The sequence below is a fragment of the Coptis chinensis genome, chromosome 2, assembly GCF_015680905.1.
Source record: "Coptis chinensis isolate HL-2020 chromosome 2, ASM1568090v1, whole genome shotgun sequence".
Lineage (NCBI taxonomy): Eukaryota > Viridiplantae > Streptophyta > Magnoliopsida > Ranunculales > Ranunculaceae > Coptis > Coptis chinensis.
The window spans coordinates 5,867,501-5,932,507 of record NC_141457.1 but is presented as its reverse complement, the minus strand read 5'-3'; the positions used below and the strand labels follow the sequence as shown (position 1 = coordinate 5,932,507).

At 38.8% G+C, this 65,007-nt stretch overlaps 4 protein-coding genes and 2 pseudogenes across 15 annotated transcripts; 5 read left to right on the top strand and 1 right to left on the bottom strand.

The window, feature by feature from the left end:
- Window positions 1–9,775: 9,775 nt before the first annotated feature.
- LOC147514548 (putative galacturonosyltransferase-like 1 pseudogene) lies at window positions 9,776–11,212 on the top strand (annotated as a pseudogene). The gene has a single exon (XR_015208559.1). The product of XR_015208559.1 is annotated as a putative galacturonosyltransferase-like 1 pseudogene (transcript).
- A 10,173-nt stretch (window positions 11,213–21,385) lies between these two features.
- Window positions 21,386–28,513, bottom strand: LOC147514547 (alpha-soluble NSF attachment protein 2-like). 7 transcript variants are annotated; one of them, XM_086583732.1, is made up of 15 exons: window positions 28,356–28,513; window positions 26,787–26,896; window positions 26,311–26,695; window positions 25,661–25,740; window positions 25,253–25,404; window positions 24,519–24,678; window positions 24,354–24,401; window positions 23,547–23,693; window positions 22,967–23,383; window positions 22,601–22,668; window positions 22,386–22,485; window positions 22,206–22,265; window positions 21,959–22,100; window positions 21,769–21,886; window positions 21,386–21,625 (listed from the first exon to the last, which is right to left on the bottom strand). In XM_086583732.1, exons 4-9 carry the CDS (start codon window positions 25,679–25,681, stop codon window positions 23,147–23,149), a joined length of 765 nt encoding a protein of 254 aa, XP_086439858.1. In that variant the 5' UTR covers window positions 25,682–25,740; window positions 26,311–26,695; window positions 26,787–26,896; window positions 28,356–28,513; the 3' UTR covers window positions 21,386–21,625; window positions 21,769–21,886; window positions 21,959–22,100; window positions 22,206–22,265; window positions 22,386–22,485; window positions 22,601–22,668; window positions 22,967–23,146. The 7 variants fall into 7 exon arrangements, with proteins under 7 accessions (XP_086439858.1, XP_086439879.1, XP_086439844.1 ...); XM_086583753.1 differs by having other exon boundaries at window positions 22,386–22,668; window positions 22,967–23,487; XM_086583718.1 differs by having other exon boundaries at window positions 22,386–22,668.
- Window positions 28,514–35,990: 7,477 nt separating this feature from the next.
- On the top strand, window positions 35,991–42,770 carry LOC147514546 (cytochrome c biogenesis protein family). Of its 3 annotated transcripts, XR_015208506.1 has the most exons (9): window positions 36,010–36,462; window positions 37,691–37,910; window positions 37,999–38,110; window positions 38,974–39,246; window positions 39,658–39,923; window positions 40,019–40,175; window positions 40,272–40,355; window positions 40,478–40,700; window positions 42,450–42,770. XR_015208506.1 is itself a non-coding variant. In XM_086583669.1 (8 exons), exons 1-8 carry the CDS (start codon window positions 36,087–36,089, stop codon window positions 40,631–40,633), a joined length of 1,644 nt encoding a protein of 547 aa, XP_086439795.1. In that variant the 5' UTR covers window positions 35,991–36,086; the 3' UTR covers window positions 40,634–41,043. The 3 variants fall into 3 exon arrangements, 2 of the variants coding, with proteins under 2 accessions (XP_086439795.1, XP_086439805.1); XM_086583669.1 differs by lacking the exon at window positions 42,450–42,770 and having other exon boundaries at window positions 35,991–36,462; window positions 40,478–41,043; XM_086583679.1 differs by lacking the exon at window positions 42,450–42,770 and having other exon boundaries at window positions 36,005–36,462; window positions 40,458–40,594.
- Window positions 42,771–43,019: 249 nt separating this feature from the next.
- LOC147514545 (protein DETOXIFICATION 33-like) lies at window positions 43,020–51,988 on the top strand. Its single transcript, XM_086583691.1, has 8 exons — window positions 43,020–43,438; window positions 49,617–50,158; window positions 50,259–50,345; window positions 50,477–50,533; window positions 50,654–50,892; window positions 51,035–51,153; window positions 51,232–51,318; window positions 51,552–51,988. The coding sequence occupies exons 1-8, from the start codon at window positions 43,115–43,117 to the stop codon at window positions 51,711–51,713; spliced, it is 1,617 nt and encodes a 538-aa protein (XP_086439817.1). The 5' UTR covers window positions 43,020–43,114; the 3' UTR covers window positions 51,714–51,988.
- Window positions 51,989–52,406: 418 nt separating this feature from the next.
- On the top strand, window positions 52,407–56,363 carry LOC147514544 (protein DETOXIFICATION 33-like). Of its 2 annotated transcripts, none has more exons than XM_086583699.1 (8): window positions 52,407–52,811; window positions 53,425–53,966; window positions 54,058–54,144; window positions 54,264–54,320; window positions 54,436–54,674; window positions 54,824–54,942; window positions 55,030–55,116; window positions 56,042–56,363. In XM_086583699.1, exons 1-8 carry the CDS (start codon window positions 52,611–52,613, stop codon window positions 56,120–56,122), a joined length of 1,413 nt encoding a protein of 470 aa, XP_086439825.1. In that variant the 5' UTR covers window positions 52,407–52,610; the 3' UTR covers window positions 56,123–56,363. The 2 variants fall into 2 exon arrangements, with proteins under 2 accessions (XP_086439825.1, XP_086439830.1); XM_086583704.1 differs by having other exon boundaries at window positions 52,684–52,811; window positions 53,422–53,966.
- Window positions 56,364–63,379: 7,016 nt separating this feature from the next.
- LOC147514543 (elongation factor 1-alpha-like) lies at window positions 63,380–64,851 on the top strand (annotated as a pseudogene). Its single transcript, XR_015213236.1, has 2 exons — window positions 63,380–64,592; window positions 64,706–64,851. The product of XR_015213236.1 is annotated as an elongation factor 1-alpha-like (transcript).
- Window positions 64,852–65,007: the final 156 nt, after the last annotated feature.

Sequence of the window (65,007 nt, the reverse complement as noted above, 5' to 3'; positions counted from 1 at the left end):
AGCCATGGGTTTTCGTTGGCAGGCATTGGGGTGATGGAGCTGCCTAATTCGTGGTTCTGGTAGCGTGTATTAGGCTAGGATCATGGGCATGGAGCAGGCTATGCACAATGTGTTGTAAATTGTTATTAAGTACTGGCCTATTAAACCAGCGACCTATCTCTTGGGAAAGGACTTAGAATAAATTTTATCAGAATGTGTTAAATGCTGTGCGGAGGCCCTTGGTTGAATTTTGCCTACTGCTTACTTATTTTACATCCTCAATATGTAACTGCTAACATCTGCAATGTTGTACAAATTGCTGCTTTAATCGACCTTGTGATAATCGGTTTGGTTTCAAAGCTTAAGTTGGGATGACTGGTGGTTGTGTAGTATCCATGCTGCATTCCCAGCAATGCAGAATTGGTTGTTGGAAGAACTTGAAGCCTTTGTTCAGAGGATCTTGAATGGTGGAGACGGCGGAAGAAGGAAAACCTGCAGCTGCAATTTATTTGTGCGAAAGCATAGAAGCTTTGCAAAAATCCTCGAGGATCAGACCATGGTGCACTGAAACATGTCTGAAGTTTGGGCTAAAATGAGGAATAGTCAATCTCTGTGTGGGTGGGTCACTTGCTTCGCCGAGTCACTTGGATAAGTCATGTTTCTTTTCATTTAACAAGGAAAGCTGTGAGAAATGAACCACGCCAACAGTATGTCTGTTCCTTCAGTAAGATGGACTGGTACTTTGTGCCATTTTTTAAGAGATTGTAGAATTCATCAGGTTTCAGAGAATTTTTTTGGGTGTGTAGGTATTCTTCGCTACAGATGAAAGTGTTGAAAATTACTATGAGCTGGCCGATAATTTTGCCTGTGTTGATGGCATGAAAATAGCCTAATATTTGTCTTAAAGTAGCACATCTCCTGTTTTCTACCTCCGTAGATCTTGATGTCTCGTTGATATTACGAATTTTTTGTTCTAGTAATGAACCGCCAGAGACCGTGCTAACCAGTACTGTAGTATACATTTGGTTGGATGGCCTAATGGGAGTAATGGCTAGTATATTGATGATCAGCATATATCTAATAGATATCCTGAAATTCCAGTACATCTTGCAGATGTGTGAGTAGAACTGTAGAAGAAAATGCATGGTAATCAATTGCAGGTGACTTGTCAACGCACCTCAAGAATCAGTACAAGAGGAAGATGTTATGTAAAGGACCACTGCTCTGGCATCGGAGGCATTAGATCAGTTGGTCAAATCTAGAAGTGGATGGCGTAACAATAATGACATTTGTCGATATGCCACTAGTCAATAGAGGGATGCTGGCTATTCGTATGGATTCGAGTTAGGAACTTAGGACCACTTACTTTTTTTGGGAGCAACTTGACCATCCAAAGTTTTCGTCTGATCAGGAGAAAGATATGATGAAATCTTAGAGAATAATAATTTGGATTCAACAAATTATTGTTACCCCTTTTGAGCTTTGATTCAACAAAATTTCAAATTCTAGTACCTTGTTAGATAACGAAATAGTTATACATGAAGACTTTGATTGACTTGTCGATTTATGCATGATGGTGTTTAGGGGGTTGGGGGTTCTAATTCCTTTTTCAAATGGGGGTGCAAGTCAGAAAAACCCTAGTGTTTATTGACACAAGTCAAAAACAATATGATGGCGATATCTAATATCCATTACTCTAGTACTCTTGTACTGCCAAGATTATTAACAATTTCAGTGAAAGGGAATGCTTTCATTTGAAGAAGAGTTCCAAAAACTAAATTGGAATTACGTCTTGTTTCTTGTTTGAAATTTTATCTCTATTTCCCCTGTGATGATGAGGGTGACCATACAATGATTTCCACAGCCTGTCATAGAGCCTTCTCTGACCAGCACTTTCAAGAGGGTAAAAAAAACACGTTTTCACACTTCGGAGTTCTAATTTGTCGAGCTACACGCTTCCGTACCAAATGATAATATTGATTTTGTACAACAAGTACATTACGCGTTGGCTGACTTTTGGCCATTCCTGAACTTTGATAGGTCCACTTTAGGTCATGGACGGTCTCATGGTCATGGTCATTCATTGGTGGCTGGAGCCTGGAAGAAACTTGGTTACTGAAAAACGAAAGAAATGTGTTTTGAAATACTGAATGCTAGCGAATTGAGTTTTGCTGTCCCAAAATTGTGTGTCCAACTTACGAAGTGTATCGTCTCTTACTTTCGTCAACTATCATTATTTTCGTGATATGTGACATTCATGATTTTAGAGTTTTATGTTAGCTAGGGTGTGTCGGGGTGTGGTACAAAACATGGCGATACATTACTGATTATGTTAGTTACAGAGTGCATCGTCGTTATATACTGAAAGAGTGAAACGTCCTTTGATCTCCACAGCAGGGACATGATTCAAGGGTGAAAAAAATGAAAAACGGGAAATGAAGCAGATAGTGCAAGGGTAAGTAATTTTAGCTAGGTGTCACTTGGGGTGGCTAGCTATCCTTCTTAAATATAAGAATAGTTCGAAAAATAGTAATATATACTTTCCTAGGAACCACTGATTTGAATCATTGATAATCCTGATGTTCCCTTGCCATACACAAGGGCACAAGGCCATTGTTCCCAAATATCCTAGCTAGTCTGAAGTATGAACATGTAAGCTTTTTGTTTTACTGTTTTAGATAACATATTTTGTGTTCCAAAGATGGGCCTATATTATTACTAGATTCACGATCTGATGATCATCTAGACATCTACCATGAATCTCTCTTTCAAGGTATACTATGGACAGTTCTGAACTTCTGATGACTCATGCTTTAACAATTTAATAACTATTATGGAAGTTAGATAGAGAGAAAAAAAATCTAAAACGGGTAAGTTCAAGTCATGGACTCTCTCGATCGAATACAACAATGAGCAAGATTTATGGACTGTCAAGTGATTCACATGGAAAATAATGATGATAGAACTAATTAATGTTCATACGTGCGTGCACTCTGAATATTTAAACCAGAAATGGCCACACATTACTAGTCTGGAAAAGGATGGAAGGGGTTGGAGTGACTGAGCTTTTCAAGTGATCATTGATGTGTGTAACAACAACTAACAATTAAAGCTGTTAGTTAGGTACTTAGGTCACAATGTCACATGGTGCTTAAATCTTAACGATATGGAAAGCCTTTTCCCTGCAGCCAACTAACTTCTACTACGTGGCAATTGTGCAAAGCCACGTTGCTAAAATTGTGATCTTTAATTTATTTTGGTTTGATTTGAGCATCGAGTTTTTAATTCTTTTATAGTGGGACACAAGATTTTTCTAATGAGGTTTATACCAATACCAATCGATTTCTCCACTACACAGATAATTTGTATTTAAACACAATTCAACTACAGACAAATTCTAAATGTCAACTACAACTTATGCTAACATGTCCAACTCACTAAATAACTATTAACAACAGATAATAATGTAAAGCAGAATTAAACACATACCACAACACAAATATATACTGTAGTTCGGCCAATAATGTCTACTTCTACAAGAGTTTGTCTTTTTATAAAGTGGAAAGGAAGATTACAATCATTCCTTGCAGTCTCTCACCTTACTAGATCACTTTTTTTTCTTTACAGGGTTGTATCTCTATAAAGGTAATCTCTCAATCTTGATAGCTTTCAAGATTGGGTTTTCTCTGACTTTTGTGTTGCCTCTCGTGTGTTTTGGTTTTGCCAAAAACCCAAACATATAAGCCAAAACTCGTGGTTCTGGAAAAATAGAATCCTGCCAAAATAGGCATGGGCGCGGTCGCTTCGGTGGGCCAAGTCAAGCTCGGGGTGGTGCTTCACTCTTCTCGGTGGTTCATCAAGGCACGAAGCGGGTCGGCTCGAAAGCAAGACAAAAAACGGCGCAGGGTGCGCTCAAGCTTTCCCACGCAGGCTGAAATCCTTTCCTCCTCATGTGAGAGATAACGCCAACAATCTCCCCCTTCCTAACAGTGAGGGGGGTTTTCTCCATGCAATTTCCAAATCAACAGGAGGAGTGTGCTGCCATTCCGACAATAACACAACAAACATCAAACTTATCTTTCGGTAAGACTTTGGTCATCATATCCGACCCGTTCTTGTCGGTATGGATCTTCTCGATACACAAATGCTTGTCTTCGAGTACTTCTCTAATCTAATGATAACGCACGTGTATGTGCTTGGATCTAGAATGAAAACTCGGATTCTTGCTCAAATGGATGGCGCTCTGACTGTTACATAGAACTACAAATTGTTTCTGTTTTAGCCCTAGTTCGTTGAAGAACCTATTCATCCATAGCATCTCTTTGCAACACTCAGTGGCTGCAATATACTCGACTTCTGTAGTAGAGAGGGCAATATTCGGTCTTGTACACACCATTCGTTACATCAAATCAAGCCAATTTGCAGTGCATAAGGAATCTTTTTTTATCGACTCGCTTTCGTGCTCACCCTTTGGACACATCTCTTTGGTCATGCAGAACTGGCCACCAAGCGGACAACTGACTGGCTTTGCTTAATCCATATTGAATCTCTTCAGCACCTTTTTAATGTAGCTTTCTTGAAAAAACCACAACTTCCCACTCTTTCTGTCTCGAGTGATCCGCATCCCAAGTATCTGCCTTGCTTGATCCAAATCCTTCATCTCAAAGGACTTACTCAAGTCTTTCTTCAGCTTGGATATCTTGTTGATGTTTGGGCCAACTATCAACATATCATCCACATACAATAATAACACAATAAAATCCCAGTCTGGAAATCTCTGAACAAACACACAATGATCGGAAGCAGACTTCTTGCATCCTTGCTTCACCATGCATAAAGGAATCAAACTTTATGTATCACTGTCTCGGTGCTTGCTTCAACCTATACAAGCTCTTTATCAGCTTGCATACTAGGTGCTCCTTGCCTTTGACCTCAAACCCCTCTGGTTGGTCCATGTAGACATCTTCTTCAAGGTCTCCATGAAGAAAAGCTGTCTTAACATCTAGCTGCTTAACCTCTAGGTTCATACTTGCGGTCATACCCAATACCACCCAGATAGAAGTCATCTTCACTACAGGAGAGAAAATCTCATCAAAGTCAATCCCTTTTCTTTGATCGAATCCCTTCACAACAAGGCGAGCTTTGTGCCTTGGGTGAGGATTGTTCTCCTCATGCTTGACTTTGTATATCCACTTATTCTTGAGAATTTTTCGTCCTTGCGGTTTCTCAACTAACTCATAAGTGTAATTCTTATGCAAAGAATCCATCTCGTCATGCATGACCTTCAACCACTTTTCTTTGTCTGTACCTTCAAGTGTCTCTTGATAGTACATAGGTTCTCTACCATCCGATAGTAGCACGTACGTATGTGGTGGATACCTGGTTGAAGCTAGTCTCTCTCTGTTTGACCTCCTTGCCCCATCTACTGGTGCCTCAGGAGGATGCACTTTTGCTTGCTCTGGTGGTGGTTCATACACTTCATCTGCATATTCTATACCAATAGGTTCTATCCCATCATGAGCAATAGGATTCTCATCATGAGCTTCAAACTCATGGTTCTCTGCATTCTCAATGCTTCTGCACGTTCCACAGTAGGAACTTCTGGTTCTGAATCAACAAGATAATTGGTGAAAGCCTGTAGCTTCCCACCCTCCTCAAAGTCTGATATGGTTTGGTCTTCCAGGAACACAACATCTCGACTTCGAATTACCTTCTTGTTAATCAGATCATAGAGTTTGTAACCAAACTTTTCATCTCCATAACCCATAAAAATGCACTGCTTGGCTTTGTCATTAAGCTTGGATCTCTCATCCTTCGGAATATGCACAAATGTCCTCCACCCAAATACCCTCAAGTATCCATAATCAACATCCATGCCTGACCATACTATCAACATCTATGCCTAACCATACTCTCTCTGGATAATCACTATTCAGAGGCTTTGATGACGATAGGTTGATCACATGCACGGCTGTACGCATTGCTTCTACCCAGTAGGTTCTAGGTAGCTTAGAGTGAGACAACATGCATCTCATCCTCTCTACAATGGTACGGTTTATTCTCTCTGCTATTCCATTCTGTTGCGGTGTCTTGGGAACGGTCTGCTCATGACGAATCTCATGACTCTGGCAATACTCTTCAAACGGCCAAATGTACTCACCCCCATTATCTGAGTGAATACACTTCAACAACTTCCCAGTCTCTCTTTCCACCATGCTATAGAATTTCTCAAACACGCCAAGTACTTCATCCTTGGTTTTCAGACTGTATGTCCATATCTTTCTTGACGCATCATCAATGAAGGTCACGAAGTATAAAGCTCCCATGTGGGACTTTACTTTTATAGGACCACATAAGTTTGTGTGCACTAGTTCAAGGACATTGTTCTTTCTGTGAGACAGAAATCTTTGGAAAGACATCCTGTGTTGCTTTCCTACCAAACAATGAGTACATATATTTAAATGTGTACCTTTGATGTCTGGCAAAGCCTTTTGCTTAGCAAGAACTTCCATCCTTTTTATGCCCATATGACACAGTCTCTTGTGCCACAGTTCGGAGGAAACTTCTTCTTCTGCCGCATTTACTTCTGCTTTACACAAACTAGCCTGTGTTTTGTAAAGAGAGCAATTTTTCTTCCCTTTGGCTGCTACAATGGAATCTCTACTCAGTTTTCATATCCCGTTGCCAAACGAGTTTAGAAAGCCATCGTCATCTAACTTCCCAGCCGAAATTAGACTTAGCCGAATGTCAGGGACATGTCTTACATCCTTGAGTGTCAAGGTGTACCCGACATTGGTTTCTACATGAACATCACCAATGCCTATAATCTTTGAGACGCCACTGTTACTCATCTTCGCTTCACCATATTCACCACCGTTGTAGGTAGTGAAGAATTCCCTGTGCGGTGTGACGTGATAGGATGCTCTTGTATCTATCACCCACTCTGTATCCTGACATGAGGTATTAAGACAGCACATACCACAATCTGACACAATTCCCACCAGGTCGTCGACTAGTGCGATAGTATCTCTGTCTGTGTTTCCATTCCTCTACACCATGTCTTCATGTACACAGTTATTCTTCTCATCCCTTTTTAGTGTTCTGCACTCATATCTGAAGTGGCCCTTGGTGGCATAATAGTAACATTGTCTCTCTGCCTTAGGAGTTCTAGTTTCACCCCTAAATTTACTTCTGTCATCACCTCTAGAACGAGATGGTTTTCTGTATCTACCACTCCCCTGTTTCTCTGTGACAAGGATCTCTGAGCGAGAGGAGCTGCCTTTTGAACTCCTTCTAGTCTCCTCATTCAACAAAGATACGGTATTCATCTCCATGGTAACTATTCCATCCTTGGCTGCTCCGTGCAGAGAGACTGCAAATGTCTCCCAACTTTCAGGTAGATAGCCTAATAGAAACAAAGCCTCAACTTCGTCGCTCAAATTAATCTTCATTAAATGCATCTGATTGATGGTATTCTGTAATTTGTTAAGATGCTCAGACATTGAAGAACCTTCTTGGTACCGTGTCGGCAAACTTCTTAACGACCAGCACTTTGTTTCCGCTCGACTTTCTCTCATAAAGGTCTTCGAGTTTCTTCTACAAGCCAAAAGCTGTAGTCTCTTGGGATACATGGTGAAAGACACTGTCGCCAATCCACTGTCGAATGTACTCAATTGTTTTTCTGTCAAACTTGCTCCACTCAGCCGCAGCGACCGATTTCAGTCTTTCTCCTCCATTCTCAATGGGTTGTGCCAAGTCTTTGCAATAAAATAAGTCTTCCATCTTGGCTTTCTAAATGGTGTAGTTCTTCCTATTCAGACTCGTCATGCAAGTGTTCATGGAATGGTCAATTTCTACAATTTATTTAAACTCAAAACTTTTCTCAGAAATTTTGTCAAACACTTTCCGACCAAGATTTGGATAACACCCTAAGCTAATCTAACAAAGGCTCCGATACCACTTGTTGGGGTTTATACTAATACCAATCGATTCTCTCACTACACAAATAACTTGTATTTGAACACAATTCAACTCTAGACAAAATCTAAATGTCAACTACAATATATGTTAACATGCCCAACTCGCTAAATAACTATTAACAACAGATAATAATGTAAAGCAGAATTAAACGCATACCACAACACAAAAATATACCGTAGTTCGGCCAATAATGCCTACTTCCACAAGAGCTTGTCTTTTTATAAAGTGGGAATGAAGATTACAATTACTCCTTGCAGTCTCTCACCTTACTAGATCACTCCTCTCTCTTTACAGGGTTGTATATCTGTAAAGGTTATCTCTCAATTTTGATAGCTTTCAAGATTAGGTTTTCTCTGACTTTTTTGCTGTCTCTTGTGTGTTTTGGATTTGCCAAAAACCCAAACATATAAGCCAAAACTCGCGGTTCCAAAAAAATAGAATCCTGCCAAAATAGGCATGGGCGCGGGTTGCGCTCACGGTAAGGCCAAGTCGTGCGCTCACTCTTCTAGTGGTTCATCAATGCACGAGCGCGGGTCGCGCTCCGAGCAAGACAAAACTGAGCACAGGGTGCTGGTGTTAAGCTTTCTCACGCAGGCTGAAATCCTTTCCTCTTCATGTGAGGGATAACTTCAACAATTTCCTTTGCCCTGAAAAAGTTTGATATTCTCTGCCTGAATTCTTCGTTTCTTAAAGCTATCGTGATTCGTGAGTTGTTGACAATAAACAGAGGGTTCAAACTGGTGAAGGAAATCTGAACTCGATTGTATTATTTCCTTATTGCCTTAATGGACACAGTGTCTAGTCAGTACGAATATATCATGAAAATAAGTTGGGTGAAGTTCATAAATACTCTTCGACATTCGACATTAGAAGCAATGTTTTTGAACCGTGGGTATCACGGCAACCATTGACTCGGTTCAATGTACAAAATTTAATGGAATGTTGCAATTTCTGGAAAAAATTAATTAGATGTTGTTGCACATTTGCACTCATATTGGAGCTTTCCCCTCAAAGGATATCTAAACAGTAGAGAAGTTGTGGGAATATTACTTCTCTCCAACCTAAACCCTCTTTTTATGATACAACGAAGTCTTATAAAATTATGCCAGTTGGCATGTCAATGTAATGGTTCTCCTCTTGACACAAACTAAACAACAGTAACTCTGATTTTACCTGAAATTGTGTTGGACACTGATATTAGATCTGCAAACAAGAAACTAGGATTATTAAAGTTTTGATTAACTTTAACCCAAAAAAGAAACTTAAATTAGACGACCTTTTTCTAAATTAAGCAACTGAGTGAACTGACTATGGAGTGTTGATATGAACGACTTGTCAATTAATTACAGAAACTCACAAGTGAAAGAGAACCTACTATCAACTTATCAAGGAACAAAATCTAACGAAGTTCCCTTTACAGAACTGAGAAAATTATTTTGCTGCACTACCAAAACTTCTAGTTCTTTTGTCTTCAATCTATAGGGTGTTTTACATGTCCTGCCCATATACTATCCTGTTTTTTTGTTTTTTGATAAGATGCCCATATACTATCCTGGAGTTTGAACCTTAAACTTTGTCAATATGTCTGCAGATCTTGGCATCTTGCCACTTGCCACTTGCCACTTCTCAATGTGGTGTATCTAAATATTTATGTACTAAAATCCACTCTGATATTAATTTATCCAAAAATCTAGGACCCAATGTGAAGGCAGCCTACAACCTTGACTTAGCATTTCTAGGATCGTTGAGACGGTGACCCAGCCAGAGTGCCAGCCTTATAACCGTGTTCACTCCTCACTTCCCAAATTTTCAACTCAATTTATTCCCCTCTTTTCTCTCCTTTTAAAACCAAACCACCTCTCTTTCTTTGCACTCCCACCATGTTTATACCCACACTACACTCTCACCACCTCCTCCTCCTCTACACCTCTCTCCTTATTCTCTCCACCACTACCATCAATGCCACCATATTCAAGGAAGCACCTCAATTCTACAACTCACCGGATTGCGCAGTCGTCATCGAGGAACAAGACACCTCCTCCTTTGTTTGCTCAGACCAAGTAGTCCATGTTGCTATGACACTCGACGCTGCGTACCTTCGTGGCTCAATGGCCGCGATCCTCTCCGCCCTTCAACACTCATCTTGTCCACAAAACATTGACTTCCACTTCATCGCTTCTGCCTCTACTGACACTCATCATCTTCACCTCAGCATCATAAATTCTTTCCCTTACCTTAGATTTCACATCTACCCCTTCGACGATTCTTCCCTCCGCGGTCTCATTTCCACGTCTATACGTGCAGCACTCGATTCTCCACTCAACTACGCTCGCAACTACCTCGCTAGTCTCCTTCCAATATGTGTTAAACGCGTCGTGTACCTTGACTCTGATCTGATTCTAGTTGACGACATTGCTAAACTCGCTGCCACGCCTCTTGGGAATGAAGACGATGAGTCAGTAGTTTTAGCTGCACCGGAGTATTGTAACGCGAACTTTACGACCTACTTCACACCAAGTTTCTGGTCTAATCCAACACTATCGCTAACATTTGAAGGTCGTAAAGCGTGTTATTTTAATACAGGTGTTATGGTCATTGATTTAGAGAGATGGAGAGCAGGAGACTATACAACCAAGATTATAGAATGGATGGAACTTCAAAAAAGAATGAGGATCTATGAATTGGGTTCTTTACCGCCTTTTTTACTCGTTTTTGCTGGAAATATAGCTCCAGTTGATCATAGATGGAATCAACATGGGCTAGGGGGTGATAATTTTAGAGGACTTTGTAGAGATCTTCATTCAGGTCCAGTAAGTTTATTGCATTGGAGTGGTAAAGGTAAGCCATGGGCAAGACTCGACGCGAACCGGCCTTGTCCGTTAGACGCGTTATGGGCGCCTTATGATTTATTACAGAATCCATTCACTCTTGATTCATGAACATAGAAGATGTTGGAGTGAAACAATCAACTTCTTTGATTCTTGCAAGTTACTGAGAATGGATGAAAGAAGATGAGGGCAATGAACCAGACAGCCAGTACAATGGACTTGAATTGGTATGTCTCTCTGCATTGAATGTTCTTAAAGTCATTAAAGATGATGGATGGGATTTGAGTTGTTTGTAGATTATACGGATGCTTACACAAAACAGGTTGAATACTTGAATATCTCTGTTCATTGTTTGTACCCTCTCTGTAATTAAACAGATGTATCGAAAAATAATACAATGAGAAAAACAAGGGAAATTTTGCCTATTTTCATCTTATTTGAATTCTGTTTTTTTCTTTCATTTGGCCAATGTATTTTGTGTAACTTATTTTATATTTTTTACACCTTTTTTTGTTTCTGCGAGTTTAGAAATTTCGAATTGAACTCATTTTTTGCAAGATGATCAACAATTTACTATGAAAGCTTTTCACTTAAAGACTCATATACGAGACAGCCACTGCCGCCTTCTGGAGTGAAGGACTGCCTGTACTTTGTTTAGGCCGGTGTCACGTTGTGTGTCTTAGTCCAACATGCCCAACATGATCTAATGTATGGATCAACTGGCATTGCTACCGAACCACTGTTTTATATTAAATAGTGGATTCCTTGTCAACAATTTTCATTTACTAGTAGTCTTTGCCAATAAAATTTAAATTTATCTCTAATTAAAACCATTAGCTGAAAATCCTGAAATAACCATACTGATATGAGTTTCATCAGTTTGAATGAGCCTTCAAGTTTGCTTTTGAAAACCATTACTATATGAACTTTACAACACTGGAGAGAAAAAAGAATTGGCTGGCCATATGCCAAACTCTAGCTAACACTACTAGTTTCGCTGATTATTATGCTATAAAGCTCTTGATGTTGATACATGCATTTTTAAACCAATATTATGACCCGTTAATCGTTGTCATTACTTATATAGCTTTGTGTGTTTCTTTTTAATAATAAGAAATTAAAAATAAAATATAAGCTTGTGAGTTTACTAAATCAATGGTTATTAAATAAAAAGATTCAGCGATTCAGACATTTGGTTCACAATCTCAGATATGATTTTATCTATTTGGACTACAGGGGTGACAGTTACATAGCAATGTACATAAGGAATTTAGTGTACTGCCGAGTGCCGTCCCTAAAGAAGTCGAGGTCCCAAAAAGAACGAGCTTTATTTATTTTTTCAGTATACAAGAACTATTATTACATGTATTGCTTTTTCTCTCTACAAGTTGGCTTCTCAATCATTTACAACTTTTATTAAATTATTGTATAACCTTTTCAATGATAATTTTAAGTTGTGCTTGGTCAGATCTGGCAAATTTGGCTTTCTGTTAAAGGAAGCTTTTCTTCCATTATTATGAATTAAGAAATTAAGTGTGTTCTGGCCATTCAAAAGATATATTGTACAATACCGCGTGTTATTAACGTACTGTGCTTAATTTGTTATGTACTTGTATCATATTCCAAGATTTGTTTAGTACTTTAGTGTGTATGTGGTTTATGTTAAAAATTAATTGTGGTTGATAAAAAGAAAATAATAATAATAATAATAATAATAATTATTATTATTGTGGTTGATGGGGCACAAGGATCCTTGAAAAGAAAAAACAAATAGATTCTAAGCCAAGTGAGAAGTTGAATACGGAGAACTGGATCATCAAACTCTTTCCATGATTCCATCCCTATCTCAATTTTTTTTACCTCAATTATATATATTCTATTTTTCACCTTGTCTATATTTTTGTTAGAAAAATAGATGTATATTGAAAGTTCATAGTGTAGTTGTGACACTCTAGATTGGGTTTAGTCTCATATCGGTTAGGAAGTCGTCTAGAATCCTGGTTATATTGGACGAATATCAGTTACTAATGTCGAGACTTTTTGAGTTAAAATTTCACACCCATGGTTGGGCAGGCTTTGGACCTGAGCCATTGAGTGACGTAACTGGGAACAGTATCGGCATTGTTTGAATATGTGGTAATAGAGTCGTTACATTGGTATCAGAGCCGAGGACGACTCTCTCCTAAGCTGGTGGGAACACCTTGGATTGGGTTTAGTCCCACATCGGTTAAGAATTCGTCTAGGATCCTGGTTATATTGGATCGACTACCACTTATTAATGTCGATGCCTTTTGAGTTAAAACCCCACACCCATGGTTGGGCAGGCTCTGGACATAGGCCTTTAAGTGACATAAGTGGGGACAGTATCGGTATTATTTGAGTACGTAGTAGTAGGGTCGTTACAGTAGTAAACACATGAGACTTGAAATTACACAAATCTATTGAGAAATGAATGAGATATTTGTCTCAAAAGTTATGCCACTTGAGATGAAATTGCTGAAAAATGAGTGTGAAAAACACTTAGTCCCACATGGGGTGACCACCAAAGAGTTGTTGAGTTTATAAGGCCCAATTGTGGCTACTTGGGTTGGGCCCTAAATGTATCACTAATTTTCCGTGGAGACGGAATGCAGTCAAGCTCCGTAAGAAAGACATGCACGTCGCCGTCCGACCGACTGGGCATGGGAATGAGAAGGTGGTATGTAGTGTATTCTTTTTGGACAACCAATTTTTTAACAATTTCTCTTGAAACAGTAAAGAGAGAAAAAATGGTACAACGGTTCGAAACGTTGCATTATACTGAAAAAATGTGATTGTTCGAAAAGGCAACACTCTCCAATAAATATTGGACGTTGTGGTTTGAAGAGACATCTTTTTATGCATATCTTTTCCTCTCTGTTCTTAGTCAAAACATAATGTTGAGTTCACTGATTATGTGAAATTGCTTTCCATATAAGGAAATTAAAATCCGTACTATTTAGGTAGGGCAGAGTTCGGGTTCAGGTTGGATATGGCTATATCCGAATCCGAACCCAAATAGTTTGACAATATATGAACCCGAACTTGAATCCGAATAAAACCGAAATTTAATATCCGAACTCGACTGAACCGATTGAATAACACTAAAAATTCAAAAAAAACCCAAAAATTATATCCTAATCCGACATACCCGAATCCGAACCCAACCCAAATAAATAAACAGATATGAAAATGCACCCGAACCCGATGTATTCGGTAATCGGGTCGGGTCGAATTCGGGTTTACCCGACCTGATTCCCTGCCCTATATTTAGGGAGATAGTTTCCAATCCAACCTTAAAACACCGTGAGGGGAAAAATCTGTCTTAAAGACATAATGATCATCACTAGGCTCGGATCAACATTTATGTACATTAGAGAGAAATATTTGTATTGTTGTGGTAATTGGTAAAGAGTAAGTATGATAGGGAATAGAAGGGTAGAGGGGCGCTCGCCCTTCGTTTGTTCTCTCATAGGGGGCGCACGCCCTTGAACCATTTTTAGTTCGATCTTTTATTTCCGTAGGGTTTTAATTGGTGGACTTTAGGAGTCTTTTAAGTCATTGTCTGTTTAAGTGTTTGGACGCCTATTTAAAGCGATGTTAAGGTATGTAAAGGGGACTTATTTTTTTTTTTTAATTTTATTTGATTGACTCTTGATTAAAGATAAACTTTTATCGATTCTCGGTTAGAGATCGATTTTTCAGATTGTTTGAGAGCTAACGCAGCACCACTCCTACATCAGTTGGTATCATAATCAGCTACGGACTGGATATGTATGATAAAGAGAGCATGACCGAACTTTCTAGGTAGATAGCATCGCTAACCTGTCAGGTCGCCGCCTTTACTCGGCAGCTTGACCATTCTTATGAGCATTAGACACTAGCAATGGAAGATGCATTGAAGGTAAAAAGTTCTAAAACTTCAAACTTTGTTGATGTGGTTGAAAAAACTTCAATTTTTATTTTTGAAGTTGAAGAAAAATTGAATTTTGTTGATTAGGATTTACCCCCTTTGTTTGATGAGGAGTCTGTTGAAAAGGGGATGTATTATCAAGTTGGTACAATGAAGGATTATTTGTTTTGTGTTTTGTGGATCCAAGTTTGTCTATATAACTTCGAGGAAAGATCTGGTTGTGTTGGTTTAGTACGTTTGTTTGAAGGTTTCGCAGATCCGTTCCTTAACGACTTTGCAGATTTATTAATGGAAAAGAATCATTGCTTTCTTTTCAAAAGATATTTGTTTGTGCACGTTATTATCGTCAAACTATGCAAATTAGTCAATATCGTTGCAAAGTTCGAGGACGACTTCCGTCTGTTTTGCTATTCATCTTCTGTCTTTGCGCCAGTAACATTCGAGGACGAATGTCCTCCAAGACGAGGAGAATGATAGGGAATAGAGGGGTAGAGGGGCGCACGCCCTTGGCTTGTTCCCTCATAGGGGGTGCATGCCCTTGAGCCATTTTTAGTTCGATCTTTTATTTCCGTAGGGTTTTAATCGGTGGACTTTAGGGGTCTTTTAAGTCATTGTTTGTTTAAGTGTTTGGTCGCTTATTTAAGGTGATGTTAGAGTTTGCAAAGGGGACTTCTTGTTTATTTATATTATTATTTGATCGACTCTTGGTTAAAGATCGACTTTTATCGATTCTCAGTTAGAGATCGATTTTTTCAGATTGTTTGACAGTTAACGCTCCACCACTCCTACATCAAAGTGATAGTGTGATACTAACATCTACTTATTATGGTTGTGGTTCCTAACATTTTTAGTGTCTGTAGATGTTGGTTATTTTGGGACTACGACCTGATGATCTGTTGGATAGGAAATGACTGCACTCTTCTTGGGATAAAAGTTGCCTACGTATCAAGTTTCTCGGGGTAAACTTGAATCAAGCCTTACGTAGTTCATCTCTCTCTATTTGTAGATGTGTGTCTGAACCGTTATGGATTGCAGATCCACCTTGTATGCTATCTTGATGATTTGCCATTACTTTGATGTTACAAAGTAAATGTTTTCTTGATTGTTGCGTTGACTGAGCTCCAGGATTGCGCTAGTTGATATCTTTCCATGAATGGCTGTAACTGCTGCTGGTAACGACCTGGGTGTTGGGTCGTTGGTATGATCTGATGTTGTGGGACGAGATGAAGACGTCCTGCCTTGTGGACACGTGCTCTATAGTATAGAACGAAGGGTACTTACACAATCCCCTTTACTTTTTATTTGTTCTTTGGACAGCTGTTGCGTGGAACAAGAACGGTTTAAAAAGTAAAGTTTGAAAGCACGTGTCTGACAGCTGGTTTGTTTTGAATTTAGGTTTTGGGAAATGTGCGGGAATTGTTGGGCTGGATTTGTGGGCCCAGAGTTACGGCGATTTGTGGGCGAGTAATGATTTAAGTTTTGGGAACACGAAACGTTTTGATTGTCTCAAGGTGTTTGGGTAGTTGAGGGGTTTTTGAGTTGTAGAAGCATTTTGTTTGTTCACTTTTCAACCAAAGGAAAAAAACAATCCAGAGTGAAAGAAAAAAAGAAAAAGAGAAAGAAGAAGAAAAAAACTTCTCGTCCTTCTTGAATCAGGTTCGTTTTTCAACTTTAAAAGCTTAAGCTTTCTTTCTTTTTTTGATTGTGCAATGTCTATGACTAGTGATAGTTTGAGTGGTGAGGTTGAAGTTAATGAATGGAGAGAGAGAACTATAAGTGAAGAAAGTGAGGAGAGGGTTCGTAGTGGTGATGAGGCTTCGTCGTCTTCCTCGTTGGAGACGGTGGATGAGAGGAAGCCTAAGTCGGTGAATTGTTATGCCGCTTTGAGTAAGGAGTTTGGTTGGGTGAAATCCGACCTGGTCATATACGATCTGGTTGGGGAGAAGAATTTGTATACTAACGACTACGTTCCTTGGGGTGGAGGAGTAGTTGTTTGTTATGGGCAGTTGAAGGCTGGGATGAGGCTGCCCTTTTCCCGTCTTACTGTGGAGGTGTTGAACTTTTTGGGGAAAACCCCCTGTCAGCTTGTGGAGAACAGTGGGAGGGTTCTCCATGTGTTGGACTTGTTGAATGACAGGGGCTACAACATCTGTTTAAACGATGTGATTGAGCACTTTGTTTTTAGGAGGTTGGGTGTTATGAACTTTAGTTTTCATGTTTATAAGGGGAAGTCTCCTATTATTGTGGGGGTGAGCAAGGAGGACTGGAGTCGTAGGTCGTTGTTGGCTGCGGGTAGATATTGTCCTCCTGGTTTGGAGATTGATAAACGTGTTGTACAATCTCGTGGTAGGTCGTAATGTGTGTATTTTAAATTATAATTTGGACGTTCTGATTTATTTGGGTTTGTTTTTGCAGAGATTTCTATCCCTTTTCGTACGAAGAACGGTGTTATTGAAAGGTTTGCTTGTTTGAGTTTGGAGGATAAACAGGCTTTGTTGGGGGAGGTTGCACATTACTTTAAGAGGCGTGAAGGGAAGAAAATCAACCGTAAGAGGCTGGAGCAAAAGGCTAGGGCTCGCAAGGTAGTGGTTGAACTTTCTGATTCTAGCTCGGAATCTGCCATGGAGAGGGAGAGTCACAAGAAAACACCTATTTCTGGAGTGAAAAGGAGTGGAGGTGCTGGTGACAGCCGTTCTGGTGGAGCTAGGACGTCTGGTGGGGTCGCTGAACACCATTCTGGTGCGGTGAAGACGGCTAGAGAGGTGACACCTTCCAGACGTCCTGAGTTAGGTGACGCAAATCGGTTGTCATCTCAACGTTCTGAGCTGGGTGACGCAAGTCGCTTTGCATCCCAACGTTCTGAGCTGGGGGATGTGGCATGCTCTGCATCCAACCGCTTCTCCTCTAGTGATGCAGATCGTTCTGCATCCAACTGCTTCTCTTCTGGAGATGCGGGTGTTGGAAGTGCTGGTGGTGCTGCAGGTGGCAGTGCTGGTGGGGAGGGTGATGCTCCCACTTCGTTCCGAAAGCCTAATCTGAAAAGGCGTTCCGAAGTGGTTGAGTCGGAAGGGGCTAAGAAGGCCCGTACTGAGTCTGAAGACCGATCTGGTTCTGTTGAAGGTCGTTCGTCTTCAGGTCGGGCTCCTCTGAAGAGGATAAACCTGATTGATTTGGCTCATGATGCTGGCTTGGCTGAGGCCCATGGAAAGAAGAAAGTTGGTGAGGCTGAGCCTGTTGCTGAGCAGGCCAAGGGGTCAGAAAGTACGAACCCAAGTAAGAAAAGTGATAGTGCTGTCCTTGATAGATTGGTTACGTATGAGGACCCCTACAGTATATTGCCGAAGTTTGTTGTGAATGGTGACTGTAGCTTCAAATTCCCTTTGGTTAGTGGGGCGTTGTTGGAGAGTATTGTGCTTGCCGGGAATAGGCGCAAGCTGGATAGTAAGGGTATGGATGTGAACTTTGTGGAGATGGAAATGTCGTTATGCTTTGTGAGTATTCTTCCTTTCTGAGCTTGCTCCTTTTTGGTCTTGTTGATTTTGATCCATTTTAATGTCTATATTTGTTATTTTGTTTGCTAGGTTCTGGCGATGTATCGGAAGCTGAAGGATATGGCGTCTATCTCTGACTGTTACAAGAAGGAGCTGGATGCCAGCAAGCAAACTTGTAGCAGACTGGTGGCTGAACAGCAAGTGGAGAGACCGGAGGTTGCAGGGCTGAAGGACTAAGTGCAACAACTTGGTGGTAGAGTGGCTCTGCTGCAACCCGCTATGGATTCCGCAAAGCTGGAGGTTCAGCAATGGGTTGATGAGTGCAAGAGGCTGCGCTCCATTGCTGAACGAGTTGAGACTGCATATAACGACTTGGTGGACATGGTGGAGAGTGGCGATGTGTACGTGTTGTTGGATGACTATGTTGAGGCTTTGGATAAGTATGATCGCCTTAAGATGTCTATTGAAAGTGGGGCTGCAATAATGTCTACTGTAGATGCTGGTGTAGATGCTAGTAAACCATCTGATCTGCCATCTGACCAAGTCGTTGTGCCACCGGTTGCTCCAGCTGTTCCTTCTGTTGTTTCTGATTTGGATGTTTCTGAAGTTGTTGTTGATCAGGTTGTCGATTCTGGTGTTGTAGAGGGCGGTGATCTGGACCCTTTGAATGTGGATAATCTTTTTTTGTGAACTAATTCTGAACGTCTTGTGCTTGCTCTTGGGTTGGGAAGTCTTTGAACGTCTTGTGCTTGTTCTTGTTCTTGGGTTGGGGGGTTTTTGAACAATATTTACACAGCTCTTTGTTCTTGATACTGATACAATATTATTTTTTGATGGGGATACTGAGGCTGTTTTCCCGGGATAACCTGGGGGCTTCAGTATCTAACCGATTCTGTAATTAAAAAAATTTAAATTACTTACTTGTTGAAGTCGGCTTGAAGTATGCATGTGATTGCTTTTGTTTTAACTGATTTGTTGTTTGACGACCTGTGCTGCGTAGTACTAGTCCTGATGGACTGCTTGTCTTTGCTAGGTCGTCTTTTGCCACAGGCAGTAGAGCGTTTAAGTATGGCCTGATGCATTTGCGTAGTTGGTACCTAGGCTTCGTCTTGCCCTCAGGTGTATGCCCTGATTCGTTCCTTTTGGGGGAATTTCTGATTGGTATAATTAGCCTTTGAGTGGCCATTATATTTGAGTCTGTCTTAAATCCTTTGTGAGGTCGTAAGTTGACTTGGGGTCCTTTTGGGGGTCCCCTAGATTGAATTTGTCTGATAATTGGCCTTTGAGTGGCAATTACAGTTAAACCATACCTAACCCTGGTGTTGGTGTTAGGTTGGTTTAGGGTCCTTTTAGGGGACCTTGATTTGAATTGATTGAAATTAACTACTGCATGGCTATTGTTGTTAAGCCGTTCTGAACTCCGTCTTTGATATCCGACCTGACATTGTGATGTTTTAGGTCGGGCTACGTAGTGTGAAATGCAAGGTGCTTATGTAATGCAAAAATGATAGCTGCACTCAAAATGTTGATGAGATTTAATCCATATTGACTTATGTACTTGGAGAAAAAAAACTTATTGATAAAAGCACTTGAGGAGAGCTGTATTCCAAGGTCGGGGAAGCCTATCACCAAGCTGGGTTTTGATCCAATATGCGCCATTTCCAACGACTTTGTCAACAATGTAGGGGCCCTCCCATGTTGGGTCGAGCTTGGCTGGTGCTAAAGTCTTTTTGAGGACTAGGTTACTAGCTTAGAAAGATCTTGGGACGACCTTCTTGTTGTAAGAACGTTGGATTGTTTGGTGATACTGAGCTAGGGATATTGCGGCAGTTTTTTTACGTTCTTCTAGGAAATCAACTTCTTTTGCCAAGATGTTGTCATTGACTCCTGATTCAACAATGTCGGAATGTGTAGTTGTGATTGTGAGTTCTGATGGTATCACTGCTTCCGTTCTGAAGCAAAGTGTGAAAGGAGATTCATTTGTACTAGATCTAGCTGTTGTTCTGTATGCCCATAGAATGTTTTCGAGTTGCTCTGGCCATTGGTTTTTCTTGCTTTCCAACTTCTTTTGGAGGTTTTCTTTGATGGCCTTGTTGGTGATCTATGCTTGGCCATTGCTTTGTGCATATCTAGGTGTAGAAAATGCTTGAGTGATGCGCCATTTTTGTAGAAAATTCTTGACTTGTGTGCCAGCAAATTGTGTTTCGTTGTCCATGACTAGGGTATAGGGTAGACCAAATCTAGTGATGATATTAGTCTAGATGAAGTTGATTACATTGACTTCCTTGACTTGGACAAGTGGGATTGCTTCAACCCATTTGGTGAAGTAATTTGTGGCTGCTAGGACGTATTTGAGCCCTGATTTCTTTTGTGGGATGAATGGTCCCATGATGTCTAGCCCCCACATGTGGAACAGTCATAGGCTAGATATGTTGATCAATTCTCTTACTGGACTTAGGTGATTATGGCCAAAAGTTTGACATTGGAGGCATTTAAGAACGTACCGTTTTGCCTCAATATGCATGCCTGGCCAATAATACCCTTGGGCGATTGCTTTGTGTGCCAGTGATCTTGCTCCTGCGTGGTTGCCACATTCACCTTTGTGGATTTCATCGAAAATGAGTTGTCCCTCCCTTGGAGTTATGCACCATAGGAGGGGTCCTCCAGCTGATTTGCGGAACAGTCACTACACCATAACAGGCTATTTGCAACGTCAAAAAAGCGTTGCGAATAATTTTCGCAACGCTTTTTAAGTGTTGCAAATATGGCGTGGGTAAAGTGTTGAAATTTTTTGCAACGCTTAATAAGCGTTGCAAATATAAATTTCCAACGCTTTTTAAGCGTTGCAATAATGATTTGCAACACTTTTTATAACTATTTTGTACACAAATTTAAAATATTTGCAACGGTTTTTTTTATTTTACCAACGCTTTTTAAGCGTTGGTAATTTGTAACGGTTTTTAACCGTTGCAAAGTTGTTAGTTAATTTAAAAAAAATTAATTTAAAAATCATTTGTAACGGTTATGAACCGTTGCTGATGGGTTGCTGATAAAAAAAAAATAAATTCTCATATTTTGTAGCGACTAGCTAAACCTACAAAAAGATGCCCCCTCTTGCACCATATACATAAATCATAAATTATTATTTAAGCTAAATTTATCCTGTACACAATACATTTTCATACTATTTTACAAAGAAACCATAATATATATGGGGAAAAAAACTGATAAAGTACAACACTAATCCAACCATATACATTCACAACTTTGAGCGATTTTCTAAACCTCACAAACTTATTGTTGAACTATCACCATAAAAAAAGTTTTCATACTATATGATCCTAAACAAGAGATAACAGCTTGCGTTGTGGAAAACCCTACGCCCATTTACTTCCACAAATGCTCCAAAAGAGATCCTAGCATTAAGATAAAATAGTCGACCAAGAAAAGATCATGAAGCAGACAATAAGGGGATCAAGACCAATTCAAACGCTAAATACTGATAATCTAAGGTATAGTGGATTGAGCTTAACAGTAAAGAAGGACTAGGGATTCTCACCTTTGCATCAAAACCCAAATGGAGATTCATGAAAGATTCACATTATCAAGCACGAACTTATCTCTCAGCAGCAAACAACATTGTTTGCCTGAATGCATGAAAATGCACTTTCACACCCCTACAAACAAACAAGTAAAGTTTTAGCTTAACAACAACACCAATAAGCAAACAATAATATTTCATTAATTACCTTGACGGCAATGTAGTGAAATCCATTTCCCACTAAATCTTTAGCAAAATTGAACCACTCTTGATATGAAACTTGAAGTCAATTCTCATCCACGGATTTTCTCTCTAAGAATCAATGCCTCATATCTTAATGCCAAACAACTCTGCCAAAGTCAACGAAATTAATACAAATCTATTCAAGAAACCAGTAACGCCAAAGAAAGAAAGATAATTATTACTATTATTACTACTACTACTAATACTATTACATTTGTAGAACTTTTGACACTGGTTTCCATGAATGGAATTCCAATTTCATCAGCAAAAGCCTAAACACGTATAAGAATAGATGTCAGAAGAGTAGTTAAAATTTAATTACTATCTCCACTGCAATACATAGTCTTTAATTATACACAGAGGAGAAAAATATTTAAGTTGAAGCCTCTAACCTCTCAAAAGCGGGCAATAACTAAAACAATGATCCATTCTTTCTTTGTTAAACCCCAAGATCAAATCAACCCAAGTGAAGCCCAGTATATCAGTTGCAAACTAAGCACGTACACTCAATGTGTGATAATTCCATAGATAACAATCATAACATCTGTGGCAATAGATACAGCTGAAGTTAATTAAAAATAAGGTTTCCTTGTTAAAATGCAATTACCTGCAAGTGACACTTGGCATGGAATTCCGATAATCAGATGCCCTTGGGATACCTTTTGATTGTTGCACCTACATACAAGTAAATTACAATCAGACATAAGAAAGTTCTTGTGAATCCAAGAAAAGCACTTAACGTACCTTAAATAGTTAAAATACCTTAAATAGACGATATTCATGAATAGTTAGTTACCCATTTGTTTTTAGCAGTTAAATCCCATCTGCTATTAGGCACTGTTATATTCTTTTATATTTCGCTAGTTTGTCTTCTCTTCTCATCGGTGATTCAGTGAAGTAAGGCAAACAAAGCAATTAAGCAACACATGTTTACATCCCATACCACGAATATACTATTTTAAGAGTGTCTTACGCAGAAGAATAGATGCCTTTGTGGCAGTATAATCCCATGAGCATGAGGGTGCTACTGATCAAGAGGGAGCTGATGCTGAACACGAGGGGGCTGCTGAGATTTCTAGTGCTGCCGAACATGAGAGGGCTGCTGAAGAACATGAGGGGGCTGCTGCTGAACATGAGGGGGCTGCTGCGAATTTTAGCGCTGTGGTTGAGGATCAGGAGGATCTTGAGCACGAGCATGAGGGCAGTGCTGATGCTGTCCATGAGGGCTCTGTGGTACATGAGGGCACTGCTGTCCATGAGGATGCAGAGCGCAACCCGGCAGAGAAAGCTCCGGAGAAGGCAGCGGTGAATTCCACTGCAGAGAAATCTCACCCAGAGTGTGCGACAACTGCAGCGTCTGAAGGGGAGTATAACACTGCAGAGAAACACTCTTCAGAGGGAGTCACTGAGTATTTAACTTTAGAGGGTGCGAATTCTGCAGAGGGAGTTACTACTGAGCGTTTTCCCTCTAAAGTGCACACATTGGTAGCAAGCCTGACTTTCAGAGATCCTGAATTTCAGAAAATCTTAACACCATTGAAATATAAACAAACCTTGGCAAGGGGAGCAAGATAGTTGGTAGTGCAACTTGCGTTGGAGACAATGTTGATGTCTGACTTGTATTCATTCTCATTGACACTGACAACAAACATGGGAGCATCTGCACTTGGGGCAGAAATGACAACCTTCTTAGCACCACCCTGTGCATTGACAACCCAACACATTTTAGAAAACAATATATATAATTAGTATGCAACCATAGTAGAGGCACAAGAAAGTCAATACATAAAAACTACACAACCAGGAATGAAATAAAGAAATCCACTTCATTTCAATCCTATCAGTAGAATTTCTTCTAGGAATAAAATGAAATCAAATTCATTTCAATCTTATTAGTAGTATTTAAGTAGATATATATCCAACCAAACAAATTTTAATTACTTTTAAATATCATTATTCTACTCTGAGCTGTCACTGCACATACTAAGAATCCACAAATGAACATGAGAAAAGAACCTATCTGTACTAGGGACTACCGGTGTATAATTAGAGTTATATCTTCATATGGTATGGTCATTTTTGCAATTAAGACCTATGTAGTAAAAAGTCTGGACGCTGGAAGTGAGCCTAGGGGATATGCGATGGGCCTAGGCACTTGGGGTGAGACTAGGAGATGGATCTAGGCAAGCCTTTGATTGAATAGACTAAGACCAGTATATAGAACTGTATTAACAGAGGAGTCGACCAGAAATTTTCTTTCCGCAAAGCAGAACTCATTGGTGAAACTAAACTCACTCTCAGTAAATCCACAATAAACTAAATACAGACTGAGGGTCCCAGGTGTTTCTATGAAAACTTACAGCTAAAAATTTGTATTCACGTGTCCCTGAGAAAGTTGGATCCAAATCCTGCATAGCATAGGCATAATGACTAATTAAATTCTACTAATGTGCTATAGATAGGACAAAATAATAATAATAATAATAATAAGGAATTAAAAGAAAATGAAGAGATGCCGGATAAACCTGATATTTCTCCAGTGCGTTGGGTATTGCAATGGCGTCGCCTTTACAGAGTTGGCAGAGACCAGCATTGAGAAGATACCCTTTGACATTGTACTTTAGAAGGTTATTGTTGAGTGAGTGACGCACTATCTCTTCATAAATCTGAACCGCCTTTGCATATCTGCAAGTATGTGCATATATTTGTTTAGTTATTTTTTTTTCTCTCACAAGTAGAATTCGTCATTATCAGGGGCAAACATTCTCAAATAATGTTTACTCTTGCCAAACATGCAACTAACGCACTGCAAGCCTGACACTTGAGTATGAGGCATCTGAGTCCCTTTAGGACATGTTTTTGGCGATGTGGATACCCAGATGATGCCTACAAATAAAAGGATTATTAATACTTAGCATGACAGCAAGCAGGTTAAGTTGGTGGCCACTGGAGTTTTTTTTCTATTAACTGGTGCAATCTTTTGAGACACATCCACGCCTTCAGCAAGGGGATAGGGTCTCTAAGCATCATGGTCAAACTACTATTGACTGACAAGGTTTTATGTGGTATTGTTCCATAACACCGAGAATAGAAGGGTTCACAATCAGCTTACTGGGAAGTGAATCATGGAATACAAAGAACCCCAAAGCCAAGTATAAACCAAAAACAAAACAGAATGAAGAGTATCAACGGGAGGAATAAAAAATAAATAAATACAAGGATTCAATAATCAATATCATAATTAAGGAAAGGAATTTACTGTTCCAATTGAGCAGCAAGCTGTGCAACTTTCTGCTTGCACTGGTTTGCAGAAGTGGTAACTTCTTCACTTGAAAAAAGATCTGCTGCTCGTTCTAAGTAAGCAATAGCCTGAAGAAGATCTTGTTCAGTCTCATATAACTCCCCAATTTCCTGCACAAAGATGTGCTTCCGTGTCATTACACATATTTAAACTCACATGCGCTATGAACTACATCAAATCAATCCTAAATATCTATCTATATGCATATTCACTTCATTGTGAAAACTCGAGAGTCCCACGCTCAAGCATAATAGAAAATAAAAAAATTCATAGGATTATACCAAATAGGATAAGTTATGCATCTACAGCCCACACTTTATAATTTCAGACATGAAATGGATTTTTAACAGAATATAGGGATTTCACCTTGGCGTGTCTTGCAGCCATATTTAGTCTGCCAATTTCTGTAAAACAATTCACTGCATTTTCCAAGCACGATATGGCCTCTGCACACGGCCCAATGTAAAAAGGAGCAAAGAAGATGAGATGAGTTCAAAAAATAACAGATAGAATGCCAAAATGACATACAACTATTCAGACAAAAAACTAAAAGAATAGTCAAAAGAAGAGGCTGTAACAAAAGAAGTTCACATATCGTGCTTGAGAATCAGACGTACAGACCCAGGCTCAGTAGTTCAATTTTCAATATCCAATATATTGTCTTCATCTTTTATGATAAAGCCATCTCTATTCAGATTATTAGTGTGTGGGGGAAAGAATATTAGCATTCAAAAGAAAAAGAAAGAGAAAAGGATATCACGGACCAAACTCCGGTGCAGTTTTTACAGAATACGACAACAAGCTTCAAAACAGTAAGAAAACACTTAGGGACAGAAAGCTCGACATGCTTTTTTCTATCTCTAAGAATAAAGTTTTTTACTTTACTATGGAAAATAAGATATTTATAATCAGACGAGGAAAGCCAAGTATGAAAAGAATATGCTACACTGATCTGTGCTGCCTTTCATTCATATATCCATTGCCTTCCATGAGAAAAAAGAAAGAAGTGTACTTACTTTGCCCATTCCATGGCTTCTATTTTCTTGGTTTCTGTTTCCATCCTCTGTGCTTTGATATTCTTTATCATCTCCAATTTGGAATCCGCCAAGGGATCCTTGTATGACGGGGCATTTCTCTTTGGCCTAGACCGTGCTTGGCTCTTCCTCTCATGCCCAGAATCATTATAAACTTCCTTTAATTTTTTCTTCACGGGACTTTTCAATAAATGGAGGAATGAACGCCAGTGCGAAACATTCTTACGGTTCGGTTGAGCTTCACAATCTGAAGTATTGGCCGTGGAAGAACTTGTTTCGGATTCTAAGCTCCTAGTGCAGTTATCTAGAACTCCTCTTGGAGAGGATTCACTTGTTCTGTTCTTGTCCATATCTAAGTCACTCAAACCTAAGCAGAGGAAAATTATTTGTCAATAATGAAGATTGGTGTATTATGATACTTTAGCAATATAACGAGAAAATATGGAAACCCTTCTTACCTTGGCTAGGAAAACAGATATCAAACAAAGTTATCAGCTTCTTATCTCCAATGCGAAAACACTTGCCTTGAAGAGGTTTCTCTATGATGGAGCTGAAACAGTTAATGTTGCTGCAAGAGAGAAAGATACTTATTAAGAAACTGATGTTTTGGCCAAAAAACATATTAGGCTACCAAATCATAACAAAAAAAAAAGCATAACTGAAATGGCATCATCCAAAATCAGGTGGTTGCAAACTTGCAGTTGTAACATAACCGAACAGAATACCAAAAAGGGAAAAAGCTAAAAGCCAATCGCAGAGAAGTAGAACTAGAAAAACCCAAGAGTATCCAACTATATGAAATGTTCAAAAAGTGCTTTTATGTATAAATACTTTGAATAAGCAGCAAAAGCCCCCAAAAAGGAATGGAATCCCACTAAACAACAACTGGAACTAGAAAAAATCACAATAAACAATAAGAATCATTGATTCAACATTCATAAAAATTCTCTGTTTACAAACTTTAATATAGTGCAACATATGGACACTATTTGAAACCAGAACAAAAACATCAAATAAAATTTTAGCTAATGTTATTGAATAGCAGCACAAACTCTACCAAAACAAAAGACCACAACTAAGAAATAGGAAGAGGGTGAGACAAAAAAAGAGGAGAGAGAGAGAGAGTGTGTGTGTGAGCAAAAGCAGCTCAAATAGCAAATTATCCAAAACCTCTGCTTATTTGTCATCACTAGCACATAATTTATCAAACTAAAAATTTCCAAAAGCCCATTTCTCAGAAGAACCAAATGATAATATACCATGAAACAAAAACATCATACTTCATCGTAACTCCAAAGACAATATCCAACCAACTCAAAAACTCAAAAAGCTCATTTCAAATATATATATATAAGAGCCAAATGATACATACCATACACTGAATAGAGGACTAGAGAAAGAGAAAGATCAGCGTGGAAAATGGAAAAAGTGCTTTTATCATTGAATTCCAAACACATGCACCCACACAATAGCACTTAACATTCTCATTGAACCCTTTCTCTCTCTCTTGAGTCTCTTCTATTGTACCCACGTCTGTCTGAGTTACCCAGTTTCAGGTTTCTAGTGCCCAACAAAAGAAAGCTAAGTAGGTAGGAAGTTTGAAAGAGAACTCAGAGAAATAAGAAGAAGAATAGGAAGTTTGAAAAAGAAAATGCAGCTTTGCATATACGTTTAGATCTCATTGGAAATCGTTTTATACAACTTTCAACATTCCAAGATGATATAAAGTGAAAAACAAGAGGGGGTGTGAAAACTCTCAAAAATAAATAAGATCATGAGACCTTGATGAACAATATGTTTCTCCTACAACACAGTCCCACTTGAAAGAGAAGAAGAAAAATTAGGCAGCCAACAAAAACACCAACCACCAGATCATAGAAGAGGAATTAGATACCAAGTGACGCTGCAACTTGAGACAAAATATGGGCTGTGGACACTAACTAAAACAACCACTAGCTAAACATCCATTTCTTGCAATGTCGATAATCAGGACTAGTTAATTAAGGAAGAAAATGAAAGATTATTACCTCAAACTGCAAGAAAATACGACTGTGTCAAAACGGACTTCCAAACTCTTTGTTTTCTTCTTCTTTCTTTGATTGAGGAGTGCGAAAATTAGGGATCTTGAGATAATGCGGCGGAGAGAGAGAGAGGAGAGAAAAAAAAAATTATGTTTTATATTTTGATATTTTTGGTTTCTCTCTGTTCGCGAAATTTTTAAGTTTGTAACACTTCTTCAACGCTTTTTAAGCGTTAGCAATTAATTCCGGAAATTCACCCAAATAAAGCAACGCTTTACAACATTACCAACGCTTATTTAACGTTGGAAACTTACTAACGCTAAATAAGCGTTGCAAATCAAAAAAGGTGCGTGTTGCAAATATCCTATTATGGTGTAGTGAGTCTTCCTTTGATAACTGTGTATCTTGGGGCTAGGAGTTGTATTGCACGAGCATGCTTTGTTTCTGATGGGACATCACCATGTAAGATGAACTTGAGGAATGGGCCCATCCAAGATTGATTGATTTCTTCTTCAGATGAGGGCTGGAAATCTGTGAGGCTGTTGATATTTTCTTACTAGTAAGCAGGTCGTTCCAGAATGTCAATATAGATTGTGGTCGGACATACCTCTTGTGTTTTGGAGGCTAGGAAAGCCAAACTATCTGCATGTATGTTGTCCTCTCGAGGAATATGGTCTAAGGAGAATGTTTTGAACGAGCTGATTATGTCATAAATGACTTGAGCATACTTTGCCAAGTTTGCTCCATTCGTGACATATTCCTTGGTGATCTGCTTGACGATTAGCTGGGAATCGCTGTAAGCTTTAAGCTTTGACACTTGTAGTTGTTGTGCCATTCGGAGGCCTATGATCAATGCTTCGTATTATGCTTCATTGTTGGACGTTGCGAAATCGATTTTGATTGATTTCTGTAGCTGGGCTCCCTCTGGTGAAGTTAATACAACCCCCAGTCTACTACCACTGCTATTGCATGCGCCATTTATGTGGAGGTGCCATATGTCTGGGGTGGCTTGTTGATGGAGTGAAGCGATTGGCTCGGGTTCCCAGTTGACGTCTTCGATGGGGAAATCTGCCAAGAAATCAGCAATGACCTAGCCTTTGCGAGACGCTCTAGGAACGAACTCGATATGATGTTCTCCGAGTTCTTCAGCCCATTTGGCCATGCGGGCTATCTTGTTGTTAGAACTCAATACCTGTTTGATGGGTACATCAGTAATGACCTTGATGCTGTGAGATTGGAAGTAAGGTCGGAACTTCTGAGCTGAGTAGAGTAAAAAAAACATTGTTTTATCCATCAGAGAGTAGTGTATTTCTGCATCTGCCAATGTCTTGCTGGTGAAGTAGACCGACTTTTTGATTCCATCGTGCTCGCGAAAGAGAACTGAGCTGATTGCGAAGTCAATCGTTGCAAGGTATAGCCCTAGTGTTTCTCCTTCTTCTGGTTTGGACAGGACGGGTGGAGTTGATAAATAGGCTTTCAGGTCGGTGAAGGTTTTGTGGCACTCGTCTGTCCAAGTGAAATTTGCTCCCTTTTGGAGTATTTGTAAGAATGGTCTGCATTTGTCAGATGCTCTTGAGATGAACCTGTTGAGGGTTGAAACCATGCTAGATAACTTGTAGATTTGTTGCTTTGTGGTTGGTTCTGACATTTCAAGGAGAGCTCATATCTGTTCTGGGTTTGCTTCAATGCGTCTTTGTGAGACGAGGTAACTTAAGAATTTCTCTGAGGCTACTCTAAATACGCATTTGGCTGGGTTGAGCTTCATCTTGTTTTGGCGGAGTCGTTCAAAGGCCTCTTGTAGGTGGGAGATGTGATCACCTGCCTTTTCGCTTTTGACCACCATGTCATCTATGTAGACCTCCATAGTGTCTCCTAGCAAGTCTTTAAACATTTTGGTGACCAGTCTTTGGTAGGTCGCTCTTGCGTTCTTCAAGCCGAAAGGTAGGACGTTGTAGCAGAACGTACCTTGCTCGGTTATGAAGGACGTCTTTTCCTGGTCTTCTTCTACAAGTGGTATTTGGTTATATCCACTGTATGCGCCCATAAACGATAAGAGCTCATGGCCGCAAGTTTGATCTACCAGTATGTTGATTTTTGGTAGGGGGAAGCTGTTTTTTGGGTAGTGCTTGTTGACGTTGGTGAAATCTATGCAGAGTCGTACCTGACCATTCTTCTTTGGAACGGCTACTATGTTGGCAAGCCAGGTCTGGTACTCGACTTCTCTGATGAATCCCATATTTTTGAGCTTTTTTATCTCTTTGTTGATGGCTTTTTGAAACTTGAGTGCTAGCTTCCTAGGTCGTTGCTTGATAGGCTTGATGGTTGGATCTACATTTAACTTCTGGCAAGCGACCTGAGGGTCGATTTCTGGCATATCGATATACGACCAAGCAAAAACATCTTTATTGAGAGATAGAAATTTGACAAGCTGCTTCTTGAGCTTGGGGTCTAAGTCAGCCCCTACATAAACAAATTTTGGGTCATCAGTTGTGCCCAAATTGACTTTTTCTCCTGGTTCTATTTGAACTTGTTTTCCTTTTAGCTTTTCTGATGCATTTCTTTGGAGGGTTTGGATGTTTGAGGATCCCGCCTTTTGGGGCGCCCTTGGCCGATGACCTGAGGCTTAGGTGAGGTCGTAGTGCTGACTTGATTACATCAGTGAGCTTCTAGTTGGTTGCTTCTGAGCTCCATGATGCCTCTGGGACCAGGATATCGTAGGACCTGGTATATGGTTGATGGAATTGCTTGGATTTTATGAATCCAACGTCATCCTAGAATGGCAGTGTAGGACGACCTGACATCGATCACACTGAAGCGTGTTGAAGTTTTGACCATGTCATCTTTTTCGCCAATATAGACTGGTAGGATTACATCTCCGATGGCATCTATACGATCTTCGTTGAACCCATAGAGCGGTGCATTGGCCTCTATCATCACCGAGTCCGGTAGGTGCATGTTCTTGTATGTTTGATAGAATAGTATGTCGCATGAGCTCCCTGGATCGATGAGGACTCTTTTGACTATCCAATCGTTGATTTTGACGTGCACTACCAAGGCATCATTGTGAGGTAGGCACACCTTTTCTAGATCATCTTCTGTGAATGAAATTTTTGTTGTCTTCTTAGGGTCGGTGGGGTTGATTATCTCGGCTTTGTGTGAGAGGTGGTAGATTTCTTGAATTGCTCCCACTCTTCTGCGCTTCTCCCGACCTGAGATTTCATCGTTTGAGGTGTCTGTAATCATGTTGATTACTTTGTCCTCATCTTGGTTGGAGGAGTGATGTCTCTTGTTGTGCTTTGACCAACCTGGAGACTTAGATCATCGAGTTGATCTGTTCGCTTCGCTTCCGTTGTTGGCGTGTCGCTCATTCTTTGTGGCTCCCCGCTACGTGGCGTTTGGCATCCAGTTTGTGCCTCAGATCGCTTTCTGGCAAGAACTCTTTTAATTTGTCTTCCTCTACTAGGTCTTAGAGGTAGTGCTTGAGGCTCTAGCAATCATTGGTGTCGTGGTGGTGGAGTTTGTGAAAATGGCAGTATGGACGCTCTGGTATGGCTATCACCTTGTTGATGTTTGTTTTGAAGTGTGATGTTGTATATATTTTCTTCAGAATTTGACTTGGCGTCCTAGAGAAGTTGGAGAATTCCCTCTTTGTGTATGAGGGTTTGCTGGCGTTGGATCTCTTGTTGTTGTTGTTGTTGTTGCTGTTTGAATATTGCTTGCTTTCCTTGGGGTCTGGCTCGTTGCTAACTGCGAGGACTTCTTTGCCTTTACGCTTGGCCATCCACTCTTCGTACTTGATGTATTTGTCGACTCTGTGATACAGGTCGGCTGAGGTGTCTGGCTTGTTGCGCATGAGGGACCCTGCTAGGTCGGAGTCATCCAAGAGGGCTCTTGTGAACGCAGAAATTGCGAAACCGTCACTGAGTCCTGATTCCAGCGAGAGGAGGTCCTTCTTAAAAATTCCTCTCGCTGGAATCAGAACTTGCTTGAGCTCAAGAAGGACCTCCTCTTGCTTGATTCCATGAGCTTGCTTGAGCTGGAACAATGAGTCCAGGTCGGCGCACTTCTTTCTGTTGTGGACGAGCTCTGCTACGAATGTCTCAGCAAGGCTGTCGAAGTTGTTGATCGAATCTGGAAGGAGTGTGTAAAACCAGTCTATTGCTCCGCCCTTTAAACTGGCTGGAAAAAGTTTACACTTCAGGTAGTCGTAGTCAGGATGGCTGTAGAGTGCTAGGATTTGGCTGAAGCGAGCTACGTGCTCGCCTGGGTAGGAGGTACCGTCGTACAATGGGAACTTTGGTTGGATGAACTTTGAAGGAGGTTGTTTGTCTCAGATGTCTTAGATGAATGGTGATGCTTTGTACGTCTCTAACATCTTCTGAGTGATTTGGATCGCGCTTGCTCTTTCGCTTGACTTCTATAGTTTCTGTGCGAAGTCTTCTAAACGCTGATTGGTGGTGTTGGTTAGGGTTCGCAAATGTTGTTTTGCTCCCCGGCTTCGTGGTGGTGCCATTGTTGGCGTTAGGTTGGCCCTTTTTAAAGCGATTGTGCGGTTTTCTTGTTGCAACGTGATGAAGGCTTCTTGGAGTGTCCTCATCTGGTCTGCCAATGCTTATAGGTTGGGCTCTATTGTGGTTTTTTTTACCAGTTTTGTGGGCTTGAGAAAAGAGTGGTTGTTCTTTTCTTAAGGAAACGAACCGGCAGACGGCGCCAATGTAGATGTTGATTATTTTAGGACTACGACCTGATGATCTGTTGCGTTGGCTGAGCTCCAGGATTGCGCTAGTTGATATCTTTCTATAAATGGCTGTAACTGCTGCTGGTAACGATCTGGGTGTTGGGTCGTTGGTACGATCTAATGTTATGGGACGAGCTGGAGTAAGACGTCCTGCCTTATGGACACGTGCTCTGTAGTGTAGAACGGAAGATACTTACCGTGTCATTATAAAAATGATACTTGGGTGTAACATGTAACAAATCAATATTTGGTACGGTTGACAGGTTTCCGTCAAGAGGTTTATTGGCTCTCCACTGCTCACAAATCAAAGCAGAGAAAATAAAAGCCATTGATCGGTTTCATGGTTATAAATTTATAATATCCTTTCTTCTTGTAATCTATCTACTTGTTTATTCTTCTAAGTAACTTACAATATATGAATATCTCTTGTGCATTAGATAGCCGTAGTCCAATTTCTTGAGCTCGTACCCATTTCGAGTCAAGTTGCCGGAAATTGCGAAAAACGGTTCTTGTAATTGCACGTGTAAGTGTGTAACATCATGTTTAAACTTTAAACTCATCAGGAGAGATCCATGTTTCTTTTTGATGAGGGTCTCTCTGACCATGTTGAGTAATATTTCACCCACAATTGGCTGCTTAAGTGGCGTGCTTGTTATTGACCATTTATTACCGGACGGTGCGCTCTTAAATTCATTATCTTAAATCGTACACAAGTATAACATAAATTTACAAAGACATCCCATAACTAAGCTTTTGAGTACGTCAACAGAGTCATTTTCTCAATGTTAGATCTTGTGACTTTCTGTTTTTTTCTCCGTAAAAAGATAAGTTAACTTTTCCCAGAGAAAAAAACAATAGTACTAAAGCAAGCATGAAGAAAGAAGAGTTTATGATTGGTCAAGAGATTGAAGTAGCAAGTAAAGATAAAGGATTTGAAGAGTCATGGTATCTTGATACTATAGTACGTCCAACAAAAAGCAAAAAGAGTAGCAAGTTTCTTATACAGTACAAAACCTTGGTTGAAGATACAGACACAAGTTTCTTATGCTTCCCGAAACCAAGTATACTACATTGTTGTTTTTTATTCTTCATTTCCCAATTCAAAAAGTTAAAATGATTACTGGGAAAGCTAGTTTTCTTCATTTAAATGAGATTTCAGAATCATGAACTATGGCTGTATCATATATTCATACTCAGTATGTTTGACTCACAACTCACAAGTTTTAGATCTAGAATTTTTCAAGTATATTTTTCAATGAAACAGAAACGAATGAAAGAAAAACGAATCGAATCAAGTCACAAGTCGTTCAATATATGAATTTCGAAGAATGTTAAGTTGTAGCCGTTCAATATATGAATTTCGAAATGGTCGACACAGTGAAAGGCTAAGGAGAATTAATTCAACAGTGCTAATAGAAATATTATTAGTTATAATTAAAAATGTTCTTCATAGTTCATACATATCTTTCAAAATCAAAATCAAGCGTGCAATTGTTTGTGATGATGCCTTCTACATTGTGTGGTCTTCACACAACTTAGAAAACGAACTAATGCCATCCTTAAAATTACATAATTCAGTGGATTAAAAAGATTATAGTCGAACTCTTGACAAATCTTAAGATCGATATGATGTTCAGGAACTCATATGTTTTTCAAGTATTTATATTTTTCAAAATTTAAATGGAAAAAAATAAATGCTTACTTTTTAGATTTAGAATTTGGAAACTATAAAATATCCACATCATCCATGCTCCGATTACTCCGGTGAATAGTTTTTTCGGAGAGAGAAAAAATTTTGAGTGAACTGTTCGGTATTGTCAAATACTATCGAATTTGAGATGTATTCGGATAATTTTCGTTATTTGCTGTCGAATAATAAGTTATTTACCGAAAATGCGACCAGCGATACATTCTGAGTAATTCGTTTTGATACCGTTTTGTTTTTTTGAAAAACCAAAATATCCACCAGAATTCCGACGTTTCGTTCGGAATCGTGAACACTAATTTAATGAGCATTGCCTGGGCTTATACATTATCTCTTCCATAAACTTCGCCACATATCTTATTATAATACGATTAGTGAATGTTGTTTAAAAGTAATTTAAGATTGATGTTTAATTCGAAAATCCTTAACAATTCTTTTTCTTTTGACCATTGCCACATTGTCATATTCTAATTTCTAATTAAGTAATAGTATGTAAAATGAATGGCTATAGTGCTATACCATTGAAATTAGAAAACACATCCAATTTCAATTTGTGTATTTTTCAAGAATATCGGATATCAGAATTTTGTGATATGGAACCGAAAATCATTGCCAAATTCAGCAAAATATCTAGATTTAGAAAAAAATCTGATTTTCATAAAAAATGGTCAATGTATCGGTTTGGGTATATCAGGCAGAAGTACTAGGGCGGTCAATGAATCGGTTTGGGTCGGATTATCAAAAATCCGAATTCAAACTGATAAGAAAATTAGGAGCCAGAAACCGAACCAAATCAATAATATTATATTTCATCTAAAACCGAACCGATAAAATATATTATAAACCGAAATCGAATCGACTCGATTTGAAACTATAAAATCAATTAATTTTTAACTACACAAATAAGTATATATAAAATTAATCATAAATATTATTAAAATGTTATCTTATAAGTTTGGATTCATATCAGTTTTGGTGGAGGATAAACCCGAAACCAAACCAATATCTTATCGGTTCAATTTGATAGAAGACAAATCAAATTATCAAAACCCAAACCGTTTTTTATCGGTTTGGTTCTGATCCGGTATGGGGTTATAAACCCCACAGGCCCCAGGCAGAACACAGAAAGAGAAAAGCATATCTAAACGAAGTGTCAAAAGAGTGACGAGTAAAAATCCCATCCTTTTGTTGCTTCTCTAAATAAACCTTATCCAATATATATAATAATAATCAACAATGCATTCATGCACTCTATCTTCAAACAACTACACACTTTGTTTTGTCATAGTAAGCAATGCTCTTACACCCCTTCACAATGCATTCCTTAAACCCTTCAAGAACCTTAAACCATGTTACACCACAACCCCTTCTCTTCAAACCTCATCGTCATAATAACTATACTAGTAAGAGAGTTCCCAGTTTGAAAATTGTGTTTGAGCTTAAAATGAATAAAAAAAATGTGCCCAAGAAGATTATATTGTCTGAGGGTGCACCAAAGTTGCCTGAGGATGTGGGAAATAATGATGATGTTCAGCCCAAGTTGATAAGTAGTGATGGAGGGGGTGTTTTGAGGTTTGTTAAAAGAGTACCAAGAAGGGCTTTGTCTATACTGTCTAATCTACCTTTGGCTATTGGTGAAATGTTTACCATTGCTGCTCTTATGGCTCTGGGTATGTTTTTATTTAGCTTCTTGTTTTGCATTTGTTGTTGCTTTATTTTTTTTATATTGGTTTTGTATAATGCGCAATAATATGATACGAAACGAAATTCTTGCAAAATTTGAGTAGATGACTCAATATTTAGTGGATTAATTGTTGAGAAGATGTTTGAATGAGCTTATATTGAGTAGTTTGTTTCCCTTAGAGTTTAGTGCTTAAAATTAATTATGGAATTGAAGGTCACATTTTGAATTCTTAATTTAGCTTTGTTTCCTGCTTTTTACCAAGCAGAAGCTAATCAAATTCCGTTTGTTTGTTTAACGCCTCTTTGGGAACTGTTACGGTCTCACGGTTTAGCTCATTCCCCACATTTTACCGGAAAAAAAAAAAAACTGATCAATATCACCACAAATCACCTGAGTATACGAATCACCACAAATCTAATCCGAACTGACAATTGGCAAAACTTAGCCTCAATATATGCAGTGAGGCTAGGCCTTTCGTTTTTTTGTAAGCATATTTAGGCTATAGTACACAAATTCTAGCCCTAGCTGGGTGTAATATCGAAAGCAATCCAAAGGTTCTCGGTTAATGAATTCAAGATGTATAGGTTTGCTTGAAATGTAAGAGTCAAGTTCTCAGCCTTTGTTTCCCTCTTTAAAAAATTTGTCCATTAAGAGCTCAAATCTCTTATTGACTTTTGCCATTTGCTACACCTTCTAATGATAAGTCTCTTCAGATTCAACCAAGAATTATTCTGCGTTAATGGTGTATCTGCTTATATTCCAGAATCCTGACATCATCTCAATTGTCAGATTCACGCTTTCATATGTGCAGGTCAACAATGTCATTTGTATGGTGCAAACTATAGCCTCAGTTACTCCAATGCTTGCTGAAGTAATTTTTTCATGTGTCATTTTGTTTGACTTGTTACCAATTTTTATTGTTTGGTTGTATTAAAATTTTATTTTTTTCCTCCCCCTCCCCCTTTTCGATCAGTACACAACATATTAATGACAAATGGATGCTCAACAACGTTCTGTGACATTTGTTTTCTCCTCTTTTGTATTAGAACTCCATTATCCCTTTCATTTCCTTTTCCCCGGTGAAGGGAATTTTGAATTTCTGATTAAATGCCACCTGAGCATGAATTAAACTACTTCTGGATACTTTGCTGATAAGGACATTAACTGCAGATGTTGATATGTCTAGGTGTCTTTCCCTATGTTTGGTTTCGCAGGGACTGCTATTGATCAAGGTGAGGCCCCAGGTTATTATTTTCAACAGTACCCAGAAGACCATCCTGTCTTAGGATTCATTACATGGAGATGGGTTCTCTTCTTTGGGTTCGACCACATGTTCACGTCTCCTGTTTTCCTGGGAATGTTGATTCTTCTTGCTGCATCACTCATGGCCTGTACTTACACAACCCAGATTCCCATAGTTAAGGTTGCACGAAGGTCTGATACCCTATGCCAATTTCACCATATCTTCTTCAGCTGGATGAGTTGGAGAAGCTTTTAGTTAATGGGAATATGGGTGTTGCAGATGGAAATTTTTGCACTCAGCTGTGGCCATCCGCAAACAGGCATTTACAGAATCTCTACCCCGAGCATCTGTTTGCGACTTGGGTGTGGTCCTAATGGGAGCAGGATATGAGGTATGTTGTTATCGTTCTCCCGCATAACAAAAACTTAGTTGTTCTTAACGCTGTTCATAGGAAGCGCTAGTACCAGTAGTTATTTGAGACAAATATGTCTTCATTGAAGATATCACTCGAAGTAGAGCGGAATAGATGATCAATATTCATGTCACTGACCAATACACTCTAGAAATAAGCAACACTTACATGACTTGTGATGAACTGATGAAGTTTTTTTTTGTTTTGATTGGCAAGCCTGTTTTAAATAAGATCAGTAACTCTTTGATGCTGGCGGGGTTCGAACCCCAGACCTCTGGTATCATCACCCAAAGGTTTTACCGACTTTGCTAGTCGGCACCTGCAACTGAAAAATGTGTGGGCAAGCCTATTTTTAAAGAGATCAGTAACTCAATAGTGTGTAGCGGGGTTTGAACTCCAGACCTCTAGTATCATCACCCAAAGGTTTTACCAACTAAGCTAGAAGACACTTACAACTGATGAAGTTTGTTGTTGCTAGAAGTCTATTTGATGAATAAATATTTCTTACTGCTCATAGTTTCCAGTTTTATGACGAATTCAATTCTCTGGCGGAAGGTGCAAACAGTATATACATAATCTTGGCAACTGGCCCATGTCCTGGTTGTTTCCATGTTACATAATAGCTTATAATTCACTGATTCCATATCTTGAATGTAATCCTGCGTACATATTTGGAAGTTGGACCCCTTAAAGTCCCTAAAGTTTGTCAAAGTCAGGTAATGTTTCATTTATTTGGTCACTTCAATGTTGAGTGAATGGGTTTCAGTATGTATTCAGTTTCTTAAAATCTGTATGTTATATTACAATCCATTGGCGTAGTTCATGTTGTTTTAACATGACAGGTATTCTTGAAAGGACCGTCATTATATGCCTTTAAGGGGATGGCTGGTCGATTTGCCCCAATTGGAGTACATATTGCCATGCTTCTGATAATGGCAGGAGGAACATATAGTGCTTCTGGAGCCTTTCGCGGGTCGGTCACTGTTCCTCAGGGGTTGAATTTTGTGATGGGAGATGTGTTGCAACCAAATGGATTTCTCTCTACTCCTACGCAAGCCTTCAACACTGAAGTGCATGTCAACAGGTTTTATATGGACTACTATGACAGTGGAGAGGTTGGTAATATGTTGGATAGTCTTGCAGAAATAGCTTATACTTCCTCTAAATGTTTTGTTAAGATGGCCAGTTTAAATGATATGAATATGGTATACACAATCCTACAATCAACAATAAAAGTTTATGAAAGCACATATGGAGTTGCAACGCAAAGGGTTAGGCAGATATGTTAAACGCAACTCAAAAATAGGTTGAACAGATTTAGATAGTTTGAATCTTTCATATAGTTGTAGGGAGTACCTAAATGTGACTTCGTTAACTTAAACCCCCACTCTAGTACACATTCATATTTCGGCAGTCCTCTAAGGTCCTTAAGAATTGATTCATTGAGTGAAAGCTAGATTCTCTGATCCCATTTCTATGTTTCTTTCTATTAGCTACTAAAGCTCTGGTACCCTGTTTATCTTCAGGTCTCGCAGTTCCACACTGATCTTTCTTTATTTGACTTGGACGGGAAGGAAGTAATGAGGAAAACTATTAGTGTGAATGACCCGTTAAGATACAATGGGATAACTATATACCAAACTGATTGGAGTATTTCCGCTCTTCAAGTACTTAAAGATAATGAAGGACCTTTTAATTTGGCTATGGCACCTCTAAAAGTGAATGGAGACAAGAAGCTCTATGGGACTTTCCTGCCAGTCGGAGATGGTGACACTTCTAATGTGAAAGGAATGTGAGTTTTTCGCTTTGCTTCTTCCTGCTAACTTGCTACAAGTATTGAATGGAGGTTTAAATTTGTTTTGTTTTATTTAACTTTTTGATATTCAGATCAATGCTTGCTCGTGATCTACAATCAATTGTCTTGTACGATCAAGAAGGAAAGTTCGTAGGAGTGCGAAGGCCTGACTCAAACCTTCCAGTTGATATTGGTGGCACGAAAATTGTGATTGTGGATGCAATTGGTAGCAGTGGCCTTGATTTAAAGGTGGCGCCTTATTGTTCTTTTCTAATGTTGAGATATTCTAAACCGGTGGCTTTATTTCTGAGATATTCAATAATGCTAAACCATCTTTCAAATCAGATTGATCCAGGTGTGCCAATAGTTTATGCTGGATTTGGAGCTTTAATGCTCACAACTTGCATCAGTTATTTGTCACATTCACAGGTAGTATACACATGTTTCCAATCACATTTGTCAGCACTTTATTTGTCTCGAGGTTTGGTCTGTAGATTAGTAGATGCTCGTCATATCTTAATGCATTATTAGATTTGTTTCTTCTCTTAAAGGTCTGGGCTTTGCAAGATGGAACTACTGTGGTTATTGGAGGAAAGACTAATCGAGCAAAGATTGAATTTCCAAATGAGATGAATCGCTTGCTTGATCTGGTACCGGAAATTATAAATTCTTCTCCTCCTGAGACATCCGAGATTCTTGATGGTTAGTACTGGAAGCAGTAAAAGAAAGAGTTAGCAAGTTGGATGCTATCAACCACGTGTCTTAAAATTGGAGGTAAGCATTAATTCATTAGAGAAACATTGAGAAAGAACAACTTTTTGCCCCAAGAATTGTAAAGAGAAGTATCACAAAAAGCACTCGAAACTCGAAAGCAGTCAATATACTCTGACATTTTCACTGTTCATCATATCAAGACACTGAAGTCTAGGACCATATTGCTGATGAGCCTGTATATTGTATTTAAAAACTAGTTTGATTATACGGACTCATTTTCGACCCCACTGTAATTCGATGCATCTGGCTTCTATTAGGATTGCGATAACTTGAAGTAAAGCATCGGTTCCCCTGAAGTAATTGTTGTCATTCTTTATAATACATACTTCAATTATTTTTGCAATTATATTACATCAGAGTATTGACTTATGCCCTGTTTAGCAAGTTAGAGGGCATCAGCTGGTTGAACAGTCTGTCAGAGGACATTCTCCAACTGATAGGTTCAATTTCCTTGGAGAGTCTAATTCTCTTGTGTTAACTCTTTTCTTTTCATCGGAGACAAGAATCTTGAGAATATAAGTCGATATATGAACATTTGGAAAGTTAGGGACCTAACAGGATCGAGAATAGTATAGTGATTGCTCTTGTAAGCATACAAAGATGAATGTAACCATTAGAAGGTTTCTTGGATTGAGATCTGCAAATTATAATGTCAGAAACTGGTGTGGTGTCTGCATAATCTGTACCTGCTGGTAACAGACTGTTTAATAGATTTCTGCATAGAAAATATCTTGGATTAGTATTAAATTTTAGCAGAGTGTTATTCAAAAAAACTATGTTGCGTTCAGGGACTCAGGGTGTAGATTTGTTACGGTGTAAATGAGAGAGTAGTTCTTATTTACTATAATGGACCAATGGAGTGCAATAACGTGATTATTTTAAATAGCTGTCCTGTGAGGGTCATCATCAGCAGTTGTTTTTCGTTGTGCAAGGATCAGTTGTTTGCTTCTTTTTAACCATATTTCACAATATGTTAAATACAGCCCATTCAGCTAATGAAATTTGATGGTTAAAATTTAAAAGAGGGAGTACTAGCTTAAGGATGGTTTGCTTGTATGCAGATGCCCAATTACATTAGACATTAGTGCTAAAATAGTCAATCAGACACCCTATTTCAGCCAATGAAAGTTTAGAGCTGAAACTTGTTTAATGAAAATTCAGGTTGTTTTTCTTGTATGCAGGACCTTCGAAGTTTATCACATTACTCATTCGAATAAACCAAGTTTATACTACTTTATCACATTACTCATTCGAATAAACCAAGTTTATACTACTAAACTTTCATGCTACAGCTAGCCTGCAAGAGTAGGCACTACCTAGTAATACATGTACTTACATGATCCCATGATAACTATGTAATTACGTAATTGTACTCTTAATGGAACCAACCATTATGCCAGATTGATCGATGATTACCATTTGGAATTGTTTGTCCTGGTGAGTAGTAACTATGGTTTATGTTGGAGCATCTTATAGTGATCCATAGAACTTCGTAATATAAAGTATAATTTTTTTGCTTTTTAGCTGTTAGTGGCATAAGCTGATACGCACATAATAAGCTGAGAAAGTGAGAATAGAACTCCATCGACTAATCTCGTCACAATCATTTACCGAAGTGGGACAAAAATTTGTGACATCAGTGTTAAACTGGTGTTTTTGTAGTATTCCTTTCTAAAACAGGCAATCACGTTTTTAAAAATCTAATTTATTCGTATCTTTGAAATATCTGTTTCATTTTCTTATTGGAAGGAACATGCTCCAAGGGCACGGTCCATTACAAGGTTCCAAGTGCTTGCTCTACGCCCGCAAGAGGTCAAGCAGTGATTTGAAGCTGCTAGGCCGCATCCCGCCTTGAGAATACTAACATCAGAAGATGCATCTTGACATGGGGTGTACATTTCAAGCTGTATATTGGCATATTGCATGGACAGGGTGGGGATCTATCACTTGTTGTGGGCGGCTAGGCCGCTTTAATTTAGAATCCGGTGGTTGCACAATAATCCAACACCCTGAAGCACAACAGCTGACTTGTGAATTCCATGCTTGCAAGAAGTTGGGAAGTTCAGTCAATCAAATGAGTCACGCATAATTTTTTTTTGCTTCTTGCCATGCATAATCAATCCCATTGAACAAAAGAAACATAAAAAACAACCTACCAAATAACGTCGATTTCTTCTTTGCATTACTACACCAAATACAACCTATAATAACCAAACAACCAACTAACACATTCGCCAATTCACATACACCAAAAACTGACAACCTCAGTAAACCAAACACTTACCTCACATAGCCCTACCTGGGTACGTCCATCCTTTCATGCTTGAAATCAAAACCAAAACATAGACTGCTGTTCACTTTCGCTTTCTTTTAACTTAGCTAGTTAGGAACACACAGACACACACACACACAGAATGATGGTGGATGTGGTGAAGAAAAGTGATGATACAGTTGTGAAGAAAAGTGATAATATGGTGGTGAAGAAAGATGATGATAAAGTGGTGAAGAAATGGTTTGGAACAAGTGGAAATATGGTGATCGAGGGAAGCATGGCTCATAAAAGCTGGGAAGAATCAAAGATGATGTGGAACATAGCAGGGGCAGCAATACTTGTTTCAGTTACACAATTCTCTATTGAATTTGTTACCATTGCATTCGTTGGGCATTTAGGAAATCTCGAACTTGCTGCGGTATCTGTTGTTCAGAATGTCCTTGAGTGCTTTGTGTATGGAGTCATGGTAAGTGATACCTGTCTGTGCTGCTCTCTTTCTGTGTTTGATGTCGTTAAATCGTCTCATATTTCACGTGGACCTTTTTACGTATGGTGTTAAGCAACTGTGTTTATCTTTCAACATCTTGGCTTTACCTATTAATTGATAATATTGATAACCATTTCTGCATATATATATATATATATATATATATATATTTGAAATGGTTATTGGGGTTAAGGCAGACCCCCACCTGTTTTTATTGCAAAAAGTTAAATCTTACAAGCCTCCTAAGAGTTGGATCATTAAAAGGAGGCACACAATGACACAAGATCAACAGGCTTTATGCCTTATATATGAGGTAACACTCTTAGATGTCATGTCACAATCAAACCTAAGAAACTAGAGATAGAATCCTACTTCCTAGTCATGATTTCCTTCACTATTTTAGGATGATCCTTCCTAAGATGAGTTTGCACTTTCTCATAGCTACAGAAAAAACCTTGGCAAGCACAACACACATAAGTGAGTCCTAACGTATCATCCCAAAACTCTTTGGTGTAGTCCTCAAGATATCTCTGTAGAAAGTAATTTAGGGAAAAGTTAAGTGAATGAGAAAGCTCATCACTTATATTTATAGAATCATAATAGAAACCCTAGAAAGGATAATAAAGTAATTACAAAGGTAATATAGGAAAAAATACTATAATATCCCTGCTAACACTCCCCCTCAAGCTGGACTATGGATATCACACATACCCAGCTTGGACAAAACATCTGAAAATAGTCTACTACTAATTGCCTTCGTAAGAAACTCCGCAAGCTGCTGAGATGTCGGAACATATAAAGCACAAATATGTCCAGAAGTCACTTTCTCACGTAGAAAGTACCGATCAACCTCTATATGTCTAGTACGATCATGTTGCACAGGATTAGCCAAAATGCTAAGAGCAGACTTGTTGTCACAGTAAAGCGTCATCGGAAGAGAGACATGTAGATGAAGGTCTCGTAGAAGATGTTTTAGCCATATCAGCTCACATACACCTTGGGCCATCGCCCTGTACTCTGCTTCGGCACTGGACCTAGAAACAACATCTTGTTTCTTACTCCGCCATGTAACCAAATTACCACCAATAGTGGTACAATACCCAGAAGTAGATCGACGATCAGATCTACAACCTGCATAGTCAGCATCAGTCCACGCCTCGACTCGAGAATGACCATTATCTCGAAACAAAAGGCCACGTCCAGGACATCCTTTGAGATAACGAAGCACACGAATAGCTGCCTGAAGATGAGGAATGCGCGGCTTGTGCATAAACTGACTGAGAACGCCAACCACATATGTAATATCAGGACGAGTAAGAGAAAGATAGAGGAGCTTCCCAAGAAGCCGCTGATACTGACCAATGTCGTCCAACAACTCCCCATCATAGTCGGCTAGGTGATGGTTCTGTTCAATAGGTGTCTCAGCAGGACGACATGCAAGTTGCCCTGAAGCAGAGAGAAGATCAAAAATATACTTTCTCTGAGAGATAAAAATACCAGAACTAGAACGAGCAACCTCAATCCCAAGGAAGTAACGCAAGGGGCCGAGATCTGTCACCTGAAAGCGGGTACTGAGATAGGATTTCAGGTCACTAATACCCTGAACATCATCGCCAGTAATAACAATATCGTCCACATAAACAAGCAATACAACAATCTTCGCATACGAGTGTCTAAGAAACAAGGTGTGGTCACTTGACTCAACATATCCATATGTAGTCATGGTCAGCAAAATGTTTCAGCCCAAGTCTTGAGAGAGACTTAAGCCCATAAATAGACTTTTTCAACCGCACACCAAGCCCGGTAGAAGAACGGAAACCGGTGGTGAAGACATATACACCTCTTCTTGTAAAGCCCCATTGAAAGGCATTTTTACATCCATCCGAAAAGGGGCCATGACTTGGACGCAAAGAAGAGAAAAAATAACTTCGAATCGTATTCATCTTGGCCACGGAGCAAAAAGGTCTCCCCGATACCCATGAATCTGTGCATACCCCTTAGCAACCAACCGAGCCTTGTACCTACTAATCGTTCCATCCGGGTTTTGTTTCACCGTGAAAACCCATTTACACCCGGACGCTTCTACGGCCAGGAAGAGAAACCAAGACCCAAGTATTATTGACCTCTAATGCATGTAATTCCTCCAACATTGCAGCCTTCCAATGAGGTCGGGCCAACGCCCTCTGCCAGCATGCGTGGTATATCAACCAATGAGAGAGAAGCCCGAAAAGATCCAGAACTAGGAGACAAACGATGATCCGAAGTATAATTAGTGATAGAATAAGCTACGATATTAGCATATCTAGTTTATTCCCGCAAAGATGCGCTTCTCTTTCGAACGAATAGGTGGAGTATCGGTTTATATCAACAACCGTAAATCAACATCAATAGTAACTGGTACGGAGGGATAGGAGATGGCTCAATACCCGGTAAAAGTGAATCGATGGCGAGTGGTGAACCCGAGAAGCGAAGATGTCGGGCGGTCACGGTGGAGAAGGTTGGCATACCGGATATCGGCAGTATAGACACAGAAAGGAGGTGAAACCAAATGTGGAACCGGAGGGAGACTATAGGCTCGGGTGAACACTCATCGGAAGTGGAAAAGAAATAGGAACCGAATGTGAATTCTCATGAGGAAAAGGAGGAGTACCGAAACCACTCCCACGAGATAGAACATCACCGAAAAGAATGGAGCATGTTGAAGAAGGTAACGCCATGGAGATGAAACAACGACGCGATGAAGGGTGATAACACCGATAACCCTTTCCGAGTATGAGAGTAACCCAGAACACACATTTCAAGGCACGTGGATCTAGTTTAGAGATAGACACGGTGACTTGGGCCGAAAACAAACACACCCATAAACACGAGGTGGGATTTGAAAAACGAACGATCGGGATGAATAATGGAATACGGGTCACGAAAAGCCAAAAGCTCGAGATGGAGAACGGTTAATGAGATACACCGCCGTAAGGACACATCGGACCAAATGTGAAGGAACATTCATGCCAATAGACATAGCACGAGCAAGATCAAGAATATGACGGTTTTTCTTTCCGACTTGCCATTTGCCGTGGAGTCCGAAAGTGTTAGAGGTTTGATGCAAAATACCATTGGCCTCCGCAGAACCGAAGACCAGACCATGAGACAGAAATTCCCCACCCTGATCAGAACGAAAGACTTTAACTGTTGTACCAAACTGTGTACGAACCATTGCAGTAAAACTCTGGAAAATGGAGGAGACTTCATCTTTGGATTTCATTAAATAAACCCAAGTACACCTAGAGAAATCGTCAATGAATAACACAAAATAACGAAATCCTAAAACAGAAGTGACCGGGGCAGGACCCCAAACATCAGAGTGCACAATATCAAACAAAGACGAAGTTTTATTACTACTTAATGGATAAGGGCTACAATGATGTTTAGCCAGTTCACATGTCTCACAAGATAGACTTGACATGGATACTTTGGAAAAGAAAGATGGAAACAAATAACGTAGATACTCAAAAGAAATATGACCTAAGCGGTGATGCCAACGTAACACCCGCTTTACATTTTCACTACCAGACGAAGACTCTAACTGGAGGGCATGGGGAGAGAAAGAAACAGTCTATCCAAGTACATATAAGCCACCCTCTTCACGCCCATCGCCAATCACCTTCGTCACGACACGGATCCCGAAAACACAAAAGATGGATAAAAGGTTACACTGCAGTTTACATCTTTGGTAAGTTTACTAACAGAAATAAGATTGGTGGTCAACTTGGGGACATGAAGAACATCAGGTAACAAAAATGAATCAGTAACTGGGATACAACCCTGCCCTACAATAGGCGTTTCAGCCCCATTGGCAAGACGAACTGTCCGTTTCCAAGAACTAGATGCATAATTCCGAAAAAGAGAAGACATACCAGTCATATTATCAGTGGCACCCGAATCAACAATCCAGGGTGAAGTCCGGATCTTGAAGCACTATTGGCAGATGCAAAATTACCTGCATGAGAAGGTCCCGGTTGAGAAGACATAGAGAGAAATTGCCGAAACCTGCTGATCTCTTCCGGAGAAAGAGCACTACAAGCAGAAGACTCTAATGTACTAGAGTCAGCAGATAGGTGTGCTGAGGACTGAGATGTTGATCGTGGTGGTTGAAAACCAGGAGGACGACCGTGTAATTGATAACATGTTGCCTTTACATGCCCAAATTTACCACAATGATCACACTTCTTGTTTGGAGGACGAGAACTACTACCGGTCCGTTGGCAATGGCAAAAGCCCGTAATGGTGCCCGAAAGTTTGTGGAGGAACCGGCGGTGCGGGCGGATAAGCATAACGAATCGCCATAGCGTAAGTCTCGCATTTAAGACCGTGGAGTATGAGGCACGGGCACTTTCGGCGACTCGATCGAGAGACAATAGGCATGTGCTTCCTCGAGAGTTGGGAACGGATGCTTGTCAAGCGGATGAACAACAAAGATACTCAAACTTCGAGGATTGAGCCCAAAGAAAACCGAAATACTCGATTCTTCTCCACAATTTTGCATAAATCTCTGCTGCATTATTAGGCCATCAATAAAACTATCATAATGAGATAGTTCTTCCCAACCGATCGAAGTCTCGCATAATGCGCCCCAAGAGATCTAGTTCCCTGTTTGAAATTTCCAATTTCATTGGAAAGTTGGAAACTCCTTGCATTATTCGTCTTTGAGAATATAATCGCATGCGAAGAGATTCCCAAATAAGATATCGATTAATGCAGAAAACAAATAGCCGCCAGAAATCGTTGGTTGCATAGAATTAATCAACCAAGTCCTCACCATAGAATCATCCGAGAACCACTTAGCATACTTCGATCGGTTTAGCGGTGCCTTTTCGTGCCCGAAGAAATCCTATCTTTCCACGGCCTCCAACAAACAATTTTACTGATCGCGCCCATCGAACATAGTTCAAACCATCTAGTAGCTGTGAGGTAACTTTCAAATTTGGATTATCATGAACAGGGTAGAAGGACTGGACATCTTCACCCGTTCTAACCGAAGAAACAGTCGAGATAGTAGACTCATTACTATTAGTCATATCGATTAAATAATTACCTCAAAAATAATAAACAGATCTGAGATTCATATCAACACCTATCGCATCTCGCGATTGGTTATATAAAAAAAAATGAAAGACAGAAAAGAAGAAAAAAACGCGGAAGCTTAGGTTGCAATCAGAACAATTTGCTTTAATGGTTCTGATACCATGTAGAAAGTAATTTAGGGAAAAGTTAAGTGAATGAGAAAGCTCATCACTTATATTTATAGAATCATAATAGAAACCCTAGAAAGGATAATAAAGTAATTACAAAGGTAATATAGGAAAAAATACTATAATATCCCTGCTAACAATCTCTGCATATTTAATTGTGGTTAAAAACATGTACAGAGAGAGAGAGGCCCCTGAATTTTGCAGAAGCTTCATTGTATAACAACAAAAAGCTTAATTTATCAATTTTTTTAACTCTGTTGCTTTTATTTTGTGGTTGTGTTTTTGGCCAATAGACAACAGCAAGAAGCCAGCTATAGGGAAAGATAATGTTATGATATCTACTTGCAGCCCTCTAATAACAATATGATAATAACATTAACAACAATATTAATATTAATAATGATATACAAGTTTCTGCTGCTGTTGCAATTTGTATTACATAAAAAAGGTGGAATGTGATTATCCAATACAATTGTGAGGTTCATCCCAGAATATCTATGCATATGAAATTATAAACAATAACTAAGCTTGTAATTATTAACCTACCTTTTTATTACCATAACAACCTAAAGTCATGATATTCTGTTATTCACCTCAGTTATCATGATGGATAGGACTGCGCATGCATACTTCCAGCATTTTGTTAGACTTGGTTACTGTAATTTATAGACATACTGAAACTCAACTAATTGGAATCATTGATAATATCATTAAATAATATGTTGGATAAAAAAAAAGAATTTCTTAGAACAACCCTCTGTTTTTGAACGCCAGCTCGTTGTTGTGAGGGGGGCAGAACAAACGAGCTTAGTCCATGTCTCGCTGCAAGGTGGCAAAACTATATGGTTAGTTAGTATAGAGCTAGTGTGCTCCGTTTTCTTAATGGCTCGTACATTTTCTTGTAGTAGCTTGGGATGGGAAGTGCTCTGGAGACACTTTGTGGTCAAGCAGTTGGTGCAGGACAAGTAAACATGCTTGGAATCTATATGCAGAGATCGTGGATAATAACTTGTATCACTGCATTGATATTGACACCTACTTATGTCTTTGCATCACCGTTGCTAAAGTTCTTTCGCCAGAGCAAAGATATATCAGACCTCGCGGGGAAGTACTCAGTATTGATTCTCCCTCAACTTTATGCGTATGCCATAAATTTCCCCATACAAAAGTTCTTCCAATCTCAGAGCAGAGTTTGGGTCATGACATGGATTTCTGCACTTGTCTTGCCCTTCCATGTCTTATTGAACTGGATACTTGTGACCAAGCTTGGATATGGACTGGTTGGGGCAGCGATAGCTGGGAACGTCTCATGGTGGCTTATAATTTTGGCTCAGCTCATTTATATTATTTCTGGGTACTTTCCAGATGCATGGACTGGCTTTTCCATGTTGGCTTTCAACTCTCTAGCCGGGTTTGTGAAGCTTTCACTTGCCTCAGCCATAATGCTATGGTTAGTACTCGGATCAACCACAAAAACAAAATATGAACATTTCAAACTTTCAACATGCCATATCTTTTTCTGCTTACACCAGTCAACACTTTGGTGACAGCTTGGAGCTGTGGTATTATACAGCAGTTATTCTCTTAGTAGGGTGCTTAAGGAATCCAAGTATTGCTGTCGACGCTGTTTCAATATGGTTAGCAACCCATTCCATTTCTACTGCACAATATGCATGGTGTTTTCTGAAAGTTTAACTAAGTTATGATTTTGTTTATAGCATCATTTGTCCCTCGCTAATTATATCCCCTCTATTTCTGAATGTGGCAGCATGAATTTGCAATTGTGGACATTGATGGTTGCACTGGGTTTCAACGTAGCAGTCAGGTAAGTTGCTATTGGTCTCGATATGTGAAGATAGGTTGTCAAAGATGATGGATTTAACATATTTCTGTTATGTGGTGTCTTCTCTCATTCTACTTAATTGTCCTGTCGATTGCCTCGCAGCGTGAGGGTCTCAAATGAACTTGGAGCTAGAGAACCTAAAGCTGTCAAATTCTCAGTGGTGATGGCTGTTTCCACATCAGTCCTGTTTGGTATTATCTTCACAACTGCAATATTAGCAACCAGGAATCATTTTCCTAAAGTGTTTACAGACAAACCCGAAGTGGTGCGAGAAACTTCCAAGCTTGGTTATGTTCTAGCGGCTACTATTTTCCTGAACAGCATTCAACCTGTTCTTTATGGTATGACTCTGCTCTGATACAGTTTAGGAGACAAAAGAAGACAACTGCCCCAAATGTGAAACATACAAAATTAATCATTTAAATATCGCTATTATGCCATCATCCGTAAGATTACCTAAGATGTATTTCTTAAAATTGCCAGGGGTAGCAGTTGGTGCAGGCTGGCAGTTCCAAGTTGCCTTTATAAATGTTGGTTGCTACTACATAGTAGGGCTTCCTATTGGTGCCTTACTTGGCTACAAGTTCAACCTTGGGGTTCAGGTAAGATCCTAACCATTTGTAGATCTTATCGTGAAAACCTTAATATAAATCACCTAACTAAATTCCTATCGTATACAGGGGATCTGGTCAGGAATGTTAACAGGATGCCTCTTGCAAACAGTTATTCTGTTAGTGCTCTTATACCGAACTAACTGGCAAAAAGAGGTAAGTGAAAGTAACTACGTATCCCAAACTTAACTATTAACATTATCAACAAAGATTGGATGCCTGTTGCAAAAAGTGATAATTGTTAGTTCAAATAAATACCATGACGAGTGACCACTATATATTGAGAACGCTTGAATAGGCAAACGAGGTGATTTATAGGATGGTAGGTGCATTTAAATTTAATGTCGATTGATAATAGAAAAAAGTGCACATTGCTTTATCTGATACAGGCATTGCATGCTGAAGAACGAATTAGGACATGGGGTGGACCATCTCAACCTCATGAACATGGACGAGGAGAAGGTGCTGTGATGCATGACCTAGGACAAGACACAGAATATAATGAAAAGAAAGATCAAAGTGGGGCACAAAATGAACTTAACGGGATTTGATGTACATATATAGGAAACAAAATCATGTACAGAATGGGAATTTTGTAAAAACCAGCAGATCGAAGGCATAACAAACCTTCATTGTGGATGTCTTTTCTTTTTAGAAAAACCAATAGCGGGTTTTTCTTATTTAAGCTTCGTGGGTAAACTTTGCAAATTAATTGTTAGAGGATAAAGAAGACGGAAGTTAGATTGCTGTTAACTGAAGGATACGTGGAGCTTGATTTTACACCTCCTTCCTGCAACTCCTAATAAAACAATTCAACCTTTTATTACTGTGGCATCATCGGGGTGGCCTTGAGATGGACACTAATACCATTTGACCATTCGTTCTATCATTGGTTGAACGTCTTAGCAATAGTAATCCTGTCCAAGACCAAGTGAGCATAGCACCTGATTTGTGAATTCAGTTCAAGAAGCTGGGGAGGTACAAAGCTGAAATTAAATAGAGTGTTAGTTTTTAGGAAAGGAACTTAGGCTTTTTTTATAAAACAGCAGGAAGTTGCTTTCTTTAAAACTCTTCCTACTAAACATTAACACTGTAGAAGTCGTGTGCAACTAAACCTCTTCACCACACTAAAAGCAACTTCAACTAACATATTCCCCAATTCGCACACACTCCAAAATTTCACTTCACCAAACACTTATCTCATGTGAGCTTACCACAAGTTTTTCATGCTTGAATACAGAAGCAAACATGGAGAGCTTTTCACTTTGCCTTTCTTTAATGTAGCATAACTAATTATAAAAGCACACACACACACATAGCATGGTGGATGTGGTGAAAGGTAATGATGATATAGTTGTAAAGAAAAGGGATGATAATATTGTGTCGAAGAACGTTGATGATTTAGTGCTGGAATTGAAAAATGGTTTGGATCAAGTAGCGGAAATATTATGAGTAAGGGAATGGTTAGGAAAAGCTGGGATGAATCAAAGAAGATGTGGAACATAGCAGGGCCTTCGATACTTATAGGAGTTACACAATTTTCTTTTGAATTTGTTACCACTGCATTTGTTGGGCATTTAGGAGATCTCGAACTTGCTGCGGTATCTGTTGTTCAGAATGTCCTTGGGAGCTTTGTGTATGGAATCATGGTAAGCTATTTAAATTCCTTGATAGAGTTATATTTCATGATACATTGTTTTCTCTTTTCTGGGCATGATGATGTAAAATGATCTCATACTTCTTTTGGTGTTGAGCCACTGTTTTTTTTTCATTTTTTAAACATCTTGGAGTATCCTAATGATACAAAGAAATCTACAGAAAGGAATAAAGCTCGATATACACGAAAATTAGTATAAATGCATTCTGAATCATCCTGTGTCTAGTCTTTGTTACTTTCTAATGTATACAGATGTACAGAAACTCAGACCGACTGAAGTCATTAAATTATGAATTAGGATGATATGAAAAAGAATCTCTTAGAGCAAACTTTGAACTGGACCAGTTAAGGGTATGAGCGCTAGCTAGCACATAACTTGTGTAAGAACAACCTAGCTTAGTTTGTGTCTCGCTTCACGGAGTGTTGACATATACGAGCTTCCCTAAGCCTACTCTAATATATTAATAGAATTGACCCTTCACATAAGTTCGAGCTTATGGAGAAATTGGCAATTTAATACGGAGGCAAAAGTGTATAGTTGTTATAGAGACTTTTCCCGGTATTCGTAATTTTGAGCTAAGCGTCAATTTATTCTTGTGTAGTAGCTTGGGATGGGAAGTGCTCTGGAGACACTTTGTGGTCAAGCAGTAGGTGCAGGAAAAACAAATAAGCTTGGGATCTATTTGCAGAGATCATGGATCATAACTTTCATCACGGCATTGATATTGACACCTACTTACGTTTTTGCATCCCCAATATTAAAGATCCTTCGCCAGAGCAAAAGCATATCTGACCTCGCGGGGAAGTACTCATTATGGACTCTCCCTCAACTGTACGCGTATTCTTTGAACTTCCCGATACAAAAGTTCTTCCAATCTCAGAGCAGAGTTTGGGTCATGACATGGATTTCTGCACTTGTCCTGTCCTTCCACGTCCTACTGAACTGGATACTTGTGACTAAGCTTGGGCATGGATTGGTTGGGGCTGCAATAGCTGGGAACATTTCATGGTGGCTCATAAATCTGTCTCAGATTGTTTATATTGTTTCTGGGTACTTTCCAGATGCATGGACTGGCTTTTCCATGTTGGCATTCAAATCTCTATCTGGGTTCCTAAAGCTTTCACTCGCCTCGGCCATAATGTTATGGTTAGTACTAGTATCAACTATAAGAAATGGAAACCACTTTTTGTTTTGATTAGTATGCAATATCTTTGGTCTTAGACAAATTCTGTAACAGCTTGGAGTTATGGTATTATACAGCAGTGATCCTTCTGGTGGGTTGCTTAAAGAATCCTAATATTGCAGTCGATGCTATTTCAATATGGTTAGTCTACTATTTGTCGTTTGCATGCTGCACAGCATTGTATTCCGGAAGTCTTACTAAACCTGACTTTCATTTATAACGTCATTCCTCCCTTGATAATCTATTTTGGAATCTGGCAGCATGAGTTTGGAACAGGGGACATTGATGGTTGCGCTAGGTTTTAACGTAGCAGTCAGGTTAGTTGTCATTCGATCTTTTGGTGTATTGAGATAGGTTGAGAATGAAGATGGATCTAGCATAGTTCTTTTATGTGACGTCCCCATTCTATGTACGCTCCTGATTTTCTCGCAGTGTCAGGGTCTCAAATGAGCTTGGAGCCAGAGAACCTAAAGCTGCCAACTTCTCTGTAGTGATGGCTGTTTCGACATCCTTCCTGTTTGGTATTATTTTCTCTGGTTCAGTATTAGCCACCAAGAGTCAATTTCCTAAAATTTCCACACAGAATCCCGAAGTTGTAAGAGAAACTTCCAAGCTCGGATATGTGTTAGCGGCTACTGTTTTCCTGAACAGCATTCAACCTGTTCTTCACGGTATATCTCCATTCTCGATGTAGTTTAGGAAACAAGAGAAGGCAGCGAAGAATATTGTCTCGATATACATTTGAATCAAAGAAAATTAATAACTAAAAGGCATACCATGATTTGTAAGTCTAGCTAAGAATCTTGTCTTGAACACGCAGGCGTCGCTGTTGGTGCAGGGTGGCAGTTCCAAGTTGCCTTTATAAATGCTGTCTGCTACTACATAATTGGGCTTCCTATAGGTGCCTTACTTGGTTACAAGTTCAACCTTGGGGTTCAGGCAAGATCCTTAAATAACTTCCATTTCCAGATATTTTCATAAAAAAACTCAAAATAGATAGCCTGATTAAACTCCAATCGTGTACAGGGGATCTGGTCAGGAATGTTAACAGGTGTCCTGATGCAAACAATCATTCTGTTGGTGATCTTGTATCGAACTAACTGGCAAAAAGAGGTAGCGTAAATAATAATTCATTCCAGACTTAATAAATGCTATTTTTATGTGTATGTTGTTGTTTTATGTGCAAGTTTTCCTTCACCTTAGGATGTAGATTTTTTTCACTGCTGATTAGTTCCAAGGGTTCGAGCTGATAAATGCGCCACACACGTTTTCATTCTAACTTCGTGTTTTTTTCAGTTCTTTTTTATCATGGCTCTTTCTTTGTACCAGTAGCTTGTTTGCTATCTCTACATGCTAAGTTATCGGTGATAGTTCATAGATTAGTTCCCAATTTTCCAGAAATGAATTTCTCCTAGAGAAGAACTGATAGACAACTCCTCGTCAGCCATTAGGACTTTTGAGTAGTGATATACACATTACATCCGGCCTGTTGATATCCCTACATTTTTTTATGTTTTAAATCAGCCACAATTTCTGCCTAACCAAATGAAGCTTAAACTTAAGCATTCTTTGATGATAGAAACAGGGCAATCATGATGCAAAACGTAACAATCTACTATTAATCTGATATAAGTGCTTATCAATTAGGTGAATCTAATTCATGTAAATACATGCCGAAGAGAAACCAGAAACCGCGAATTCCTCTATTTGATGTCGATTCATCGCACTTCCATTCCTTGTAGAGGAAGGCCAACTGCTTGCTGCAGGGGCGGATGCAGGATTCTCCACCAGGAGTGCTACTAGCACTAATTCACACTACTATTTATTTTTTGACCTTTTTGGGTATAAATTATGAACAGTTCCACTATAAAAAAACATTGAGCAAAGTCAGGGGGTACAGCCCGGTCAGCCAACTCCTAGATCCGCCCCTGGCTTGCTGACTATTAAGAATTTACTTAATTAATCTAATGTGACCATTTATTATATGTTGATTGCCAATATAGTAAAGTGCTCATCAGCTTATCTGATCATGATACAGGCATTGCAAGCTGAAGAGCGAATTAGGACATGGAGTGGACTATCTCAACCTCAAGAAATGGACGAGGAGGAAGTGCCGTGATGCATCACCAAGGAGAAGACACATAAGATAATGCAGAGAAGGATTAGTGTCAGGACCAAAATGAGTGTGAGTAATATGATGTGAAAGAAAATCATGTAAAGACGGGGAATCTTGTCAAAACAATCAAGCATAATTAACCCGTGCTTATTTTTCAATCGCTAATACAGTAATACACATCCATAAATGTTGGATTGGCAACTGCATATTTTATAAATAATGGTGAAATTTGCTTTTTCAATTAGTTCCCATATTTCCGGTTTTAGGCCAAAGTTTTTAATCAAAATGATACCGAAAAGTTGGGCAGCTCAACTTGTTCAGCAAACAGAGACATTGTTTCGCTGTTTCACAATTAAAAAACAAGAAAACCGCTAGTCTTCTTCGTTCCTGGCCAATACTCCATGAAAATTCCTCCAAATATATTTAAATGAATTTTGAATGACGCAACAGACTAGTACGATGATTTATGACGGAGAGAAAGTAAAACATAAAGAAACAATTAAGCAAAGAGAACACAGAGAATTTTTTAAGGTGGTAAACCCAATCACTGGGAAACATCAACGTCACTACCTATCTCAGGTAATGAGATAAAAATCTATATAAATCAATCAGTTACAACGTAAGAATACTCACAACGAGAATCAAGTCCCATGATTACCGGAATATCATACTCCTCAATATTGTAATCTTTAGCCTCCTTTCGCAGGAAGAAGAATTACTCTTTTTGCAAGAGCCACCAATAATTAACAAGTATGGAAGAACTCAATTTAGTGATCTCATGTAGTTGCAACAATAAGATCACTAAATTGACAATAATGATCTCATGTACTTCAATATCTCTAGCAAACTTTTTGGTGAAAAAGATGTCCTTTACCGTGTGAGTTTTTCTCTTTTTAAAGCAATCTCGAACTCACTAGATCAACCCTGTTACGACTCTCTCAACAAGATTTCATATCCGAGAATCTCGTATATGTTTTAATCTCTCAATCGATATCCGATTTTGTTGATGTCGATCTTTTTACTTCCATAGTTATCACCGTATTTCCCTTTGACTGATACTAATAGACCCAAAACATAGTTTAGGCACGAAATGTGCCAAACACAATATGGCCTTTTCACCCCACTCTCCCATTCCCAAATTTTAACTTTAAAATCGAAATTCTTTATTTCGAGTTTTCACTTTCTACTTTCTTCCCACCAAAACTCGCCGAAATTTTCTTGATCGCTCACCAAAGTACGGTTTTCTTTCTCATATTGTCTTCAATTAATCTTATTTTCGAATTCAAATTAATCTTATCTATTGACTACAACTTTGGTATCTTATTTTATTTTTTTTCAATAGTTCGAACAATTATTTTGTGGGAATGTTCGAATAATCTTTGTGTATCAATCACCAAGACCTATCTGATAATGTTGGAGTATTTAAGTACAATGAACTTTGGTTTTCGACCTATAAGTAATCTCCATTTTTGGTACAATGCAATACTTCGTTCTTTGATTCCATCACTAGCAAGTACAGGGAGAAATTTGGTAATTGGAGAATCAAGAGATCGAAATTAAGCCACTTTTTGGCATTGGTGAGCAAGCTCTAAACAAAAAAGATACGACAGAGTTAGTCATCTAATGGACAGTTGAAATATTTCGCTGAGGCTTGCAACTGATAGGAGGTGAGTGCTCGTGGGATTCACCTAGAGTATGAACTATATATTATCTATTTGTTGTTCCTGTGAGTCCTCATTTCATTGTTTTGTGTACTCACCATCTCCAATTTTCCATATACACTTCAACTTAAAGACAAGTTTAAGAAAAGGGAAAAGCATACGAATGAATCATGTAGAATTGATAACTCTTTTTCACACATTTTCTATCAATAATAAGAATAATAACAAGCACAATTTTCCTAATTTTAATTCATGCCAAAGCAAAGAGTACTAGAAGTACCATTCACGCAGTTTGCAACTTTTTATGTCTTTGTTTAGATGATCATTCCTAAATATACGTCTGCATTTTGAGTATCATACTTTGAATTTTAGATTCGTATTTGATGACAGCCATGACGGCGTAATTAAATATCTAAAATAAGTTTGAAGGGGAACTTTTGTAGTTTTTTAGTTTCAAATGTTGTTTTAAGTTAGTTGTTGGTAAAGGGAAATTGGCACCTTATTACAAGCGTGAAAGCATTATTGATTCTTATGAGACTAAACTTTTATATCTAGACATTGATTAAGGTAGTTTGAGTTGTGTTTGTTGTAAAGGAAACATATTTTTTAAAGTTTTTCATAGAATTGTATGCATATTTGAAGATGTAGCACATTAAACATTGGTAACCGACTCTTTTAATTAGGTCAATGAAGATGTGTGTAATGGGCTATTAAATCGTTGAGTACTCGCTACTCGCTGCTTAGCCGACCCGACTAACAATTTAATCCCTGATCACAATAATGGGCTATTAAATCGTTGAGTACTCAGCTAATTAGCCTTGATTAGCCGATTAATACGTGCCGATTAGCCGAGTAATTGTGTTCACTATTTCAATGTTAAACATCGAACTCGACCTTTCGCCGATTCGATCAACCCTCGCTTATGTAAAGTTCTACACTTTTATTATATTTATTTTAGTCGATTTAGTGTTTTAATTGTTTGTTGATTGATTGAGTTATTAATTGGCTCTATTATGGTAGTACTTCAAAGTTAAATATAGTTAATAATTATTTCTAGAGAAATGTAGTGTTATAAAAAATTGCCCAATTAATCCCCAACTGATTACACCTACTCGCTCTTCAAACGAGTAGTGATTTAACTACACAGTGTGTTAAGCATTATCTATTATACCAAATTTTTAATTTTGTTTTGTCTCTCAAATTTTCAAACTTTCCAATTTTTTTATATTCATCTTACGTAGTGAATGACCTGGTTTGGTGCATTGAGAAGGGATATGAAGCTACCTATTTTACCATGTCAATTTACCACCTTTATGGTTTACTCTTGCCTTCTCCATATGATACTACTAGGCTCGACTATGATTACTATTTGCCCTTTCTTTCCATTGTTGCTATAGATAGTTTTAAAAAGATTATATGAATCGTAGCATGACTTTTGTAAACATTAGTTTCAGTCTTATTGTTGGTGAAAATTTGTTTTGTTTTTTCAAATCATTGACTCACGTGTGAATTTTCCTTTTTTTAGATTAGAGCATATAGGGATGAAGATATCAGATTTGTTCCAAGAAATACTAATGTTCAAGTTATGCCAAATCACAGGCACTTCCATTTTCTATTTATGTAGACACACATAACCTTACACTTAGAATATTTGTATTTGTGTGTAGACCTTCCTTATTAATAATTGCTTCAGGCTCTGAGTTCCAAACGTGTGTTATAGTTATCCTTTGATTTGATCTTCGGAGAACTTATGACATGTTACAGTCATTAGCGACTTTTGTTTTGTCAGGATAAAGTATTCCAGTAGGCATTGATTCTTCCTTATTGACTTTTCCTATTTACAATTAACCTATGTATCACTACCAAAAATTTGATTTTCCCCAATAGTCGAGCAAGAGCTTCCTCGATACTCATCAATTGTCGTTACCTAGCAACGGTTTAAGACTGCAAGTACTAGTAAATGACCGTCACAAATTTTTCGAGTTCGTCATATTTTATAATTGCAACTCTTTGACACTCATTTTTTGTTGGGAAATGTGTCACATCATAGATGTCGGTAAGAAAAACCGTCGCATTGTTATCCTCGATAGTTTTTTTAAATTTGCTCGATTTAATTTAGCTGTTGGAAATAGTAATTGTTCCAAATTGTTGCAGAAACTATCACAAAATCTTCTATTATCATTGTTGACTTCTCTTAATTTCTTTTAACTGAAATTAAAACCTTTTACATTAATATTATTATTTTTTATTGTTTTTCGAATAGAAAAAGCATAATTGTAATAATTTTGAATATGGAATGAGGTTTAAGATGATATATATATATTGAGACTACATACAAATACAACTTTAGACTCTTTTAAATATATTCAGCCAAGTTTTTGTTCAAATTCCAATAGAACACCAATATTAATTTGTTCCATTCAAGAAACATGCATGATTCACTTATATACTTATCGAATTAAACTTTAAAAATTAGTGATAATCATCTAGCTAGTTACAAACTTCGAGATAATTAAAATCAAGAAGTGATGATATTATTATTATTGTTAATTAATTATATGCAGTTAGGTACAGTTTAAAATTAAGTTTACTACTATAATCTAATTAATCAATAGGACGTAGCAATGTGAAGAGTTCAAACATCAACTATACAAAGTTTAAACTATATATGCGCGCAATATATATTAACCTACAAGTTGTTAAAAGGCATGAGCATCACATCCCTCTTTAGTTATGAAGTGTCGATTTGTAATTAATTAAGGTTGTCGCTCCAAGTGACGTCGAAGTTTAAAACCCTGTTTTTCTAGCGTCTCTCAATCCATTGGCGGGGAACTATAGGGTGTAGATAGTTATAATTTATACATTAGTGTGAAATTGGAGTATAATTTGAACCCCCCCCCCCCGGCACACCCAGTTTGCTAGACATGTTTACACCCCCACCCACGGCCCCTACTAGGGCAAGGAACGGGTTGGGTTCGGGTTGGATATGGCTATATCCGAATCCAAATAAAATTGAAATCTTGTATCTGAACCCGACCAACCCGATCGGATAACACTAAAAATGCAAAAAAAAGCCCAAAAAATATATCCGAACCCGAATCCGAACTCGACGCAAATAAATAAACGGATATGAAAATCGACCCAAATCTGAACTATTCGGATTCGGGTCAAACCCGACTCAATTCGACTATAGTAAAAAGAAAAGAAAACAAGTGGGCCTCTGAAAATGGGTTAACATGGTTTTTGCCCATGGACTTGGTTAAAATAAGTGACCCGAATCAGACCCCAAAAAGCATGATAAAATGTGACTGACCTAAGTCGTGGATGATAACAAATGAGAATGGAAATTGCCGCGCATATCGAAGCGCCAAACCATCGAATTTCTTCTAAAACACCCGCGAAATAACTAACTCCCTCTAGAAAGATTGCACAAAACCCACACTCCATGGTCGTGCAAGTTAGTTTTCCTCCATCTTCTCCACAATCCGGTGCTTATATATATGTGGTTCAAATTTTATGTCGTTTTTCACAAATCCAAAGCTTTCTTCCAAAGAGTTTGGTATGGAAACTTTTACTCTGTGAAATAGTTCTTACGCTTTATTAGAATCTTTACTTGTTACTTCTTTAATTGTTAGTTTTAGTTTGGGACTTTGGTGTTTGTCACTCTAACGGTGTCTTGGATTTTTCATCTGTATAGACTTATGGATCCTTTGGATGAACAAGATGGTAGCAATTAAAGCAAGGTGCTTTGGACAAGAAGATAGCAATTAAGCAAGGTGATGGACATGACCGTAGCAAATTTGCAAGGTGCTGATTTGGGTGACAATGAGATAGGTGGTAATATAATGTGTACCCTAAACATTCTTGTTTTATAACATTTTATTTTATGGTGTTACCATATTTATTATTCGACACATGTAGGAGGGACACCTGCAGTGACTTCTTCTACCAAGAGAGGACCCTCAAAAGGCCCTAAAGCATTACCTGATGGGAAGAAAAGGAAAGTTAGTACTAATGAGCTAGGGCCAATGGGTTAGATTTGGATACCGGGGCATTTATTATCGGGTTAGGAGTGAACACTAGGAAATATGTTCCAATAACATACCAGAACTTTCGTGTAGTGCCAATTGACTATAAAAAAAGAGTTTTGAGTGTTCTGGAGGTATATTATCTTTTAACTATGTTTATTAAATTTAAGTATGAGTTTATTGTTTTAAGACATACTACAATGTGTACTAATCAATGTTACTTTTACATGCATATTAGGACAATTTTGATTTTGATGACGTTTCACTAGAGTACCTCAGAGAGAGTATGGACCAAGCTTGGAGAAATCACAGGCATAACTTGTATAAGTGCCATATCAAAGGTAAAAGTTGGGCATCGGTGAGAGCAGCTCCACCCCTCCTTTTTGAGCAGAGAGCGCGGGTATTGGTTTTACGGAATACACAAAAAGTGAGAAGTTTCGGTCTCAATTACATAATCCTGTTTTTTTCTTTGACTCCTCTTTGATTAAGTATTTGACGACTTTAATTAGTAATGAGTTAATGATTTTTTTTGTTGGATTAACTTAGGCTGCAAGCAAAAGAAACAAGGCTAACTGTTCGAAACTCAGAGCACCAAATACACTTGGCAGGAGGAGCATGGCTGCCACACGGCATGTCATTGTGAGTATGGTTCAATTCTTTTGTGGAGTGTGATAATTAGGCATGTTTTATTTTTTTTTAAAGATGCAATAAAGGAATTAGAAGATTAAATTAACATAGTTGTTTTATACTCACATACACCTATATTTTAAGGTGTGGAAAACAAGTTCAAATCGACTTGGAGGTTGGGAGGCAGAGGTATACATTCGAGCCCATACTAAGAAAGACAAAACCATTCAGTGTCCCGAGATCGCTGTAAGTGCTAAAAAATTGACTACATTTTATTCTTCAGTCACTCATAGTTTTACAAAGCTTATTAGTTTATATTGCTAACTAATTAAAAATGTTTTAGGAAAAAATTCAAGGAATTGTGAATTTTGATCCTTCATCCAACATTTTGAGTGTTGATGATGCACTTTCACAGGCAAGTAATACTTAATGCATTGGTATATATCTTTATATATTTATTCCATCTATTTTTTATGTGTAAATCGGATTAGTCTACAGACACTTGGAAAAGACAAAAGTGGACGTATGAGAGGTATGGGTGCTGGTGTTAGTAGTACCATGGTGAAAAAAACTGCTCTGGTTATGAAGAAAAATGAAGAGTTGAGATGTGAAAACACTACTACAAATTCAAACTTGGACATGTTAGAAACAGAGCTTCAAATGGTGAAGGACATGATAGTGGCATCACACGTACATGTGGTAGGATTGTTGAACTTTAGAGTGGTGTTGTTTCTGGTTTTCCTTAGTTGCTAACATGTGGTTTGTCTACATTTAGCCTGCATCCCAAACTCAAAGAAATCCTGTTTCAGAAACACCTACTTGTAGAAGTTCCATTAAGGCAGCCTAGTCAGGTATATTTTTTTGGGATAGTTTTATATATTGGTGCATTTTTTTATGGTGTATTACTTTAAAAAGGTATTTATGTTAGTTCAAAATTAATGCAGATGCATTATTCATTTATGAACAAGATGAGAGATTTGTATTTTGTCGGGGGTTTAAAGGTTGCTAGTGGAGAGATTGTTGCAGTAAACCCACAATCTATTGTCCATGGTAGGCCCATGGGAGAGGGGGTTTTCAAAATTCTCTTAACTGAGGTGGTTGACAGTGAGGCCAGAGTGTTCTTTCCAAATGATTTTGCTAGTACACTTGGAGAAGTGGGTGTGCATGGATATGTCACTTGGCCAACAGCTTTTCTGCAAGTTCCAAAGGACGACGCTTAATGTTTATTTTGTTCGGGCGTGGGTGCCAAGCCTCCAGGCGTAGGACTGGTTACAGCATCCAAAAAAAAAGTTGTTTATTTTACTAGTTTTGTTTGGACGTGGCTGTGTAAGTATGTTATTTGACTACATTCGTTTAGACTTCTCCATTTGTACATACGTTATGCTGTTGTTTGGCAATGACTACTTGTAGATATGATTCACAAGGTTTGTCTAAGGTTCCCTTGTACATTCATTTCTTTTGCTGCAAAAGCTTGGTTCTATTCTTCCTCACAAGCTTTCAGTAATGATGTAATTGAGTAGTCCCAAACAAATATATATCTTACATCATATTGCCCTTCTAGTTAACTTTGTGAGGCCCATCTGTGCCAGCTTTTAGATTCATTTTGTCTGCAGCATTTTGTTTTCCTTTGGCAATGAGCACGTATCTGATCTATATCCCAATTGTCTCTTTTCCTTCACTTTTATTAACTACAGCCATGGGTAAGGAAAAGATTCATATAAGCATTGTTGTTATTGGTCATGTCGACTCTGGGAAGTCCACAACCACTGGGCCCTGATCTACAAGCTCGGTGGAATTGACAAGCGTGTCATTGAGCGCTTTGAGAAAGAAGTGGCTGAGATGAACAAAAGGTCTTTCAAGTACGCATGGGTTCTTGACAAGCTTAAGGCTGAGCGTGAATGTGGTATCACCATCGACATTGCCTTGTGGAAGTTCGAGACAACCAAGTACTACTGCACTGTCATTGATGCTCCTGGACATCGTGACTTTATCAAGAACATGATCACTGGAACTTCCCAGGCTGATTGTGCAGTCTTGATCATTGACTCAACTACTGGTGGTTTTGAAGCTGGAATCTCCAAGGATGGACAAACTCGTGAGCATGCTTTGCTTGCATTCACTCTGGGAGTGAAGCAGATGATCTGCTGCTGTAACAAGGTATTGGCTTCACCTTTTTTTGTATTTTCTTTTGTTCATATCACTTTTGCTAGTGTGAAGTTTTGTTACTTATCTTGTAAATTTGTGTTTATTCCTTTTGGTTTTGTTTGTAGATGGATGCCACCGCACCTAAGTACTCCAAGGCGAGGTATGATGAAATTGTGTAGGAGGTGTCCATAACTTGAGGAGATCAGTCCGGGAAGCTACTCTCTCACTGCAGTCTTGCAACATGGATTCATCAAAAGACAATCATTCCTATGATGGCTCCGAACATTTCTTTGTACCTTTTGCAGGGACTGGATTATCTGGTGCCAGTCCTACCAAGGTGCTTGGAATTAAGAGCAAGCGACTCTTTCAATCTCCTGATGATACCTGCTTACTTCAGAACAGTGCTTCTGATGGTCCTCCGTGGGGA

What these genes read in the sequence shown, in the direction of transcription:
- LOC147514547 (XM_086583718.1), bottom strand. Translation starts at nt 25,681, where the DNA reads ATGGCTGCAAGACACGCCAAG. An exon ending in ACGCACTGGAGAAATATCAG is followed by an intron (nt 24,402 to 24,518) that starts GTTTATCCGGCA and finishes TATGCTATGCAG; the next exon opens with GATTTGGATCCAACTTTCTC. An exon ending in GTGAATACAAATTTTTAGCT is followed by an intron (nt 23,694 to 24,353) that starts GTAAGTTTTCAT and finishes GTCAATGCACAG; the next exon opens with GGTGGTGCTAAGAAGGTTGT.
- LOC147514544 (XM_086583699.1), top strand. Translation starts at nt 52,611, where the DNA reads ATGAGTAAGGGAATGGTTAGGAAAAGCTGGGATGAATCAAAGAAGATG. An exon ending in GCTTTGTGTATGGAATCATG is followed by an intron (nt 52,812 to 53,424) that starts GTAAGCTATTTA and finishes CTTGTGTAGTAG; the next exon opens with CTTGGGATGGGAAGTGCTCT. An exon ending in AGTTCAACCTTGGGGTTCAG is followed by an intron (nt 54,943 to 55,029) that starts GCAAGATCCTTA and finishes AATCGTGTACAG; the next exon opens with GGGATCTGGTCAGGAATGTT.
- LOC147514546 (XM_086583669.1), top strand. Translation starts at nt 36,087, where the DNA reads ATGCTCTTACACCCCTTCACAATGCATTCCTTAAACCCTTCAAGAACC. An exon ending in TAATGGGAGCAGGATATGAG is followed by an intron (nt 38,111 to 38,973) that starts GTATGTTGTTAT and finishes TTAACATGACAG; the next exon opens with GTATTCTTGAAAGGACCGTC. An exon ending in GCAGTGGCCTTGATTTAAAG is followed by an intron (nt 40,176 to 40,271) that starts GTGGCGCCTTAT and finishes CTTTCAAATCAG; the next exon opens with ATTGATCCAGGTGTGCCAAT.
- LOC147514545 (XM_086583691.1), top strand. Translation starts at nt 43,115, where the DNA reads ATGATGGTGGATGTGGTGAAGAAAAGTGATGATACAGTTGTGAAGAAA. An exon ending in GCTTTGTGTATGGAGTCATG is followed by an intron (nt 43,439 to 49,616) that starts GTAAGTGATACC and finishes TTCTTGTAGTAG; the next exon opens with CTTGGGATGGGAAGTGCTCT. An exon ending in GTCGACGCTGTTTCAATATG is followed by an intron (nt 50,346 to 50,476) that starts GTTAGCAACCCA and finishes TGAATGTGGCAG; the next exon opens with CATGAATTTGCAATTGTGGA.